At 39.2% G+C, this 72089-nt stretch overlaps 1 gene segment (V, D, J or C); it reads left to right on the forward strand.

The window, feature by feature from the left end:
- The first annotated feature begins 32461 nt into the window (after positions 1–32461).
- On the forward strand, positions 32462–34262 carry LOC119819845. The segment is given in 3 exon segments: positions 32462–32507; positions 32609–32923; positions 34072–34262. Coding segments are annotated over 3 exon segments (552 nt in total).
- Positions 34263–72089: the final 37827 nt, after the last annotated feature.

A 72089-nucleotide genomic window follows, 5' to 3' on the forward strand; every position in this document is an offset into this window, starting at 1 on the left:
CCCTTGATCCCCTTGTGTTGTCTTATTGCTATTGCTAGAACTTCAAGAACTATATTGAAGAGATAAGGAGAGAGTGGACAGCCTTGTCGTGTTCCTGAATTTAGAGGGATGTCCTTGAGTTTCTCTCCATTTAATTTGATGTTAGCTGTCGGCTTGCTGTAAATAGCCTTTATTATATTTAGGAATGACCCTTGTATCCCTAATCTTTCTAAGACCTTTATCATAAAGGGATGCCGAATTTTGTCAAATGCTTTTTCAGCTTCTAATGAGATGATCATATGGTTTTTATCCTTCAGTTTATTTATATGATGGATTACATTGATAGATTTTCGTATGTTGAACCAGCCCTGCATCTCTGGGATGAAGCCTACTTGATCATAGTGGATAATTTTTCTAATGTGTTCTTGGATTCGGTTTGCCAGGATTTTATTGAAAATTTTTGTGTTGATGTTTATGAGTGAGTTTGGCTTGTAATTCTCTTTCTTGGTTGAGTCTTTGTGTGGTTTAGGTATCAGGGTGATTGTAGCTTCATAAAAGGAATTTGGCAATGACTGTCCTGTTTCTATATTATGAAATACCTTAAGGAGTATAGGTATTAGGTCTTCTTGGAAGTTCTTGTAGAATTCTGCATTGAAACCTTCTGGTCCTGGGCTTTTTTTGATAGGGAGGTTTCTGATAACAGTTTCTAATTCTTCGCTACTAACAGGACTATTTAGAGCATTTACGTGGTCCTGGTTTAACTTTGGTATATGGTACTTATCTAAAAACCTGTCCATTTCGTTTACATTTTCCAATTTTGTGGCATACAGGCTTTTGTAGTAAGATCTAATTATTCTCTGAATTTCCTCTGTGTCTGTGGTTATGTCCCCCTTTTCATTTCTAATCTTATTAATTTGTGTGTTCTCTCTCTGCCGTTTGATTAGTTTGGCTAGAGGTTTGTCAATCTTGTTGATTTTCTCCAAGAACCAGCTTTTTGTTTCATTGATTCTTTGGATTGTTTTCTGTGTTTCTATTTTGTTGATTTCTGCCCTCAGTTTGATAAGGGATTTGTTGATATCTTCCATTTTTTTTCTCCATTGAATGAATTTTTCATTTACTTTTTAAGGACCTTAAGCATTTTCCTAAAGATATTTTGAGGCCATTTTCTTTTTCTCTATCTACATTTGGTTGTTGAAGTCTTGCTGTCATAGGGCCATTAGTTTTTACACCTATCATGTGTTTTTGTATGTGTTCTTACCTATACTACCTCTCTTTTCCTCTGATTGATGTACTTGGGACTGTCTTATCTCTGGTGATCAGTCTTCCAGATTGCCAGTGGATCTAAGGCTCAGGCAGCTGCTTATTATAGTGCAGCCAAGGTATGATTCCAGTCACCCTGTTGGGCCCTCCATATTCCTGGAGGTTGCTCAGCACTCCTAGGATTCACTCTACAATACCAGGTGAAGTTTGAGCATGTTCTCACAGATATTGCTTCCTTTGGTCTCATTATGATGAGGTTGCTCTTCTGGACCTCCTCTCACAGATCTCCTGACTAATGCCTACTCCCTCAGAGGTTCCAGATTTGTGCCCAGACCTACAGAGTTCTCTGGTTCTGGACTATTCCCTTGGAGTTTCCAGATTCACTCCTGAACCCCAGAGGTCTCTTTTTTCTGCCTACTCCCATGGGCATTCCAAATTTATATCTGGACTCATAGAGGTCCTGGCTCAGGCCTAAACCCTCCGATGTCCCAGTCTTGCACTCAGACCCACAGAGAATTCTACTTCTGGTCTACTCCCTCAGTAGTTGCTTCCTTGTTCCTGCACCTGTGGACTTTGTTGTCTCAGTCCTGCTCTGACCTATATTACTGGCTCAGGACTGTTTCCATAAATGTCCCTGATCTGTGCCTGATACATGGAGGTCCCTGGCTTGTGCACAGTCCAATAAAGACCTCAGGCTCTGGTCTAAATCCTCAGAGGTCCCAGACTCATGCCTGGACCCACAAATGTCCTGGCCGAGGCCTACTCCTATAACATGAGACCACACATTGGGCACCATTCTGTAACATGAGGGCCTACTGATCACCAAAGAAGCAAGATGTGATCTGTACCACTGAGAAATGTACTGAACCATGTGGCTAACATAGATAAGAATAATGGGTTAATATAAGCTACAAGAGCTAAAAAGTAGCCTGAGCTAATGGGCCAGTCAGTTTGTAACCTAATTTGAATTCTGTGTATTTTCTTTGGAGCTAAATGGCTGCAGGAACTGGTCAGGAAAGAAACCCCAAGAAGCAGGCCCTCAGCAGGTTCCCCTTGTTACTTAACTTCTCTGGGGTTGTGAACTATAGGCTCATTATCCTTTTGCATTACAACTAGTATCCACTTCATGCCACAAAGCAATACTACTCATGGCCACATAACCAAAAGTTGCTCAATCATACTACAAGGACATTTGTTCAACTATGTTCATAGCAGCATTATTTGTCAAAGCCATAACATGGAAACACCATAGATGTCTCTCAACCAAAGAATGGATAAAGAAAATGTGTCCCATTTACACAACGAAGTACTACTCCATGGTAAAAGAATGCCATATTGAAATTTGCATGAACATTGATGGAACTAGAAAAAGCAATCCTGAATGTGGTAAACCGACCCAGAAAGATGACCATGGTATATACTCACTCATAAGTGGATAATACAATATAGATTTTCTTGAACTATATTATCTCTACAATGACCACCATAAATTTAATATCTTCCATTAGCATAACCTCCTATTTGAGCTTAGGTCAAGAGAACATATATAGCAGAAAATGCAAAGAGGACCTCATCCTGCTAAGGAAAACCAGCCAAACCCTGATCCTGCAGATCTGGAAGAGGAGCCCAGTCTAGTATTTTCAGATCTGTCCATTTAAAGATATATACCGAACACAGACTATTCACCATGGTATTGAGGAAGAGCTGGGTTTTTCTTGTTTCTCTTTTTCAAGGCAATTTAGGACAAAGAAGAGATGCTGAGGTTGTAAGTGGATATGAGTGAGAGATAAAGTGGACATGTGTAACAGCTTCCTGAACAGAACATAGGTGTTTACAGGCATCCTTTGGGAGATAAAGCTAGTGGAGGAGTATTTTTACAGCTAAGGGCAACCTTGTAACTACCCGGTGTGGCTCTAGATTCACCTTCAGTGATTAGTATATGCGGTGGGTCTACCATGTCTCAGGGAACGGACCAGAGAGGATCTCATACATGTAAGACTTATGTTTCAATAAAATATAAAAAATTCTGTCAAGGACAGATTGACTATCTTTGGAGAATAACAAGAACACTCTGTAAATGATAATGGATAATCTGAAGGTCTATGATACAACCAAATATTGCTGTGTCAAAATGCACACTGAAAATAAGAAGCATAAACATAGACAGAAGCCTCCCTGAAGGGTGTCCTTATAAACAGAAGGGAGTAGTAAGGAAGCAGGCAGGTCAAAGTCACCCTCAAAAAGAGCACAGGGACATGAAGGGCTAGACTCCATCTGTCTGAGCTGCCTCTGCAGATTACCCAGAAAATCTCTCTACAAGTGTGGTTTGTAGACATATTTGAATTGGTCAAACATGAAACAGTATTTTCAACTTTGATGTATATATTTAAATAAAGGTAATTAAAACTTATATTTGACAAAAATGAGACAGAGACCAAGACACAGGGAAGAACTGACTTTTCTGTGGGCACCAGGATAAGATGTGAAATAATTTAGGAATCTAACAAGTTTGCTTCCTTAGACTCAGGACAGAGTCTCAGCCTGGTTTCATGATAGAAACAGTATAGAACTCAAGTTAAACAGAAAGATTAGGCATGGTCAGGGATCCCTGAATCTAGAAAAGCTTTATACTCAGAATAGTCCTCACACAATGCACATCAGAACAAAAGATTAAAATTAATTTTTTAAAAAATAATGTACACATTATTCATGTATTAGCACAAGGGGATGGATCTGCTCAGAAGTAAAAAAATATTTATAGTTTAGATATATGTCATTTGGTAACAAGAAAAAATAAGAAAGGAATGAAGGAAAGAAATAGAGAGAAAGAAGCCTTACTCTCTTCATTTGAGAAAACCACAGAACGGTGAGAAAGAAGTTGGAGAAGTTGTAAGTATCTAAAGAAAGCTTGACCAACTGGAGCAAAAAGAAGGAAAGTGAGAAGAACACTCCTAAGAGTCTGTGTCTTTCAGGGAGTTTTAGGAAGTGATTAAAGGAATTGTCCTCAAGGCACAGGAGCCATTGGGAGTTCTTCTCACAAAACTGGACCTTCCAGGTGCTTCATAGGAATGCAGATTCCATGACAAAAGTGTGGGGGGAGTTCAACAAAAACAGTTACACTGTCAGGATCTGTTGAAGAAAAATCAATAACATAAGGATATCTACAGCATTCATTGAGACAGTACAGATTTAAAGGACTTAAATTTGTGAGGGTAGGAAGACACTGCTAGTGAACCAGCTGCTCATCAGAATATTGGAGTAAGAGACCTTTAATGTTCTACAGTAATGGTCTTTAAATACACTTTACTGGCCTCCTACCCCCACTTTAAATACACAGACCCCCTACCCCCACTTCCCTCTGAAGGCTTGTGTCTGTTTCTCCCATCCCTGTGTCTTCCAAGCTTTCCCTAGTGTTCTCAGGTGTTCTGCTCCTGTTCTAAGGCCATCCATCCAAAGGGGTCAGACTCTGGCCTCCAGGCAGGTCTGAGGATTCCTGCGGAGGGGTGCGGGTTCCTTCAGATTGTGCTGCCAGGTTCCCTGTGTGGTATTCCATCCCGCCCTGCCCCCACCTTGGCCCTTTTGTCTGGGCTGCGACCCTGGGCTGCCTGGAATCCCTGATCCTGTGCACTGACATTCCATCTGAACTGGTGAGTGAATGCAGACCCTGGGGCAACCTGCCCTGGAAGAGAGCACAGACTCCCTACCTCCACTTCCCTCTGCAGGCTTGTGTCTGTTTCTCCCGTCCCTGTGTCTCCCAAGCTTTCCCTAGTGTTCTCAGGTGTCCTGCTCCTGTTCTAAAGCCGTCCACCCAAAGGGGTCAGACTCTGGCCTCCAGGCAGGTCTGAGGATTCCTGCGGAGGGGTGTGGGCTCCTTCAGATTGTGCTGCCAGGTTCGCTGTGTGGTATTCCACCAGTTCAGTTCCATCTGAACTGGTGTCCTGCTCCTGTTCTAAGGCCATCCATCCAGAGGAGTCAGACTCTGGCCTACAGGCAGGTCTGAGGATTCCTGCAAGGGAGTGCGGGCTTCTTCAGATTGTGACGCAAGGAATAGGTCCTCCTCTGGCACTGGGGAGATCCAACCAGTTTCAGTCACAGCAAAGATTGGTCTAGGACACCAAACGCCTCCGGGCTCCTTTTGAAGGAAGAGATGGGCAGGCGCCAATGCAGGAGCTCCTCCAACAACATGAAAGGCAACATGACATCACCACAATCCAGACATCCCGAAACAACAAGAATTGAACACCCTACCCCAGAAGATATAGAAGAAACCGACCTTAAACAGTACTTTATGAAAATAATAGAGGACCTTAAACAGGAGGTAAAAAACTGCCATAAAGAAATGGAGATGACAAACAAAAAGGTAGACGAAATAAATAAATCTCTCAAAGATACCCAAGAAAAACAAGAAAAACAAGAAAAAGCGATCAAACAGGTAAGGGAAACAGTACAAGACCTGATAAATGAAATGGAGGTATTGAAGAAAACACAATCTGAGGGACGACTAGAAATGGAAACTCTGAGTAAATGAACAGAAACTTCAGAGACAAGTATTTCCAACCGAATACAAGAGATGGAAGAAAGAATCTCGGACTCTGAAGATACTATAGAGGAAATAAACTCATAGATTAAAGAACTAAACAAATCTAACAAATTCTTAACACAAAACATTCAGGAAATCTGGGACACCATGAAAAGACCAAACCTAAGAATAATTGGGGTAGAAAAAGGAGAAGAATTACAACTCAAAGGCCCAGAAAACATATTCAACAAAATTATAGAAGAAAACTTCCCCAACCTAAAGAAGGATGTTCCTATGAAGGTACAAGAAGCCTACAGAACACCAAATAGACTGGATCAAAAGAAAGCATCCCCACGCCATATAATAATCAAAACACAAAACATACAGAATAAAGAACAGATATTAAGAGCTGCAAAGGAAAAAGGTCAAGTAACATATAAAGGGAAACCTATCAGAATTACACCTGATTTCTCAATGGAAACCATGAAAGCCAGAAGAGCTTGGATAGATGTGCTATAGACACTAAGGGAACATGGATGCAAGCCTAGACTACTATACCCAGCAAAGATTGAATTCACCATTGATGGAGAAAACAAGATATTCCAGGACAAAAACAGATTTAAACAATACGCAGCCACAAATCCAGCCTTGCAGAAGGTAATAGAAGGAAAATCACAAACCAAGGAGTCCAACAACGCCCACAATAACTCAGGCATCTAGCGACTCTTCACCAGCACAACTAGAAGACGGGAAACACACAAACTCTACTACTAAAAATGACTGAAGTTAACAACCACTGGTCATTAACATCACTTAATATCAATGGACTCAATTCACCTATAAAAAGGCACAGGCTAAGAGACTGGATACGAAAACAGAATCCAACATTTTGCTGTTTACAAGAAACACACCTCAAACACAAAGACAGACACCTACTCAGAGTAAAGGGTTGGGAAAAGGGTTATCAAGCAAATGGCCCTAAGAAACAAGCGGGTGTGGCCATACTAATTTCCAACAAAGTTGACTTCAAACTAAAATCAATCAGAAGAGATGGAAAGGAACACTTTATACTCATAACAGGAAAAATCCATCAGAATGAAATCTCAGTCCTGAATATCTATGCCCCTAATATAAAAGCTCCCACTTATGTAAAAGAAACACTTCTAGAACTCAAGGCAGCCATCAAACCAAACACACTAATAGTTGGAGACGTCAACACTCCACTCTCACCAATGGACAGGTCAATCAGACAGAAACCTAACAGAGAATTGAAAGACTTAATGGAGGTAATGAACCAAATGGACTTAACAGACATCTATAGAACATTCCACCCAAATAGGAAAGAATATACCTTCTTCTCTATGGCTCATGGAACCTTTTCGAAAATTGACCATATACTTGGTAACAAAGCAAACTGCCACAGTTACAAAAAAATATTAGTAACCACCTGTGTCTTATCGGATCACCATGGATTAAAATTAGAATTCAACAACAATGCTACCCCCAGAAAGCAACAAACTCATGGAAACTGAACAGTCAACTACTGACCCACACCTGGGTCAAGGAAGAAATAAAGAAAGAAATTAAAGTCTCTCTTGAATTTAATGAACACAAAGACACAACATACTCAAACCTATGGGCCACAATGAAAGCAGTGCTAAGAGGAAAGTTCATAGCACTAAGTGCCCACTTAAAGAAAATGGAGAAAGCACTCATTGGTGACTTAACAGCACACCTGAAAGCTCTGGAAAAAAAAGAAGCAGACTCACCTAGGAGAAGTAGAAGACTGGAAATAATCAAACTGAGGGCAGAAATCAACAAAATAGAAACACAGAAAACAATCCAAAGAATCAATGAAACAAGAAGCTGGTTCTTGGAGAAAATCAACAAGATTGACAAACCCTTAGCCAAACTAATCAAACGGCAGAGGGAGAACACACAAATTAATAAGATCAGAAATGAAAAGGGGGACATAACCACGGACACAGAGGAAATTCAGAGAATCATTAGATCTGACTACAAAAGCCTGTATGCCACAAAATTGGAAAATATAAAAGAAATGGACAGTTTTTTAGATAAATACCATATACCAAAGTTAAACCAGGACCAGGTAAATGCTCTAAATCGTCCTGTTAGTCGCGAAGAATTAGAAACTGTTATCAGAAACCTCCCTACCAAAAAGAGCCCAGGACCAGATGGTTTCAATGCGGAATTCTACCAGAACTTCCAAGAAGACCTAATACCTATACTCCTTAAGGTATTTCATAATATAGAAACAGGACAGTCATTGCCAAATTCCTTTTATGAAGCTACAATTGCCCTGATACCTAAACCACACAAAGACTCAACCAAGAAAGAGAATTACAGGCCAATCTCACTCATGAACATTGACGCAAAAATTCTCAATAAAATACTGGCAAACCGAATCCAAGAACACATTAGAAAAATTATCCATTACGATCAAGTATGCTTCATCCCAGAGATGCAGGGCTGGTTCAACATACGAAAATCTATCAATGTAATCCATCATATAAATAAACTGAAGGAAAAAAACCATATGGTCATCTCATTAGATGCTGAAAAAGCATTTGACAAAATTCAGCACCCTTTTATGATAAAGGTTTTGGAGAGATTAGGGATACAAGGGTCATTCCTAAATATAATAAAGGCTATTTACAGCAAGCCGACAGCTAACATCAAATTAAACGAAGAGAAACTCAAGGCTACCCCACTAAATTTAGGAACACGACAAGGCTGTCCACTCTCTCCTTATCTCTTCAATATAGTGCTTGAAGTTCTAGCAATAGCAATAAGACAGCATAAGGAGATCAAGGGGATTCGAATTGGAAAGGAAGAAGTTAAACTTTCATTATTTGCAGATGATATGATAGTATACATAAGCGACCCCAAAAACTCCACCAAAGAACTCCTACAGCTGATAAACTCCTTCAGTAACGTGGCAGGTTACAAGATCAACTCCAAAAAATCAGTCGCCCTCCTATACACAAAAGATAAGGAAGCAGAGAGGGAAATCAGAGAAGTATCACCTTTCACAATAGCCACAAATAGCATAAGATATCTGGGAGTATCTCTAACCAAGGAAGTGAAGGATTTATTTGACAAGAACTTTAAGTCTTTGAAGAAAGAAATTGAAGAGGATACCAGAAAATGGAAGGATCTTCCCTGCTCGTGGATTGGGAGGATCAACATAGTAAAAATGGCAATTCTACCCAAAGCAATCTATAGTTTCAATGCAATCCCAATCAAGGTCCCATTAAAATTCTTCACAGAGATTGAGAGGACAATAATCAACTTTATATGGAAAAATGCGGCGAGCGAGCCCTGACCAGCAGGGAAAGATCACCACCGACACAGGATTCTTCTCTGATCACACTTTAATGAAGCGCTGCTTGGTTGAGGGAGAGCTGGAAGCAGGGGGGCCCCGAGCCGGGCTGGGTGGCGGCTTATATAGAGGAGGACGGGGCGTGTCTACTGATTAGGTGACGTGGCAGAAAAGGATTGGTGGAAACCTGTTGCTAGGCAGATGTGGCGCGAAAAGTTCGCGCCACATACTTGTTTACTTTAGCCCTAGGTGCCATCTTGTAATGGCGAAATGTAAGTGCGGCCGCCACAGTTCCCCCCTTTTAATTTTATGACATTTAAAAGACAGTCAAGGCTGAGGTCAGAGGACCTTACCCTGAAAATGTAGACATGTCCCGTTTTTCTCAGGGATGGGAAAAATAAGCAGGACTACCCATATGCATAAGGTCATGATCTCCTGAGTGGATCTACTCAGTGCACTCTTAGGTGCAAAACCTCCTGTCCAGGACAACACATCCCCAGATTCAGGGGAACCTCATCGATCCCTCTTTCCGAGTGCAATGGCTCAATGGCCTTCGGGTGCAAAAGCAGGGATCAGGGTCAGGAGTCCTGTAAGATGCTGATCCAAGCTTGGGGGGAGTTACCGGCCTCCAAGGCTGCGAGGGCACGTGCAATGGCCACCTTTTCCCGTTTCCTTACCCGAATCAGCCTTAGAATCAGAAACAACGCCAATATCACTCCCGAAGTTAATATTAATCCTAGCACGCCAACCCCTGCCCATTCCTTAATATATGAAAAGGTATCTACCAGCCAATCTGTAAATTCCCCCAGCGAAACCATAGTCGCCTGGGTTTGATTCAAAGCCAAAATCTTCAAACTAAAATTTGCTTGCAATTGTTCCAATTCCCTTGTCCAATTGCCATTTAGATATTGAGAAATCGCTCGGGATTCATTAAGGGTAGCAGTATAGGGGGTAACACACAAGTGCTTAGTACGATCCACACAACCAAAGGTAACTATATCAAACATTTCTAACATATTTCTTTCCACCAAATCAACTCTCTTATTTAACAATAAAATACCTGACATTAATTGATGGTTAATCTTTTCTTGTATATACATAGCGTCCGAGGTTTTTTGAACCACGGAATTGATAAAAGTAACTGTCTGAACTTGATTGGCCATAGCTACTCCTGCAGTAACAGCTGCAGCAGCAGACACTGCAATAGCCGTCACAATAGTTGCTGTAATGCCAAAATCTCTTTTCCGGCGAACCAGGGTGGCTAATGGGAAGTTCTTAGGATTGGCTTTTACAGGCAAAAACACAAAGGTAGGGATGCGCATAACAATCGCACCTGAATGGTAAAAATTCCAACATTGTGACAGAGAGCAATTATCCTTCTTGCAATCAACTGCAGTATTATTTGAACTCCCTGTAGTATTAAACAAAAGCCAGACAAAGGGAGGATCCAGGCAAACTCTGGTTTGCCGTAGAGTAGTATTATGTTTTTTCTCTACACTAGTTATATTAATTTCTTTAGAAGTGTGATTCATAATCCCTGTATAATTATTTAACATAATTATTCCAGAGCGAACAAATGTAGCAAATGGAGACAACTCAGTTATAGCTCCTCTGGAATTCATAAGTATCCATGGTGTAAAGGGTGATCCAACCTTTATCATAAGTTTTCTTTTAACCTTAAAATGGTTAAGATTCCTAAGAACCCATCCAGAATTATTGTAAAACTTATCATATCGTCCTCTGCAATCCACAAATTCAGGGGGATAGCTCAAATCATTACCAGAGCATCTAGGGACAGACCAAGAAAAAATATTATTACTAGTATGATTACTATTGCCAACCTGTGAATCACTATTATTAACCTTGCTAACCTGTACCCAATTGGGCGTTGTAAGGTTGCAACTGATCCCATAAGTGGTAACATTAACAGTATCATTGGAACCAGAATAGGAGCCAGATCCAGATTTAGCTCCAGATCTGACCTGAGGCAGGGCTACGCTAATGGCCTTTCTCAAAAAATTGGGGGTATCTTCTAAAAATGGATCTCTAGCTACAGTAAGATTCATGGCATCTAGCAAGATGCAGTCTGAGATAGAAGTGCTCTGATTTGTGGTAAAACATAAAGTTCCTGCTAGGGGCACTACAGTTTGATTAAATTTTTGTTCCTGTGCATCCACCTTTTTGCAAACTAAGTTCAATTGGCAACTATCAACAAAAAATTGTGGCAATATTGTGGACTCATTGTGAACAGGAATTGGAATGGGCCATGTACGGGCCACAGCCCAGAAATAAGATTCTTCAGATTCAACTGGAACCGGCAGGTTCACCAACAGGATCAGGAGCAGCAACATCTCCTTGCTCTTCGTCAGGCTGCTCCAGTGTTGTCACGATCCTTGTCAGTCTGGTAGGGATCCACACCGGGTCTGGCCGATTCTGAGGAAAGACACAAACAGCTCCCCTGGACCTCTGTATCACAGGGTCCGGTCCATACCATTTGTTATCAATTACATCCTTCCATTTTACTAATTCTGTATTTCTGTGTCTGTGGTCCATATGTCTTTCCGCGGCTGAACGGCCATTGGAATCCAAGGTCAGAAAATTAAATGTAAAGAGAGCGAGAGATATTCTATCTCGCGGGGATGCGCCCTCGGCTATTCCCCCTTTTTGTTTTTGAAGCAATTCCTTAATGGTGCGGTTAGCCCTTTCCACGATGCCTTGTCCTTGTGGATTATAGGGCAAACCAGTAGTATGATTAATTTCAAAAATAGAGCAGAACTGTTGAAAACTTTTAGAGGCATATGCCGGGCCATTATCAGTTTTTAAAGAATAAGGCTTGCCCCAAGCAGCCCAGGCTTCTAGGCAATGGGTCTTTACGTTAAGGACCTTTTCACCACATAACGGGGTGGCATGTATAACACCTGAACAAGTGTCCACGGAAACATGCAAATATTTTTGTTTACCAAATTCTGAAACATGAGTAACATCCATCTGCCAAAGGGTAAGTGGCTTTAACCCACGTGGATTAACCCCAATATGAGGCGGATGATGAAAAATCACACAGGAGGAACATTGTTTAACTATCTCACGCGCTTGGTCGCGAGTAATATTAAACTTAAGGCGAAGGGTATTTGCAGGCACATGAAACTTTCTATGAAATTGTTCAGCCGATTGCATAGGATCCAGGGCAACTAAAGCCATTTCCCTGGTAGCCCTATCAACCATATCATTAGCTTCAGTCATAGGTCCAGGAAGACCGGAATGAGCTCTAATATGACCGATAAAAAATGGTTTAGCACGTTGAACTATACAACTCTGAATTTGTAATAACAAAGATGCAACCATGCTACTAGGTTTAACATATGCAGCCACTTCCAGATGTTTTACAGCATTAACTACATAGCATGAATCAGAATACAAATTAAAAGGCTGATGGGGAAAGGCCTTAAAGACTTCCAACACTACTTGACACTCCACGACTTGGGGTGCTCCAGAGCGAAATTTCAGAGTAACAGGCGGGGAGCCATATACCATATAGGCTCCAATTCCAGTTTTGGACCCATCAGTAAAAATAGTCAAGCCATTATTCAAAGGAGAAGCACTGGTAATCTTTGGAAAATATACAACATTCTGTGCCATAAAGGACAGCAATTTATCAGACGGATAATGATTATCAATAACGCCTGAATATGAGGAAATCAATACGGCCCAATCATCAGTAGTCCCTGTCAAAACTTCAATTTGATCTTTGGTATAGGGCAATATTAACTTCTCTGGCATTTTTCCAAAGGAGGTCAAGCTGAACCTCACTCCCAATAATGCCTGTTGTGCCACTAAATCAGGATAATAGCTTAACGTGCGCGAACCAAGTGTATGACCATGTATCCACCATATCGGGCCTGTCTGCCACAATACTCCAGTAGGATGACCAACAGTGCGCAGAATGCAAAGCAATAATGGTTGTTCTGGATCAAACCGAAGAACCTGCGCTTGTTCTATGGCCTTTTCCACTATCTTTAATGCTTCTTTTCCTTTGGGTGTAAGCTCTCTAGGTGACGTTACATCAGGATTTCCTTCTAATATTGAGAACAACGGCTGCAAAGCTTCACGGGTAATGGGGAGATATCCTCTCAGCCAATTTATATCTCCGAGCAACTTTTGAAAATCATTTAAAGTGCGTAAATGTGATGTACGAATGCAAATTTTTTGTGGAAAAATCTGTTTTGGGGTAACACGGGCTCCTAAAAACTCTATAATACTTGTCTTTTGAATCTTATCGGCGGCAATAATTAGCCCCTTTTGTTTTAAGGATGCCTCCAGGGCAACTAATGCCTGTTCTAGCATATGCTCTTGTTTTGCTGCCAATAGGATATCATCCATGTAATGGATCAGCCTAACTTTGGGAAAACTACGTCTCACTGGTTGTAACGCCTGATCCACGTATAGCTGGCACATGGTGGGACTGTTGGCCATACCCTGTGGTAAGACCTTCCATTGATAGCGTTCATCAGGCTGTTCGTGATTTATAGAGGGAACAGTAAATGCAAAACGATGTTTATCTAAAACATGCAAGGGTATAGAAAAGAAGCAATCCTTAACATCTATGGCAAAAACAGGCCAATCTCTTGGTAAAGCACTTAAAAGAGGCAACCCTCTTTGGACAGATCCCATGAGTTGCATTTGTGCATTAACTGCTCTAAGGTCATGCAGCAGCCTCCATTTTCCTGACTTCTTTTTTATGATGAAAATAGGGGAATTCCAAGGAGACACAGAAGGTTCAATATGACCAAGCTGAAGTTGTTCTTTAACTAATATGTGTGCGGCCTGGAGCTTTTCCATAGACAGGGGCCACTGAGGCACCCAAATGGGTGTATCTGTGCCCCAGGGGATGCGTAACGCATCATCAGTGGCCCCTAGGAAAAACCCAAGCCCTTCCGATCAGATTTGGGAGTGGGCAACACGGGATCACTTCGTCCTTGAAGGCGAGCCCCCAGCCCTTTTCCTGGTACAAAGCCTTGTGCCTTCATGACATCTTTACTCACTTGAGAATAATCATTGGTAATTATCAATTTTAACTGTTGTTGTACATCCCTTCCCCATAAATTTAAAGGGAGGTCTATGACAAAAGGCTGAAAAATGCCTTGACTGTGTTCCATCCTCCAATGCAATTGCTTAGCACTCATATCTGGAGTATTTTTGTATCCTAGACCCTGTAAGGTTTGTGCAGCCGTCTGTAACGGCCACCTCTTCGGCCAATCCTGTTTACGCATCACACTTCTATCCGCTCCGGTATCCAACAGGCCCGTAAAGAGCTTTCCTTCTACTTCTAGGGTACACATGGGGCGATCATCAAGTCCTATAGACAAGCATGCTAGCTCAACCCCAGAGGAGCCGAACCCTCGCTCGCCCCTCTCTTTCTCACAAGCGGGAAATTTTTCATGGTCTGATCGAAGAATTAACAATTGTGCGATACGATCTCCGGGTGCAATCGAAATGATGCCAAACGGAGAATGACACATTACCTTAATAATGCCTTTGTAGTCAGGGTCGATCACTCCAGGTAGCACTAATAACCCTCTAAGAGTACTGGAAGATCTTCCTAAAACTAGTCCCACTGTTCCTTCCTCCAGAGGTCCTGACATATCTGTGTCTATAGCTTGAACACCCATACTCTGAGTCAGTACCAATCCGGAGGTGGCACGGAGGTCCAACCCTGCGGAGCCTGTGGTGGCCCTTCTGATGACTGGGGTGGTCTCATGTTTGGCTCCTGAATTGCCCCATAAATTCTCGGGCCCTGGGGTAGTGGGCCCTTCTGCCCGTTTTTTGACATGGCTGATGTTGCATTGGGTATGGGCTGTCCATTGATATCCTTTACGGATCGACACTCATTCGCCCAGTGTTTTCCCTTTTTGCACCGCGGGCATGTGCCTGGCTGTCTCTGACCTTGGCTCTTTTTATGTGTGCCTTGGGGGCAATTTTTTCGTACATGCCCCGGCTTCCCGCAATTAAAGCAGGCACCTGATCTTCCCTGCCCCCTGGAGACTGCTAGCATAGCAGCCGCTAGGCCAGCATTAGTTAGAGGGCCGCCTATCTCTCGGCAGGCCTTAAGCCAAGCATCCAGTCCTTTATTTTTCCACGGCATGATGGCTCTCTTACATTCTTTAGTAGCCTGTTCAAACACTAGCTGCTGAACCAAAGGCATGGCTTCTTCGGCTTCACCAAACACCTTCCCTGCGGCTTCCATCATGCGAGCCACGAACTCCGAAAAAGGTTCAGTAGGGCCTTGAATAATTTTAGTAAGGTTGCCCGTCACTTCACCTCTTTTTGGTATCATTTTCCATGCTCTTGTATAAATTTCATTAATTTGTTGATAAACCTCCACTGGATAGGCTGTTTGATTAGCCGTCCATTGCCCTTGCCCTAATAACATGTCTGCATTCCAGGGAGCTCGATTTGGCGTTTGCGCATTTACTCGAGCCTGAGTGTGAGCAGCTTCTACCACTATAGATCTATAATCTAGATATTGACCTGTAGAAAGACATGCTCTAGCAATTTCCCACCAATCTGTTGGTGTCATAGCTCTGGTGGTCAACCGAGTCAGCAATGTGCGAGTATACTGCGCATTAGCTCCATAAGTCTTTGCCGCTTCCACTAAATCTTTTAATTCTTTATAAGGGACTGGCTCATGATATCTTTGTTGATTTTGATCCTCAAAAACAGGAAATACCACCACTGAAGGTGGATAATGCACAGCTAACTGCGCAAGAGTGCCCCTGTCAATGAAATGGCAGCTACTCCTGGGCTGCACGTAAGGAGGGGGAAGCTCTCTAGTGGGCACTTTTAGAGCTGGCCCATATCTCTCCTCCTCATAATGTGCATCTTCCTCCTCTAAGCTCTCCTCCTCTGCCTCTACCAGCTCCTCTTCAGCCAGCCGCAAGGCTGTGAATTCATCCAGCACCGGATACAGGGGAGGTGCTGAAGGTTTATTTATCTTAGGATCCTCCTTTTCTTTTATATCTTTCTTTTCCCCTTTTTTGTTCCTTATTACCGTGCACTTTTCTTCAGTATCCTCCTCTGTCTTTGAACCTGCTTCTGAAAGGCTGTCCTGGTGTCTTGCCAACATTTTCCTTCCTTCTCTTAACTCCTCTACATTTTTTCCGTCTTTCAAACAGGAGTGTACTAATCTCCAAAAAGGATAAGTCCCCTTCTTTAATTGCCCCTGTTCCTTTGCTGCCTCCAAATCTTTGCCTAGCTTTCTCCAGCAATGCAGATTTAGATCCCCAGACACCGCAAACCACGGCGCCATGCGATCAATATCCCCGACAATCACCTTTATGGTGGATTTCGAGATTTTCAATCCTCTCTCCTGTAGTAACCGCTGTATGGGATCTACAAAATCGCATGCACCGGAGACAGACTGATCGTTTCCCATCTTTGCTTACTTTTCTACAAGAGGCTTACAAAAGGGCAGAAAAATCGCCTTATCTGCCACGGACTTACTTTCGCTTTAGATGTTACAGCAGAGACACTCCTCTCCTGGTCTATGACAACGGATAAAAATGCAAAAGGCATAAACCACTACAGCAAAAACAACCACTGCTAATGCAAACCACAAAGGACTAATTCCTCCAAGAAGCATACCTGAGGATATTTACCGGCGCCGACCGCTTCGTGTGTAGAGTTCTGAATCCTCTTCGGCCCCCTGTGTGTGTCCGCCGAAGTTCCCGGGTTTCGGCACCAGCTGCGGCGAGCGAGCCCTGACCAGCAGGGAAAGATCACCACCGACACAGGATTCTTCTCTGATCACACTTTAATGAAGCGCTGCTTGGTTGAGGGAGAGCTGGAAGCAGGGGGCCCCGAGCCGGGCTGGGTGGCGGCTTATATAGAGGAGGACGGGGCGTGTCTACTGATTAGGTGACGTGGCAGAAAAGGATTGGTGGAAACCTGTTGCTAGGCAGATGTGGCGCGAAAAGTTCGCGCCACATACTTGTTTACTTTAGCCCTCGGCGCCATCTTGTAATGGCGAAATGTAAGTGCGGCCGCCACAGAAAAACAAGAAACCCAGGATAGCCAAAAAGTCTTATACAATAAAGGTACTTCTGGAGGCATTACCATTCCCGACTTCAAACTCTATTACAAAGCTACAGTATTGAAAACAGCTTGGTATTGGCATAAAAACAGAGAAGTTGACCAATGGAATCGTATAGAAGACCCGGATCTTAAACCACAAACCTACGAACACCTGATTTTTGATAAAGCAGCCAAAAGTACACAATGGAAGAAAGAGGGCATCTTCAACAAATGGTGCTGGCATAACTGGATGTCAACCTGTAGAAGAATGAAAGTAGATCCATATCTATCACCATGCACAAAACTCAAGTCCAAATGGATTAAAGACCTCAATATTAATCTGAACACATTGAGCTTGATAGAGGAGAAAGTGGGAAGTACTCTACAACAAATGGGCACAGGGAACCGTTTCCTACGCATAACCCCAGCTGCACAGACATTAAGGGCAACATTGAATAAATGGGACCTCCTGAAGTTGAGCAGCTTCTGTAAAGCAAAGGACATTGTCACTAAGACACAAAGGCAGCCTACTGACTGGGAAAAGATCTTCACCAACCCTGCAACTGACAAAGGTCTGATCTCTAAAATATATAAGGAACTCAAGAGACTAGACGGTAAAATACCAAGTAACCCAATTAAAAAATGGGGCACTGAAGTGAACAGAGAATTCTCAACAGAAGAAGTTCAAATGGCCAAAAGACACTTAAGGTCATGCTCAACCTCCCTAGCTATCAGGGAAATGCAAATCAAAACAACTTTGAGATATCATCTTACACCTGTCAGATTGGCTAAAATCCAAAACACCAATAATAACCTTTGCTGGAGAGGTTGTGGGGTAAGGGGTACACTCATCCATTGCTGGTGGGAATGCACACTTGTGCAACCACTTTGGAAAGCAGTGTGGCGGTTTCTCAGGAAATTTGGGATCAACCTACCCCAGGACCCAGCAATTCCACTATTGGGAATCTACCCAAGAGATGCCCAATCATACAACAAAAGCATATACTCATCTGTGTTCATAGCAACATTATTTGTTTTTTTTTCCTCATGGTTTATTTTTTTTTATATTTAAAAATTTCCATCTCCTTCCCTCCTCCTCCCCCTTCCCTCCCCTCCTCCTCCCCCTTCCCTCCCCTCCTTCTCCCCCTCCCCTCCCCTCCCCTCCAACCATACCTCCTCCCGTCTCTCTGAATGTGGCCAACAGCGGGGGCTGACTGAGAAGCAAAGGACAATGGCTCTGGGCTCTGATTCTTCTGCATGGACAGGCTCTGTGGGAGCCTTCTCAGCTTGGTCGATCACCTTCCTGGACCAGGGGGGAGTTGGGAGGACCCTGGTCTTAGCATAGAATGGGGAACCCTGATAGCAGCATTATTTGTAATAGCCAGATCCTGGAAACAACCTAGATGCCCTTCAGTGGAAGAATGAATGAAGAAATTGTGGAATATATACATGCTAGAATACTACTCAGCGGTAAAAAACAATGACATCTTGAATTTTGCAGGCAAATGGATGGAAATAGAAAACACTATTCTGAGTGAGGTAACCCAGACCCAAAAAGATGAACATGGGATGTACTCACTCATAATCGGTTTCTAGCCATAATTAAAGGACATCGAGCCTATAAATTTGGGATCCTTGGGAAGATAATAAGAAGGTGAACTCCCAAAAAAAAGATATAGTAATCCTCCTGGATATTGGAAGTAGACACGATCGCCAGGCAAAATTGGGAACTTGAGGGTTGGGCGAGACTGGGCCAAGGGAAGATGGGGAGAGAAAAGTGTGAAGGGGAGAGCGGGGGGAGCTCGGAGGAATGGGGTGCTTGGGATATAGGAAGGGTGGATATGGGAGCAGGGAAGCATATATCTTAACTTAAGGAGCTACCTGAGGGTTGTCAAGAGACTTGACCCTAGAGGGGTTCCCAGGTTTCCAGGGAGACGCCCCCAGTTAGTTCCTTGGGCAGCTGAGGAGAGGGAGCCTGAAAAGGCCAGTTCCTATAGCCATACTGATGAATTTCTTGCATATCACCATAGAACCTCCACCTGACGATAGATGAAGAAAATGACAGAGCCCCACACTGGAGCACTGGACTGAGCTCCCAAGGTCCTGATGAGGAGCAGAAGGAGACAGGACGTGAGAAAGAAAGTAAGGACCATGAGGGAACCTCCAGCTGGCGACAGATGGGGAAGAGCTACCGTATTGAAAACAGCTTGGTATTGGCATAAAAATAGAGAAGTCGACCAATGGAATTGAATAGAAGACCCGGACCTTAACCCACAAACCTATGAACACCTGATTTTTGATAAAGGAGCTAAAAGCACACAATGGAAGAAAGAAAGCATCTTCAACAAATGGTGCTGGCATAACTGGATGTCAACCTGTTGAAGAATGAATGTAGATCCGTATCTATCACCATGCACAAAACTCCAGTCCAAATGGATTAAAGACCTCAATATCAATATGAACACACTGAACCTGTTAGAGGAGCAAGTGGGAAGTACTCTACAACATTTGGGCACAGGAGACCGCTTCCTACGTATAGCCCAAGCAGCACAGACTATAAGGACAACATTGAATAAATGGGACCTCCTGAAGCTGAGCAGCTTCTGTAAAGCAAAGGACACTGTCACTAAGACAAATAGGCAGCCTTATGACTGGGAAAAGATCTTCACCAACCCCGCAACAGACAAAGGTCTGATCTCCAAAATATATAAGGAACTTAAGAGACTAGACTTTAAAATGCTAATTATCCCAGTTAAAAAATGGGGAACTGAACTGAACAGAGAATTCTCAACAGAAGAAGTTCAAATGGCCAAAAGACACTTAAGGTCAAACAACGTTCAGATACCATCTTACACCTGTTAGGTTGGCTAAAATAAAAAACACCAATGATAGCCTTTTCTGGAGAGTAAGTGGAGTAAGTGGTACACTCATCCATTGCTGGTGGGAATACAAACTTGTGCAACCACTTTGGAAAGCACTGTGTAGGTTTCTCAGGAAGTTTGGGATTAACCTACCCCAGGACCCAGCAATCCCACTGTTGGGAATTTACCCAAGGGATGCCCAATCATATTACAAAAGCATTTGTTCAACTACGTTTATAGCAGCATTATTTGTAATATCCAGAACCTGGAAACAACCTAGATGCCCTTCAGTGGAAGAATGGATGAACAAAGTATGGAATATATACATATTAGAGTACTACTCAGCAGTAAAAAAAATGACATATTGAATTTTGCATGCAAATGGATGGAAATAGAAAACGCCATCCTGAGTGAGGTAACCCAGGCCCAAAAACATGAACATGGGATGTACTCACTCATAATTGGTTTCTAGCCATAAATAAAGGATATCAAGCCTATAATTCATAAAAAAAATCCTAGAGAAGCTAAATAAGAAGGTGAATCCAAAGAAAAACATATAGTTATCATCCTGGATATTGGAAGTAGACAAGATTGCCGGACAAAAAATGGGAACTTGGGGGTGGGGTGGGATGGTGGATGGGGGGATGGGGAGAGAAAAGTGTGATGTGGAGGATAGGAAGAGCTTGGGGGAATAGGATGGTTGGGATATAGGAAGGGTGGATATCCGAACAAGGAAATATATATCTTAATTAATGGAGCCATTCTAAGCTTCACAGAGACTTGACTCTAGAGGGGTTCCCAGGTGTCCAGGAAGACACCCCCAGCTAGTTCCTTGTGCAACTGAAAAGAGGGTGCCAGAAATGTCCAGATCCTATTGCCAAACTCATGAATATCTTGCATATCACCATAGAACCTTCACCTGGCATTGGATGGAGAAAATGACAGAGCCCCACAGAGGAGCACCGGAATGAGCTCCCAAGGTCCTGATGAGGAGCAAAAGGAGGGAGATCATGAGCAAGGAAGTCACGACCGTGAGGAGTGCGTTTACCCATTGAGACGGTGGGACAGATCTAACGGGAGACCACCAAGTTCAGTTGGAATGGGACTGATGGAACAGGGGACCAAACTGGACTCTCTGAATGTGGCTGACAGTGGAGGAGGACTGAGAAACCAAGGACAATGGCAATGAGCTTGAACTCTACAGCATGGATGGACTCATTGTGAGCCTTGTCAGTTTGGTTGCTCACCTTCCTGGACTTAGGGGGAGCTGGGAGGACCTTGGTCTTAACATAGTGAAGGGAACCCTGATGGCTCTTTGTCTTGGAGAGGGCTGGAGTGGGGGTATGGGTGGAAGGGAGGGGAGGGAAGGGAGAGGAGGAGGGGAGGAGATGAAAATTTTTTTGTAAAAAAAATAGAATTAAAAAAAAATTATACCAATGCAAAAAAAATACACTTTACTATTTGAAAACATTTTTCTTTATTTTTTGAGAATTCATACAAATCTGTAATATATCTTGGCCATATCTGCACTCATCTTTTTCCTTCCAATTCCCTCTCTTTGCCCTTCCCAACACCTTTTACTCTGAAACTTACGTTCTCCTTTTATAACTCATCTAATCCAAGTTGTATTGCCCATATGCCCATGATTGTGGAGTCACCTAATTGGTAAAGGAAACAAATCAATAGTTATACCTGAAAATAGAATGACTCTCCATCCCCCAGCAGCCGTCACTGAATGCAGAGTTTAGGACTATTCACTGCTAAGAATAGATATCTGTTTAAATGCTAGTCCCAAGACAGAATGTTTATATCAAAACTGCTGCATGCCCCACTTTCTTACTCCTCCATATGCCTCCAAAAAGGCACAAGTAACATCACTGAAGAGTGGGTTGAAAGAATGAAAGTACCGTAAAATATGGAAGAGTTCTGTGGGATGGTTACCTCTGGACGTCACATGGTCTTTACACACATAAACTTTTTATGGTCCTGTATAACATATATACAAAACCTAGCAAGTTAAATGGTCGACCATGTAGAGGAGAGGGACTGTACATGCCACACAAACCTGACATCCTCCATATTTTTAACTGAAATAATAATCATCCTTCAAAATTAAAACATATTGCAACATTTTTAAAAATTAGAATATAGAAATGCTCAAAAACAAACAATACAAAGGTCACAGCACCATGAGGAAATCCACTATTGGTGTTTTGCAGAGGAGCATATCCTAACACTGTCTTCTATACTTGTACTGATATGTTAGTGCTTCTCTCAGCCTTGGTCAGTTTTTTTTTGAAGTGTGTGACATGTAAAGTATGTACCCATGACTGCCCTAATATTGAAAATAAGTGACTGCTGAATACTCACCCAAAATCAAACATATTATGTATGTTCTAAAGACCAAGAAAGGTAGCTAGAGACTGATGGAGAAATGTGATAGAGTTGGGCTCCTGCCTTTTTGATATGGTGTAGTGATAACAATTGTACACATATAACAGAAACAACTTGCTGCATATAGCCTGAAACAAGGAAATGGAGGAATGTGATGGAAGAAAGGATGTGGGAGAGAGTGAGAGAGAAGAGGAGAGAGGAAATGAGGAAGCAGAAGTTTAGCAGAGATGCAGTGAGGGAGGGGAAAAAAGAAAAGAAGAGACATAAGCATAGGAGAGGCCAGAAAGGGTCATCAGAAGTATCAGGGGAAAAGGGTAGTAGGAATGACTGATTCATTGATTAGCTTGAATAAGTTCTATTCTATCTAAATATTTATAAAATTTTTGCTTCTGCAGTAAATTCCGTTTTCCTGTTTCTAATGAAATATTTTCCAGTTCCTTCCTCAAAAATATAAAGGAAATTGCACCATTCTGATGTTGTTAAAATGCCACTAGAGGAGTGCCTACAGGCCAATCTGGTGGGTGCCGTTTCTTCCAACTGAGGTTTACTGTGCCCAGATAATCATAGGTTTTTTTCTACATTGAGAAATTTCTAACCATTATACGAATATAAAATATTGTACTTTCATTGTAACACTAGCTATTAAATGAACATGAGTCCACTAGATATGACTGAATAAATGACCGAACAAACTCAAGAATAAGGATGCAACTCTCAAATAGAAGATAATTGTGAGTAATATGCAGCTTTACCATGAAGGCATTCCATTTGAATACTTTTTTTTCTTAGTGATTCCTTCTGGAGGGTTTCATGAAGGAGGGGACCCCTCGAACCATGAGAAAACAAAATGTGGACACAAAATCTGTCTGATATAACCAAAGACAAAAATTCTTGGTTAAGTGGTCTTATACCAGTTCTCCAAAATTGTCTAAAAAATATGTACTTATTCTTGTCATCTTTTGCAAGATCCAAAAACCACAGTGAAAAATTAGAGAAAGCAAAGATGAGACACACTGAGCATAATGTCTAAAAATGTTCTAGCAAATAGTGAATCCTGAACAAGTTTGACAAAGCACTTACAGGGGTGGATGTCCATCAGAGGTGGAACAGGATGGCCGGATTTCCACTGTTAAGACCTGTCTCCACCACAACTACACAGAGCACAGAATATGCTCAGAGGAATAAGGGACACAACATATGCAGTAACCAAAGTGAAAGAATTGGTGGATATTCTCTGGCATTTACTGAACATATTGTTTTGAGGTAGAGGTATTTTTTTTTTTTTATCATTCTCTGATGGTTTACAGTACCAAGGTGTAGAAGGAGCGGCTGGGCTGTGTCCTGCCACCTGGCTAGCTTTACGCAAAATAATTACACGGAAACTGTATTCTTTTAAACACTGCCTGGCCCATTATCCATAGCCTCTTATTGGTTAATTCTCACATCTTCCTTTAACCCATATTTAGTAATCTGTGTAGCACCACGAGGTGTGGCTTACCAGGAGAGATCTTAACCTGCATCCATCTCGGAGAGGAGAAGTATGGAGACTGCCTGAATCGTCTCCCCCTCTTTCCCAGAATTTTGTTCTGTCTACTCCGCCTACCTAATTTTCTGTTCTCTTAAAGGTCCAAGGCAGTTTTCTTTATTAATTAACCAATGAAAGTAACATAGACAGATAACTCTCCTCCATCATTTCCCCTTTTTCTGTTTAAACAAAAAGAAAGGCTTCAACTTTAACATAGCAAAATTGCATATAACAAAACAGTTATCAAGCAAGAATTACAGTTACAATATTTAAACCTATTTTATCTTTTATCATAACTAAGGAAAACTATAACTACCTATTTATTCTTCAACACCATCAAAGACTCCAGAAGGATATAATGCTACCTAAGTAAACAAGAAATAAATAACTTAAAAAACTCTAGAAATGACAGAGACAACTCGCTGCCTGGACAGTCACCCAAAGTTCCTCTGTACCATTGGGGCATCCATCTTCAGGCTTCAGGCCCACAGTATCCAGCAGACATTTCCATGAAGCAGAAAAATTCCAAAGACAGTTCAGTCACTTTCTGCTGTGTCCTTCAGAACGTCTCGCAGACTCTTTAATGAATCAGGAACCCCAAAAGGCCATCTCACCTTTAGGCAAGTTCAGCAGTCCTCTTTCTGTGGGTTCCTTGTGTCCAGTTTATGCAACAGTCCAGGCAAGAACAGTTTCTTGCCCAAATGGCTAACAAACTCCATAAGTAGCCTCTTCGATGCCCATCTTCCTCTCGAAGTAGATTGGTGCTGCCAGGAGCAGAAGTGTCTCATTGTCATGAAAAAGCCTAAGTTATTAAAACATTAAATGCCATATTCTGCAGTCTTTGAAAGATATGAAGAATGCCTATCTGAAATATATCTATGCACATCTAGAAAATCTAACTAACATGACTACAAGTTTGACTATTGAAAGATACGAAGAATGCCTATTTAACTAAAGTATATCTCTATATATCTAGAAAATCTAACTAACATGACTACAAGCTTGACTATTATCGATGATTATCCATTAACAACCTCTATTTCCTAATTTAACATTACATTATTAAATGAACTACACAATCACAATACCTTAATCAAAATCAGAAATACATAATCTTATAACTAAATTGACCTTAAAATCCATACCATTGCAAATTATTCATCTCTATATCATATCCCCCTTTAAATGTAAAAGAACATTTATAAACAATATTTGGGAATGTGGGCACAGTTATTTCTCTCCAAACTGCTTCCTGCTGAATGGGGGCACTGTTAATCAGATCTTTAAAGGTATAACCTGTCTGCTAGGTTCATCTCAGTCGGCAGTTGAGCGAAGTAATTTTTTGAGGGTGTTCACAGCAACCTTTCAGTAGGGCGTGGTCTATCATACCATATTGTGATAGAAGCAATCCACAGGGTGTAATCCTCTGTGAAAACAAAAGAAGAAACTTTTTTCCAAAGCATCATGTTCTTAGATCCAAATCCTGAAGTCATACCGTTAAGATGTCCATTCTGGTCTAGACTGGCAGCCCATATAATGAAATGTTTTTCTGTACTTAGCTCCTTTACAGTCAAAAATTTCAAAGAAAACACAATAAAATACAAAATCGAGACTCTCTGTGAATTTTCCATTTTTTTTGTTCTTTTTTTTTCCTTATGGTTTATTTTTTTTATATTTAAAAATTTCCATCTCCTTCCCTCCTCCTCCCCCCTCCCTCCCCTCCTCCTCCCCCTTCCCTCCCCCCTTCTCCCCCTTCCCTCCCCTCCCCTCCACCCATACCTCCCCTCCCTCCCTCTCAAGGCCAAGGAGCCATCAGGGTTCCCCACTCTATGCTAAGACCAAGGTCCTCCCAACTCCCCCCAGGTCCAGGATGTGGCTTATTTTCACTCTATCACTTTACTTTATTCTGTCTCTTTAAAGACTTTACCCTTTTTAAGGCATTAACTTTATTCTCTATATTCTTTTTCTCTCTCTCAAGCCTACATACATTCATCCAACATTGTGACTCATTTAAAAGTCTTTTATGTCTGAATCTGTCCTATTGTGAATCTGTAATTCTTCTACTGTCGAGAAACATGTTTGATTTGCGCCTTTACATCGCGAAGCGCTTAAAACTCTAAGCTGTGACAATCCTAGGTCAAAAACAGTTACTGTGAGCTTGCCCCGCCCAGTCCAACATGGCGGAGCCGCTTGTGACTCTAAATCCGTTGCACCTCTGAGCTGCAGAGCTGCCGGGCTGTTCTGATGTTGGCTCCACCTCTCTCCAATTTCAAAATGGAGGATGTACCATTTTCTGCTAGCTCTGGGGCCTCCAGGTAGGAGCCACACTCAGCACTTTAATTCTGAGACTGAGTGTGCGGCACAGAAACTCTTTTCATCCAAGTTACAGCCAAATCTGACGCACAGAGCACCGCACAGCCTGGAAACATTGGCAGAAATCCGCCATGCTCTCCTGCTCGCCTAAGCCTGATTCTGCCATCTTCCCAGGTGCAGGCGGGGAGCTCTGAGCCATTGGCACGGTCTCAGAGCACTTTCTTTCTGAACCCAAGCAGGCACACAAACATCCAGTCCATAAAAGCCACTGAAATGCTTTAAAGCCAGAGTTCGCACTGGCAGCACAGCACCAGGAAGCCACGTTTTAAAATGACTCAGCTTTTTCTCTGCTGCTATTGCCGAAACAGGAAATCTCTCTACAGCATGTCCAGGCAAACAGCAAAAAGCTGTGTTAAACTCTCTCTCTCCTTTATTTAAAGCCCTCTCAGGTTTTTAAGTGGATTTAGTCACCACGTTGGAGTGCCAATCTGTAGAAGGAGTGGATGGGCTGTGTCCCATACCCTGCTAGCTTTGCCCAAAATAATTACACGGAAACTGTATTCTTTTAAACACTGCCTGGCCCATTATCCATAGCCTCTTATTGGTTAATTCTCACATCTTCCTTTAACCCATGTTTAGTAATCTGTGTAGCACCACTAGTGAGGTGTGGCTTACCAGGAGAGATCCTAACCTGCATCCATCTCGGAGAGGAGAAGCATGGAGATTGCCTGAATCATCTCTCCCTCTTTCCCAGAATTTTGTTCTGTCTACTCCACCTACCTAATTTTCTGTTCTCTTAAAGGTCCAAGGCAGTTTTCTTTATTAATTAACCAATGAAAGTAACATAGAAAGATAACTCTCCTCCATCACCAAGGCATTGACAAAAGCCCTGAATCCCTTTTCTCTTTGGTGATCTTCACCACAAGACTAATACTTCCCAATGTTCAAGCAAGTCCTTCTCCCCACTACTTGTCATCACTTAGGGTTCTCTGTCTTTTTATTGCTACAGGTAAATAACTCTCAAGACTGGTTCCATGCTGCTGGTTTTAATGAGGTGTCATGAAGAATTAACCATCCATTCCTTGCCAATGCAACAATCATATTTAGGAAATTGATTTTGCAATGTGCTTCAAGTGGTAAAGAGACAAGGAAGGAAATATACAAGTACATAGTGACAGAGACATAAAGAGAAGACAGGAACTAGGAAATATCCTTGTGTGGTGTTCCTGAGTGGGCAGGTGAATATTCTGAAACAGACCACTTATGTTCATGACAATCAATCCCATGAATCTCCTCTCATATAAAAAATAAATTCACATGCACTAAATTTTTCTGTGTTGCATTCTCACAAGTTGGATTTTCAAGGTGAGAGATAAATAAAATGAACTTTAATGACAAAAGAAATTTAAGTAGCTTCTTAATCCAGATTTCATATCAGGAAGAGCATGAAGTGCATCTTATCACTAAATTCCATCTAAACACGCTGCAAGAATTAATAGTGATCTACACTGAGGATGTGATATCCTCTGTTTTCTGCACAGCATGAATGTGGAGTCACTTAATATTTTCCATTCAAGGTCTGCACAGTGTGAATCATACAATTTCCTATTTATATGCAAGTGGAAATCCAGTGCCAGAGAATGTTACTCATTTTCTATCACTAGGTCCTCCAAGAAACACAAGAGCAATTCAAAGAAACCTGAGGAAAATGTGTAAACCTTGTCCTGTGCTTTTTTTTATCTTCTCAGGAACCTCCCTCAATGAAAAGGCAGCCCCTCTTGCTCAGGCTAAAAGTCCAGACCTACATGAGAGGCCCATCTCTTTCTCACTAAAGTATCAAGTAGAGCATGGTTGTCCTCGTGCTGCTCCTCTGCATGGTGCCCTTTTCAAACTGTAAGTGTTTCAGGGTTTCATGACCCAGGCATGTCATCTTTGGGATGACTATACAATGATTATTGTACCTGTTCCCAGGCTCCCTGTCTCAGGCACAGCTGAAGGAGTAAGCATCTGGTCTAGTACAGCCCTCATAGACCCCGTCCCTCACCTAAACTGTCTGTGAATTCTCATTAACCAGTTATGGTGTAAGTTGGGACTGTCATCCCCCAGGAAAGTGTCTGAAGTAGATGTGAAGAACCTGGAGTGGTGGAAGCACAAATTATAATTCTGATCTCAAATCCCAAGTTAACATCAGTAGAGACACCTCCTGTTTCATGAATTCTAATTGTTTTTAATGATAAAAATCCTGAGTTGTCCCACAGGGGCAAAACCTGAAGGATCAGAAAAGCAGAGTATTCAGCCACTGGAGAGTTCTCACCTCTACCAATGCTCAGACCAAATGGGGAAGATCCTGTCTCTACAAAGTCTCTGATTTTGTCTCTCCAAATCCTCAGACTGCCTCTCAGAGTGAATACTCAGAGTGCATCTGAGTTCTTGTCTCCTTCTCTCTAATATTCGTCTTTCTGCCCATCCATGTCACTCCTGTGTCTGTTTCTCTGGTGCTGAAATTAAAGGCATATAATCTTAGGTGCTGGTGTCAACTTTGTGTGAGCTCTTTTTTAATTTGCACAGATTAAACTCTTGTAGCCCAGGATAGGTTTGTACTCACAGAGATCTGTCCACCTCTGTCTTCCTAGTGCTCAGATTAAAGTTGTGTGCCACAATTGCCAAGCCTCTGGGGCTAACAAATGTCTTAGCTCTGCACTCTGATCTTCAGGATGCTTTACTTGTTAGATCACAAACAAAATATTACTACACATCAAAGAGCTATGTTTTTATAAAACTGAACAATCTTCAAACTTCAAACATGCATTACTGTGCCAGAGAAACAGTGAAAGAACTCCAGAGTGAGCTTGGACAGAAACCCCTCTACTCAGACCAGCATAGGATGTGGAAGATAAACAGGTACTCCCAGAAACAGTGGTCATCTGTAATATGCAGCATTGGCAACTGTTAGATGTCAAACCTTTGTTTTTGCCTTTTACACAAGGTAATCATCTAGAGTACACTTTACTTGTCCTAGCCTATTAATTGGCTTTGTAATTATACACTAATCATCTGTGTTCCCACACAATCCTCTAAGATGTCTAATTGCTCCTTGTCAAACAAGTCAGCACATTATTTATATCTATATCTACATTTATATCTATATCTATATAGACATATATATATATAGTTAGATTAATAGACAGACAGACAGACAGATAGATGATAGAGATAGATAGATAGATAGATAGATAGATAGATAGATAGATAGATAGATAGATAGATAGATAGATAGATGATAGACAAAAGATAGACAGACAGATAGATAGATAGATAGATAGATAGATAGATAGATAGATAGATGATAGATGATAAGAGTCTGAAATTATGAAACTTTGTAAGACACCTTTGTAAGAATTTTGAATAATCTTTAATTCATACTATTTCTTATTAAACTGGTAATAAACAATAACTGCCTTGAATTGATCTTACTTTTCAAAGTTAGCTTAAAAAAATGAACAATCCACAGTTTCGTACCTCTATACTAATAGGACCTTGATAAACGTGTACAGTTGTCAAAATTGTTGCATGATTGTATTTTTGAACATTCTGCATTTTGGTAAAAATTAGCTTGCATGTCGAGGTCCAAGGTAATGATTCCTCCTTAGGCATATTTTGCAATCAGACCACAAAATTCTCATCTACAAATATTCACATTCCAGCAAAAATCAATTCTGGTCCCTGGTCAATCTCTCTTCAGCCCTTCCCATAGACAACTGAATTCAAAGATTTTCACAGATTGTGCTTTTGTTGGTGCTTTTGTTGCCTACAAAGTCTCCCAGAATTATTCCTCTGCATTCTTTGTTGTTGCTGACTAGAAAAGACTGGTGTCTCATGTGTGAGGTAGAAAAGTGTCCTTCAGAGAAGCCATGTTGGCTAGGGACTCCATGTTAATAGGTCATGTGCTTGGGGCAGATTTACAAAGGAAAAGAGAATCTATTCATCTGAGGCTGAGGATTCTCTGGAATATCAGGCTGTGACACTAATAGTTTGTGATTAAACTTTGGCGACCATAATGATTACATTCTTAGAATACTGATAGAAGAAAATATAACAGTGAATTAAATAACTGCACACAATGTTGAACACAAACATTCCACTGTCATATTTTTCAGGGTCAGTGTGAGGATCAGCTTATATAAGTGCTAATGAAATGGATGGACAGGGTAAAATTTTAATGAGTTTGTTAGTCCTAGTCTATATAAGAACCAATAACTCTATTCTCATCCTAAGAATTTTACCTTTGACCAAGAATACCCAGAACTTTTTTGGAGAGCTTACCAATATAAATGAAAAGGCTTCACATATTCACATTAAGGTAAATAAATTATTGAACAAATAGGCACAGGCAAAGTTTTCCCTCTGTTGTAATAAAGAAGCAGCAGATGTTTATAGAAATGCCCTTGAAATTATCTTATTTTCAGTATGTCCTCTGATTCATTCTAGATAATTTTAAAGAAAAGGGGATACCCAAAAGACACATATGTATAATCTAACACCAGAATAACTGTTCCTGCAGCATGAGCCCTGAAAGGGTATGACAAGAATGATATGTTTTTCTCCTAATTCTGATTGATGATGGGATATTTTCACCATAGAGAACAGTAACAGCTACCCAAATGTGGAAAGATATTTTACAAATCATGTATAGGATTATCTGTAAATTGATTTTTTTAGAAATAAGTGAAGGATCCCTCCAGTTCTTTGTTAGATGAGAAAATGGTCCCAGATAAAGTTGCCTACCAAGTTATTTGATATTTGCCAGTGTTCCTTAATTGGCTTCTGAATTTATTGTTTTGAGACTCAGTTATACAGCTTTTACTATTTTTCTTTATTCTTTAGGATATTTACATGTGATAGTTTTCCATCCAGCTCTTCTCTCATCTTCCAAACACAGGGCCCTACCAACCGTATTCATATTTAGGCCCATTTAGTGTTGTCCATATCTGCATGTGTTTGAACCCAAGCACAGCAACATAGTAGATATACCAGGGACCATACCCTCAAAAAGGGGTGACTATATCCCTTGTTCAGAAAAATAAATTTCCAACTCCTCTCAGTATGAAATAGGGCCAAAGAATTATTAGCCCTATCTATACCATGGTTTTGGCTGGTTTGTACCTAGTTGGGTTCATATAGAAAACAGCAGCCATTATGAATCTATGATTGTAATATCCATGACATGTCCAGAAGACAAAATTTCACAGCACCCCTCCCTGTGCTCCACTTCTTACATTCTTCCCACATCCCCTACATCAGTAGTGTCTGAGCCTTGGAGGAACTTGATATGATACTTGAAATCTTATATCACACAACATATTGAATATTTGGAAGGACAGTTTCTGCCTTATGGAGAGAGTCCAGATTATGTGTTCGAGACTCTGTGTGTTTGGTGCTATGGCTTTGTAGGCTTAGAACTAGAATGGAAGTCAAGACATGAAAAGACATCTTACTTGAAGGGTAAGAGGCACAGGGTAATACAGAGGTTTTGAAAGGAAAAGTTGGGTGTAATGAGAGAAAGGGACTGTGTGGGTAGAAATCATGACAATTGGGGAAAATAAAAACAATTTCTTCTGAAAATAAAAAAGATGCAAAAGTTTTGTGTTTTGTTACAAAAATGCACTAAGTGTCCCATTGTGCTGACTATATAAATATACAGAAATAAAAACTGACCTAAGACAGCATGAAGACAGCCGTGTGTTCCCTGGTATTGAGATGGGAAAGGGAAAGGCAGAGTGAGGAATAAAAAGTGATCATAGGAAGAATTTCAGGATGCAAACAATTGAGTGCTACAAATATAAATATGTCCCCACAGCCATCACTGAAAGGAAGACAGAGAGCAATAAGAACATTTTCTATGAAAAAGAGAAATAAATAAAGTGTGGTGAATCCCTAACAATGTGTACATAGAGCTACGTTAGTGCTTCAATTTCTATAACTGCCATCAGTGTGTATGATGCTTTATATCTGCTTTGAGTTCTGTCTTCTGCCCAGGTCCAACTACAGAGCCTGTTATGGCAGGAAGATATGCAAATAAGGCTTCTTTGTGCTCATAAAATCCAGCCCTGCCCTGACCCTGCAGCTCTGGCAGAGGAGACAAGCCCTGAATTTCCAAGTCCTCTCAGTCAGGGTTCAGCACTGAACACAGGCCACTCACCATGAACTTATGGCTGATAATGGTTTCCTTTGTCCTTATTTTAAAGGGTAATTCATAAAGATGAGACACTGTGTGTTGTGTGGACATGAGAAACAGAAAAAAATGTCTTCTGTGTCAGTTTTCTAACCAGAATTCTTTGTGTTTACAGGTGTCCAGTGTGAGGTGCAATTGCTGGAGTCTGGAGGAGGCTTAGTGCAGCCTGGAAAGTCCCTGAAACTCTCCTGTGCAGCCTCTGGATTCACCTTCAGTGATTATTACATGAGCTGGGACCACCAGGCTCCAGGAAAGGGACTGGAGAGGATCTCAACCATATGTTACAATGGTGGTAACACCTGGTATACCGACGCTGTGAAGGACCGGTTCACAATATCCAGAGACAATGCCAAGAACACTCTGTACCTGGCAATGAGCAGTCTGAGGTCAGAGGACACAGCCATGTATTACTGTGCAAGAGACACAGTGAGTGAGCTCAGACAAAAACACCCCTGTGGGGAACACAGGACCAGCAGGGGGCGCTGAGAGCACTTATAAATCTGGGTCACAGAAGAGCCTACTTAGAGAAGCATGGAAGACCGGACTTCTCTGTGTCTGCACTGCCTCTCCATATCACACTTGGGGATTTTCTCTACAGGTATAGTGTGTAGTAATCCTTGAATATTCAAATTATTATTTAAATTTCTGGTTCCAGTTGTGTTGTATGTGTTTATTTATTATAGTGTTTCTCCTTGTTTCCCTTTATCTCTCTCTGTCTCCCTATCTCTCTCTATGTCCCAGTCTCTATCACTCTCCCTCTTTCTCTCTCAATTTCTCTTCTGAGTCAGAAGATTAACAGATAACTCTGGGAACCCAGAATTAAGAGGTGATGTCCTCATGAGAACACAGTGTTCTGCCCTCCATCCTCTGTTTGGGATGATTCACCTTGACCAGTGAAAGTGGACAGGAGAGGTTGCATAAAGCTGACATTTTTAATAACCACAGAAATAGATCTTAAACTCAAAAGAATTAGTTGCCTATAACTAATGATATGAGTGCTATTTACCAAAGAAAGAAGGAGACCATATTATCGGAATGGAGGAGAAGGGATGCCTGTGCTGTGGAAATGGCAGTGTGGTTCTACTAAGACATAATAAAAATTGGGGGCTTACTCAGAGAATTACACAAGATGATGTGACTCTGCAATCTCACTTCTTGATAAGCAGAAAAAGAAGCAGAGTTGGTATGGGAAGGCACAAAAGGAAGGAGAAGAGAAATAAAGAGATGACATTAGGAGAGGACAGAAGTTTCAAAGGAATGAAAGAGGAGAAAGGGTAGTGGGATGAATCAATGTAATTGCAGTACATTATTAATGAGCCTGGTTATTTGTTTTTAAGTAGAATGAATGACAAAGGTGGAAAAAGAATACTTTTAAATATCACATGAAGTTTATATATATAAACTTATAAATATATATATATATATATATATATATACATATATATATATATATCTACCCTTCTAAGTGTGTTTTTTGGGAAGGATAGTCTCTGTTGTTGTATATCTGTCGGTGTGTATATGTCTGAGTGTCTGTCTTCTTGCTTCAGTGATGCATACTTTCTTATCATCTATATGTAGTTTACATTACATGGGTTACTATAACATCATCACCACAGAAACCTGCTCTGAGGTCAGGTGAGCAGCAACACTGGGATTCAAGGTTTGACTTCAGGCTCAGGGCCTCCCTTACCATGAGCAAGCCTCTGAAGACATTCAAGTTCCCATTCTTCCTTAAGATCCCAGTGAATTCCAAAGCATCAAAGGCATAAAACAGCTCAAGAGGACCTGTCTACATCTTTTAGATGTGTGACAGACACTATTATTTATAAGTGCAGTCTGCTCTTATTTTTCTTTCATTCAGGTGTGTGGTGTTGTACATAAGTAAAGGTTCAAGCACAATCTGTGGGTCAACTACACAGTAGTCTTGAAAAGGTAATGGAGTCCAGAATGAGAATAGGAGTCACCACTTGAGGGTGCAGTTCCCATACTTCTCCTTGTTATCTTCCTTCTGTTTTTTTCATTTGTTTTGATTTATCCTGAATACCCCAATATTCTCAAAATGTATGCTCAGTAAATTGATCCTTTGGGTTTTTTGTTTTTGTTTTTGTGTATTCAAGATAGGGTTTCTCTGTAGCTTTGGAGCCTGTCCTGGAACTAGCTCTTGTACACCACAGTGGCTTCAAACTCACAGAGATCTGCCTGCCTCTTTCTACCAAGTGCTGGGATTAAAGGCATGAGCCACCACTGCCTGGCCGTAAATTGATCTTTTACAGAATCGGTTATAACTGCTGGGTGTCAAGAAAGAAGAATTTGTGGTTCCTGCTGTTTATTTTAATAGTGCATAAGTGAGGGCAGTCATCAAAAAATATTTTCTGTAGAAAAATGTGATGTTTTAAAAGATTGAGTTAGGCTTGTAGCTTGGTGGTAGAGTGCTTTGTCATCATGTAAAATGTCTGAAGTTTACGAACCAAACTCACTTAAAAAAAAGAATTAAGCTCTTAGAAAAATATCATTTCTTGCTTTCATAGTCTTAAATGAGCCACTTTCATGGCTGTGAATGGAATGGAAGTCTCCTTAGTAGGAAATACAGCAGGAAAGTTGTGGAGAGGGAACAAGTCTACAGGAGTTCATCTCTTCGGTTCCATGTCAAGCAGATCATCTAATGTATGCAACATCCATGACACAGTTCTAAATTAATACAAATTTTGAATCCCATGCAGAGAAAATACAATGTTTGGATGGCTGTAAATGCTAATTGAATAGACTGTGTATGCATAGTACATGGTTCTCACATGTGTTTGGAGGATAGCGTTGAATTTGTGTATGTTCACCAGTTGATTTCTATCTTATTTTTGAGGAAGGATATCACAGTGAACCTGGGGCACAAATATGCAGATAGAATCTTTGGATGGCAACACTTACAGTGCCTCCAGTCACAATGCCCCAAGTGATGGGAATATAGGATAAACCATAACACCCAGCTTCTAAGCAAAGAGTTGTGAATCAAGCTAAGATACTAATCCTGGGAGGCAGGTGCTGTACCACTGAGCCAACTCTTGATCCCTGAATTTTATCACTATACACTGATAAATGAAATGTAATCTGTAAAATCAAATATGTGTATTGTATAATTTTTAATTATTTTGAATTAATACTGTTTAATATTTTTTAATATTAATAATGTTTAAGAGAGAAAATGTATTGCCAATTATGGCTTTTTAAAGCATTAACTGTCTATCTGGAAATGAATGCCTCATGTCCAAACCCGTAAATGACCCTTCAAACTCTGACATTTTATGGAAATCTGTAATTGAAGAGATGGGCAGGATCTGCAAAAGAAGAGAGAAAAGAAATAATTACCAGAATATATTGTATTGAATTTTTTGAAGGAAATAAATTAATTAATTATCAACAACACTGCATTTGATGGTTGAGCATGGTGAAACATAGTTTTAATCCATTCAGTAGGGAGACAGAAGCAAAACTGTCTCTCATAGCTTGGCCTATAAAGAAAGTCCAGGGCACCCAGATGACCCTGTCAATAAAGATTCCCTCTACCCGTATATGGGAGAGTGTTTCTGACTGTGGGTATGTAGGATGGGTATGGGACTGTATCTGGAAGTGAGACTCTCATTATCTCTCCATGAGTCTCTGTCTGTGTATGTTGGAATGTGTGGTTGTATCTGGAAGGGGGACTCTGTGTGTGGCTGAGGATGAAGTTGGACAGCCTATCATGTCTCTTACTTCCCTAATTTCATGAGATGAATTTTCAATTGTCCTACCTTGTGATCTATTAATGTGATCGACACTATGAACAAAACCAACATGGGAATGAAAGGGTTTCTGTAATGTTAACTCTCACAATTCATCATGAGGAAAATCAGAACATTAAATCTAGATAGGAACCTGAAGGTGTGAACTGAAACAGAAATCCTGATTTACCAGCTTGGTCTCCATGGTTGTTCAGTCTGCTTTCTTATACAAACCAGGAACACCTTCTCATGGATGGATTCTTCAATATCAATTTTGGCCCTCCCATATCAATCATTAAACAAAAAAAAACAACTCCCACAGTTTTGAATGAAGACCAAAATTATAGAGGCATATTTTACAGCTGAGGTTCTTTATTCTCTGGTGACTCTATGCTGTATTATGTTGATGAAATTCTAACCACAACACAAATGGACAGGCTGGTATTGTCATGACAACATGGCCCATCAAATGAGTGCCATTTATTTACTGCATAAGAAAAAAAAATAACTAATGAACCATTTAGGAATAAGGATCCAACTCTCAAAGAGAAGATAATTATAAATAAAGTGTGACTTTACTATCAACTCATTCCTCTTACAAATGACTTTGTCTTAGTGATTTTATTCTAGATAGATTCATAGAAAAAAGAAGCTTGGGGATCCAGAGAGTAGAGAATACAGATACAAAATATCTCTGCAGTAACCAAAGTAAAAAATTCCTGAATAAATCAACTTATACCAAGTGCCCAAATGTAGTATCAGAAATGTTTCACTATTTTTTGTGATAATTCTCCCCCCATTTTGTAACCAAAATGAGAATAACAGACAAACTCAAAATGAGATATGTTAAACATATCTGAAAAATATTCTTCTAACTTCCTGAATACCAGGAATAAGAAGAATACAGCATTCATAGTCTTGGTTCCCCATCAGTATTTACAAGGATGATTGTCTCACCTAGGTTAAGATCTAGTTCCATTGCTACCACTCACAATAAACAGATTATGCACAACAAACTGAGGAACATAAAATGTAGAATACCAATAATAGAGATAACATGTAGTGATCCCATGATGTTGAGATCATTCCTTTGCCTGATGTGCAGTTGGTGATGATCATTTCTCATTCAATAGGCTCTACAGTGACTGGGAATGACTAGACCATGTTCCTCCTGAAAACCTGTGAGAGGTCTTTCAAGGAGTTTGCCAATGATAATGGAGCCTTCAATAGGGGTAAGTTCCAGAAGAAACATTATTTCTAGGAAATCCCAGTTTACAGTCCCATTTCCAGATGGCCTATTCTACCACAATTAAAGCATTTGGTATTTTGATGTCTCATCATACCTTTGGAAATCACTTCTTTTAACTAAGCTTCACTATTATAGTCAAAGGATTTAAGACTGTCTATGTGTAGGATGCATTTGACCATAGGTGCTAATCTGACCTTTAAGGACACAAGTATCTTTTGCATTCTAAATTAGCAGTTTCCCAAGCCAGAGATTCAATGTGGACACATCAGATTCTGGATCTGCTACCCCTAGTTGTACAACTTTAGTTAATCATTACAAAAGTCACCAAAGAGTTCTCTTGGGGCTTGTATAACCTTAGTATATGATTCAATTCTTTTTCCTAATTCTTAAATCTTGTTCCAACCAGTCAAGACTGTTGAATAACAGAGGGACAATATGTGTTCATGGATATACTTTGACTACCTGGATCACCACAAGGGCCCTCACAAAGAATTTGATCTTAGGAGGCCTGAAAAACTTCTGAAACTGTCTTCTTGCCCAGGACCTTAGCTTGTTCTCTCCAATAACTCTTCCACCGATACTGGGGACCATGGTCTAGTTAAGCTGAGACTAGTTGAAACCAATTACATGAAGTAACCTTATTTCTTTTCTTTCTTTCTTTCTTCTTCTTCTTAATATTATTACAAATTTTCACATTGGTGCCCCGGACTGAGCTCCCAAGGTCCAAACGAGGAGCAGAAGGAGGGAGAACATGAGCAAGGAAGTCTGAACTGCAAGGGGTGCTCCCATCCACCGAGATGGTGGGGCTGATCTAATCAGAGCTCACCAAGGCCAGCTGGACTGGGACTGAAAAAGCAGGGGATAAAACCGGACTCTCTGAACATGGCAGACAATAAGGGCTGCTGAGAAGCCAAGGACAACGACACTGGATTTGGATCCTACTATGCATACTGGCTTTGGGGGGGGGCTAGCCTGTTTGGATGCTCACCTTCCTGGACCTGGATGGAGGGGGGAGGAACTTGGGCTTCCCACAGGGCAGGGAACCCTTACTGCTCTTTGGACAGGAGAGGGAGGGAGAGTGGAGGGGGGGAGGGGTGTAAGTGGGAGGTGGGGAGGAGGCAGAAATTTTTAAGAAAAATTAAAAAAAATAAATAAAAGATAGCCAGTCCTTAAAAAAAAAAAAAAAAAAAAAAAAAAAAAAAAAAAAAAAAAAAAAAAAAAAAACAGACACTGGTCAGGGCAGCTATAAAGCAGTTGCAAAAATGTCACAAGAGTCAGGGCAACCTGTGATGGCCAAAGTGGATGCATGTACGTGAGGCTGGGGGAAAGCCTCAGTACTGTGACTGCCACAGGAAGCTGTGTAATACCTCAAGAAGCTGTGTGTATGCCCCATGGAGTGGCAGCAAGGAGAGAGCCAGCAGGAGAAGTTAAGTCGGGAGGATGGGAGCTGGGAGAACTAGTGCATCTCGTAAATCCAGGTGGTTAGATTTGTGCTCTAACTCCTAGAGCTGGAATTCCACTCCTGTCTCTGGCCTGAGCTGGTGCCTAAAATGCCTCAGGCAAATGGCTCTGGTGAATTTGTATCCCTAATGTTGGGCATCAAATGAAGCATGATATATAAAACTCAGAGACAGAAATTGGGGTTAAACAAGAAGATCAGAAAAGCAAAACAGCCATCCACTGGCTCTTTCCTATATTTCAGTCCTAAATGGTGAACCTGCCCCCAGGAAACTCAGAATGAGACTGAGAACTGTCTCTTCCTGTTTTATAATTCTCTCCGATTCTGGGATTAAGGGTGTGCACCATTATCGTCCTTTTTTCTATGGCAATCTATTGTGGCTATTGGGATTACATGTGTATTTCATTGCTGCCTGTTCTGTAAGGCTGACCCATGTGGTTGTATTATTCTTCTGTTCCTCAGCCAATATTTACTTATTAAAGAACAAATTAAATGCCACTACACCATTCAATTAGAACATGGTTCTGCTTGACATTGGTAAATAAAGACCTTCAGAGAATTAGAACAAAGGCCATGTGATCAGCAACTTCTAAATGAGTAGTGTGGAAATGGGATGACATTTTCATTTAAAATAGATTTTATTTTAATTTCGGTGTTCATTTCCTGATACCACAGTGACACTGTCTCTCCAGCTGGATCTTGCATCAAAAAGCCTGAGGTGTGAGGTTCCATAAAGACACCCTCAATGAATGGCGCTTCTACCTCTCACATTCCCATGGTCCTAATTCTATGTGTCATTAGCATGGAGCCTGTCCTTTAATAAAAGTGGGATTAGAAGTTACATTAATCAGAATTTTAAAAAGAAACCTATCGAAGTATTTTCAGTATAATATAATTTCTGATGACTAATGAAAATCTTGTACATCACAATAGTTGTTTTGTGAGTAAACACTGGTGAAACCATTGTCCTGTAAGATAGTAAAACATTCATTTCTCCCCTAAAGTTCCTATTAATAGTACATCATACAATTTTACTAGTCACTTTGATGTTCATATACAGAAATATTTAATTTTCTGGATGATTTCTTCTGGCTCTTTCCTCTTTAGAAAGATGCTGACTGAAATTTATAATGAATTTTGTAATTTTTAATAATTTTCTATACTCATAGCTTGTTTGTCTTCAGCCTTTCTGGTCAAATACCTGTGTCTTCTATGGTGGGGAATCTATGGTATGAATGGTCTTCGCTTTTCACTACATGGAAACTCAGCAGATATTCAAGAAATATTAATTAGATATATTTTTAACAAATTCATGAAACATAAAAATTTATGGTTATTATCAACCTCCCCCTCTAGAAATCCTACAATTGTGTTATAGGCCTGGAAGGCCCAGTAATATACTTCCTCCTCTTAAGCACCCTTACAGATAGGGAATAACAAATTCCCACCCACTGTTCAACCAGTATCTTGTATTTTTCTTTTTGGTACCTCTTTATTGAGGAGACCCCATATAATAATCAGAAACTATCAAGAGCCCTGCACTTGTCTCACTAAGCCACCACAACAATACAATGAATGATGTTGCACATTTTACTCTGTGCAAATCTGCACTAAGGAATCTCAGAAAGCCCTTGCTAATGCTGCATTACACTATTCAGTATCAGGCCCTCTCACTTAAGGTTCTCTATATTTTCACCAATCATTTATCACTCAGTTGCCTGATATGGCAAGAAAAAGTGAGTAGTAAATTTTCATTTCCTCCTGGCCCCTATGTTCTTCTCAAAACTTAGCCATTAGCCTTTACCCTGCAACAATTATATTGGTTTTCTGCATTTCAAATATCCCAATGTCCTGCTTTCAGCCTGTCCTGATTCCCCTTGAAGGCTAAAATAGACCATTTTGTGACCTAGCTAAAACTCATTTTACTCTTGGAACCCCCTAAACACCATCCACCTCAATAGGTCTTTATGTCTCTACTTCTTCTCTCAGACATGCTATCTCTCTCTCTCTCTCTCTCTCTCTCTCTCTCTCTCTCTCTCTCTCTCTCTCTCTCTCTCTCTCTCTCTCTCTCTCTCCCTGTATGATTTTGTACTTGTCCCAAGCTTGAATTGATTATCATGGCAACTGCAGTGTAGCACCTGAAATAATATATATTATACCTTCAACATTTTTCTTTTTACTGTGGGTTTTCTTGACTACCCCCTGCATATCACATTTAGCAAAATGTTCTTTAAACCATTTAGTTATTCAGTAGGAACTACTTTTCATTTTTATAAAGAATTGTATACTCTGTTTGTATACAGTTAAATATGATCACCTCTCTTTGCTATTTTCCCTTCAACTCCCTTCCATATCCTCTCCTATTTAAGTTTCTCACCACTTCATGACAAGTAGAAGGTCACTTAATGTTGGCCATATGTGCGTGTGTGTGGAGACAAGCACTGTAACACAGGAAACTACCAATGACTACAGTCTTAGATAAGAAGCATTCTTCCTCTCAAAAAATGGTCTACATCAAATAGCTCCTCAGTAAGAAGTAATGTCTGAAAATAATCTCCACTAGGGTTTTGGCAGACTTGGTCTTATGTATGGCTTACACAAAAAACAGCAGCCATTATGAGTTCATGAATGTGATTACCATGTCACATCCAGTACACAGGATTTCATAGCACTGCTCCCCATGCTCCACCTCTTATATTATTTCTGCCTCTTATTCCTCTGTGTTCAGCCAGCCTAGGAGGAACACGAATGACACTAGAAATTCATGTGTCAAACAGTAGAATAAAGATTGGTGGGGAGGAACACTGCCTGTTATGATCATTTTTTCGAACCTAGATTATGTGTTTGGTGATCTTGCTTCTATTTGTAGATTTTGGAACTAGAATGGAAACCCTAGGAAGGGAAAACATCTTATGTGAGATACAAAAAATACCAAAATCAGGGTTACACTGATGATGTGAAAGCAAAAGTGAGGTGTGCTGAGAGAAAGGGGATGAGTAGGGAGGAAACAAAAGAATTTAAGAAAATCTTAACAACTGATAAAAGGCAAGGTCATCCTAAAACTTAATCAAAATCCCAGGATATGCTAATTATATTAACTGAATGAAATAAAAACCAGGCTAAAACAATGTAAAAGCAGTCATGAGTTGCCTGGTGTAAACATGAAGAAGATAATGGAAGAAAGCTTAAATGAATCAAAGAGAGAACATAAGGATGCAGAAAGTGAGTTTGATAAAAATACAAACATGTAACTGCAAAGTGGTAGTAAGACAATGACAAGACTTGTCTCATTTCTAAGTCTCCTGTTGCCTGGAAACAGCATTGTCTCAGAAATAATTAAAATTCAGAAAATTCCCAAGTATTCCCATAACAGACAAGGAGTTCTGCAAAGATCTGATTGCAGGTCTGACTCTATCTAAGAGACAAATCAGGGAGTAGAAATGTCCAGCACAGACAACGAGAAAGGATGAGCTTGTATATAGAAACAGAGATATGTATGGAACTCTTTAGTTATACATTTATCCAATGGAGACATATATCATAGGAATTAAGCAAGTTCTGTGCCATTGCACAAAAGAGAACAATAGGTGATGAATCCTTAATCAGGAAAAGATGAATACTGAACTACAATACTGTGTCAATTTCTATGAATATCCTCATTGTCTTTGATAACTATTATCTGCTTTGAGAGATGCCTTCCTTTGAGATCCAACTCCAGTACTTCCTATAGTAGAAAGACATGCAAATAAGTCTTCTCTGTGCCCATGAAAACAAGCACTGACCTGATCCTGCAGCTCTGGCTAAGGAGCCCAGCCCTAAATTCCCAGGTCTTCCCATTCATTAATTAGCACTAAAAACAGGCCACTCACCATGGACTTGAGTTTTAGTTCACTTTTTCTTGTCATTGTTTTAAAAGGTAATTTATAGAGATGAGAAGGTTTGTCACGTGAGTGCATGAGAATGAAACAAATGGATTTTGGTCAATTTTATGATCAGATTTCTCTGCGCTTTCAGGTGTCTAGTGAGAGGTGCAGTTGGTGGAGTCTTGGGGATTCTTAGTAAAGACTGAAGAGCTCCTGAGATTCTGTCAATGCAGGAACTCATGTAACTATAACATGAACTGGGCCTGCCCAGCACAAGGGAAGGGGCTGGAGTGGTTTTCATGCATTAAGGGTGGTAGTAGTTCAACAACTACTATGCTGATGCCATGAAGATCTGATTCACCATCTCCAGAGACAGGGACAAGAACACTCTGTACCTGGAAATAGTCAGTCTGAGGTCTGAGGACACAGCCATGTATTACTGTGCAAACTACACAGTGAATTCTACTGTGAGCTCAGATGCAAACTTCCCTGCTAAGGACCAGCAGGGGGCACTAAGTTCACACAGAGCTCTGGGTAACAGTAGAGCCTGTTGGGAAAGATATAAAAGGCCAGACACATCTTTGTCTGTGCTGATTTTCCAAATCATGATCAGGAATTCTCTCTACAGGTGTGGTGTGTAATAATCCTTAAAGTGTCCAAATTTTTATTTAAATTTGTTTTTCAGTTTTGTAAGTGATTTTTGTATTTATTTTATTCATTTTTATTTTATAAAATTATTTCTATACATGTATGTATTTGTTATACTGTTTTTTTCTTTCTCTCCCTTCCTCTAGCCCCGCCCCATGTATGTGTGTATTTGTATACATTTTGATATGTGATTTATTCATCTATCAACCAGCACCTTATTTTAAAGATAAGTTATATCAAATGGCCTTGTTACCAGAGGCTGTTTGTTCAATTCCCAGCCTCCCAGACTCCCAAAGTAATCAAACAGAAACTATATTACTTAAATCACTGCTTGGCCAAACATTTAAGCATATTGATAGGTAGCTGTTATATCTTTTGTTAAATACCTATTTCTATTTACATCTTACCACAATGCTCATATCCTCCCTACTGACAAGATTCCACCTGGTGGCTCATGTCTTTCTAATTTGGCAGCTACATGGAGTCTCAGTGACTCTCCCTATCTTCAATATCATCCCTGCTATATTCTGTTAACCCATTGGCCAATTGCACTTTCTTTATTAACCAATAAAAGCAACACATAGACAGAAAGATTTTCTACACCTTGCCCTGTATATCACAAATGACTAGACTGTAAGTCCCAGTGATTAGGCTGTCTCCACATCCTATGAATAGGAAAACTTGTTGGCTGCTGCACATTTTTTTTTGTAGCCTTGAATTTTGAGCTCGTAGTTAAATCCCAGTTGAAGATTCTGCTTCAGCAAGAACCTGAACTGCAGTGCTATTTCCACTGCCCCATTTAAGTTGCCTTTTAAATTTAGGGTGTACTCAGACGTGAACAAAATGAAAACTATCATACAAGGTAGAACTGATTCTCTGGTTGTGATTAGCATCAGATATGAAAGAAACTGAAGAAACAGCAGATTGTAAACTCTAGATTCAGAGCAGTTCATAGCCACATGTGAATCCAGAGGACCCTGTGACCACTCTTTGTCTCCATGATCACTACACCGTCCACACAGAATCACATATGCATAACTCAAGATAATGTATTTGACTGGTGGTGGTGGTGCCCATCTTTAATTCCAGCACTCAGAAGGCAGAGCCAGTTTCAGCACAGCTAGGACTGTTACACAGAGAAACCCTGCCTTGAAAAAAAAAAAAACAACAAAAAGTATTTACTAAAAGAATTACTCATCTAGTGTTGGGAGTTAATTTGACGGAAAAGTTCTTGTGTAGTATAAATGCTGTTTTGATTCAAAATGAAACATTTCAAGTATTTTTTTTCTCATTTTTTATTCAAGATTTCCATCTCCTCCCCTTCTCCTCCCCCCTCCCTCCCCTCCCCTCCACCCACACCCCCACTCCACCCCTCTCCAAAGACAAAGAGCCATCAGGGTTCCCTTCACCATGTTCAGTCCAAGGTCCTCCCAGCTCCCCCTAAGTCCAGGAAGGTGAGCAACCAAACTGACAAGGTTCACAGTGAGCCCGTCCATGCTGTAGAGTTCATGTTCATTGCCATTGTCCTTGGTTTCTCAGTCCTCCTCCACCGTCAGCCACATTCAGAGAGTCCGGTTTGGTCCCCTGTTCCATCAGTCCCAGACTCTAGAGGGGTTCCCAGGTGTCCAGGAAGACGCCCCCAGCTAGGTCCTTGGGCAGCTGAGGAGAGGATGCCAGAAATGTACAGATCCTATTGCCATACTCATGAATATCTTGCATATCACCATAGAAACTTCACCTGGCATTGCATGGAGAAAATGACAGAGCCCCACAGAGGAGCACCGGACTGAGCTCCCAAGGTCCCGATGAGGAGCAAGAGGAGGGAGATCATGAGCAAGGAAGTCAGGACCTTGAGGAGTGCGTTTACCCATTGAGACGGTGGGACAGATCTAAAGGGAGACCACCAAGTCCAGTTGGAATGGGACTGATGGAACAGGGAACATTTCAAGTATTAATAACTCATTTTGAATAATAAAAGCTGTGTTTGAATTCTCACTACTCCCTGTCGAAGGTTAGAACACCTTTTCTCATGAAAAGAACTGTCTCATTTTTCTTCTCAAGAACAATTCATTTCAATCACTTCTCTGAGATTTCAGTCCACAGGACAACACATAGCTCAGGAAACATAGGGTCATCCAGAGTAGGATGCAGGAGAGAGAGGGTACTGGATGCATCAATATTATCAAGCTATATTATGAGTGAACATGATATTTTAAGTAGAAAGGATGAAACTCCAATAATACATTGATACACATATATGTTTGCTCTAGTATATATTTCTTTGTTTAGGTTTGTCTCTTTTGTTTTATGTCTGTCTGTGTTTATGTCTGGGAGTTTGTGTTTGCTTAAGAGAGCACATTTTCTTTTTTTGTTTCTTTTTTTTCTCAATTTTTTTATTAAAGATTTCCATCTCCTCCCCTCCGCCTACCCCTTCCCTCCCCTCCCTTCCATTCATACCCCCACTCCACCCCTCTCCAAGACAAAGAGCCATCAGGGTTCCCTTCACTATGTTAAGTCCAAGGTCCTCCCAGCTCCCCCCTAAGTCCAGGAAGGTGAGCAGCCAAACTGACAAGGCTCACAGTGAGCCCGTCCATGCTGTGGAGTTCATGCACACTGCCGTTGTCCTTGGTTTCTCAGTCCTCCTCCACCGTCAGCCACAATCAGAGAGTCTGGTTTGGTCGGCTGTTCCATCAGTCCCATTATAACTGGACTTGGTGGTCTCCCTTTAGATCTTTCCCACTGTCTCAATGGGTAAAGGCACTCCTCAAGGTCCTGACTTCCTTGCTCATGATCTCCCTCATTTTGCTCCTCATCAGGACCTTGGGAGGTCAGTCCAGTGCTCCTATGTGGGGCTCTGTCATTTTCTCCATCCAATGCCAGGTGAAGGTTCTATGGTGATATGCAAGATATTCATGAGTATGGCAATAGGATCTGGACCTTTGTGGCACCCTCTCCTCAGCTGCCCAAGAACCTAGCTGGGGGCGACTTCCTGGACACCTGGGAACCCGTCTAGAGTCAAGTCCCTGCCAACCCTAGAATGGCTCCCTGAACTAAGATATATAATTCCTTGTTCCCATATCCACCCTTCCTATATCCCAACCATCCTATTTCCCCAATCTCTTCCCATCCTCCACTTCACACTTTTCTCTCCCCAACCCCCCTCCCCCATCCCACCCCACCCTCATGTTCCCATTTTTTGTACGGCAATCTTGCCTACTTCCAGTATCCAGGAGGATAACTATATGTTTTTCTTTGGGTTCACCTTCTTATATAGCTTCTCTAATATAGATTATAGGCTCGATGTCCTTTATTTATGGCTAGAAACCAATTATGAGTGAGTACATCTCATGTTCATCTTTTAGGGCCTGGGTTACCTCACTCAGGATGGTGTTTTTTATTTGCATCCATTTGCATGCAAAATTCAAGATGTCATTGTTTTTTACCGCTGAGTAGTACTTTAATATGTATATATTCCACACTTTCTTCATCCATTCTTCCACTGAAGGGCATCTAGGTTGTTTCCAGGTTCTGGCTATTACAAATAATGCTGCTATAAACATAGTTGAACAAATGCTTTTGTAATATGATTGGGCATCTCTTGGGTAAATTCCCAAGAGTGGAATTGCTGGGTCCTGGGGTAGGTTGATACCAAATTTCCTGAGAAACCTCCACACTGCTTTCTAAAGCGGTTGCACAAGTGTGCATTCCCACCAGCAATGGATGAGTGTACCCCTTACTCCACATCCTCTCCAGCAAAGGCTATCATTGGTGTTTTTGATTTTAGCCATTCTGACAGGTGTAAGATGGTATCTCAATGTTGTTTTGATTTGCATTTCTCTGATTGCTAAGGAGGTTGAGCATGCCCTTAAGTGTCTTTTGGCCATTCGAACTTCTTCTGTTGAGAATTCTCTGTTCAGTTCAGTGCCCCAATTTTTAATTGGGTTCATTAGCATTTTAAAGTCTAGTCTCTTGAGTTCCTTATATATTTTGGAGATCGGACCTTTGTCTGTTGCGGGGTTGGTGAAGATCTTTTCCCAGTCAGTTGGTTGCCTTTTTGTCTTAGTGACAGTGTCCTTTGCTTTACAGAAGCTGCTCAGCTTCAGGAGGTCCCATTTATTCAATGTTGCCCTTAATGTCTGTGCTGCAGGGGCTATACGTAGGAAGCAGTCTCCTGTGCCCAAATGTTGTAGAGTACTTCCCACTTTCTCCTCTAACAGGTTCAGTGTGTTCAGATTGATATTGAGGTCTTTAATCCATTTGGACTTGAGTTTTGTGCATGGTGATAGACACGGATCTACTTTCATTCTTCTACAGGTTGACATCCAGTTATGCCAGCACCATTTGTTGAAGATGCTTTCTTTCTTCCATTGTGTGCTTTTAGCTCCTTTATCAAAAATCAGGTGTTCATAGGTTTGTGGGGTTAGATCTGGGTCTTCTATTCGATTCCATTGTTTGACTTCTCTGTTTTTATGCCAATACAAAGCTGTTTTCAATACTGTAGCTCTGTTATAGAGTTTGAAGTCAGGGATGGTGATGCCTCCAGAAGTTCCTTTATTGTATAAGATTGTTTTGGCTATCCTGGGTTTCTTGTTCTTCCATATAAAGTTGATTATTGTCCTCTCAAGATCTGTGAAGAGATTTGATGGGATCTTTAAGAGGATTGCATTACATCTATAGATTGCCTTTGGTAGTATTGCCATTTTTACTATGTTGATCCTCCCAATCAAGAGCAAGGGAGATCCTTCCATTTCCTAGTATCCTCTTCAATTTCTTTCTTCAAAGACTTAAAGTTCTTGTCAAATAGGTCTTTCACTTCCTTGGTTACAGTTACGCCAAGATATTTTATGCTATTTGTGGCTATCGTGAAAGGTGACTCTTCTCTGATTTCTTTCTCTGCTTCCTTATCCTTTGTATATAGGAGGGCGACTGATTTTTTAGAGTTGATCTTGTATCCTGCCACGATACTAAAGGAGTTTGTCAGCTGTAGGAGTTCTTTGGTGGAGTTTTTTGTGTCGCTTATGTACACTATCATATCATCTGCAAGTAACGAAAGTTTAACTTCTTCCTTTCCAATTCGAATCCCCTTGATCCCCTTATTTTGTCTTATTGCTATTGCTAGAACTTTAAGCACTATATTGAAGAGATAAGGAGAGAGTGGACAGCCTTGTCGTGTTCCTGAATTTAGTGAGATGGCCTTGAGTTTCTCTCCGTTTAATTTGATGTTAGCTGTCGGCTTGCTGTAAATAGCCTTTATTATATTTAGGAATGACCCTTGTATCCCTAATCTCTCCAAGACCTTTATTATAAAGGGGTGCTGAATTTTGTCAAATGCTTTTTCTGCATCTAATGAGATGATCATAAGGTTTTTATCCTTCAGTTTATTTATATGATGGATTACATTGATAGATTTTCGTATGTTGAACCAGCCCTGCATCTCTGGGATGAAGCCTACTTGATCATAGTGGATAATTTTTCTAATGTGTTCTTGGATTCTGTTTGCCAGTATTTTATTGAGAATTTTTGCATCGATGTTCTTGAGTGAGATTGGCCTGTAATTCTCTTTCTTGGTTGAGTCTTTGTGTGGTTTAGGTATCAGGGTAATTGTAGCTTCATAAAAGGAATTTGGCAATGACTGTTCTGTTTCTATATTATGAAATATCTTAAGAAGTATAGGTATTAGGTCTTTTTGGAAGTTCTGGTAGAATTCTGCATTGAACCCATCAGGTCCTGGGAGAGTACATTTTCTTATAGTATGTTAATAGTTTGGATTACTGAGGTTCCCACATCATCCTCAGATCCCAATGCCCAGCTGAGGTGTCAGGTGCCCTGGAAGACTTGGGGGATTGACTCTACAGTCGGGGCCTCCTTTGATCCATTATAAAGGCTCTAAACAAAACCCATGTCCACTTTCTGCTTAAGATTCAAACTGACAATCAGAACACCAGTGATGTAGAGCACAACTCAGTAGCCCCTGCCTTCCTCAGTGTGTTGCAGACAATGTGTTGTTCAATTGCACAGTACATTCTTTTTTTTACCATTTCATTCAAGTATGTGGTTTTAAATATAAATAATGAGATTCTGGCCTAATTTTATTTCTTTTGTTTTATTTGTTTTTCCTACTCTAAATTTTGGACATTGATGTTCAAAATATAGATACTATACTTTTTTCTACTGTGTTACATGCAGTCATAAGTGCTGGCTATCAAGTAGAATTTATAGAGGCTGGTGTTTGTTTTTGAATGTTATAATCAAAACATTATTTTCTGATGTAAAATGTGATATTTGAAAGAAGGGGAGGACTAGGATAGCTCTAAGTTATAGTACTTGCCTTACATCTGCAAGATATTAAGTTCAAGAACCAAGTTCAAAATAAAAAGGAAAATATCAGAATTATATACAAAATAATATCAGTTCTCACATTGATACACTTAAAACAAGCAATCTTATGACTGGAGAAGGAATGATAGTTCCTAGAGTAGGAAGGGCAGATGAAAGTTTTGGGGTGGGAGTAAGTATACAATGAGTCAGAGGAGTCCTGCTCTTGCCTTCCATAACAATCAGCTCTACTTAGGTCTGCAGCTTCCATAACTAAATAACTATAAACTATGAGCTCATCTCATGGAAAGGGAAATGTTTGAATGAATGGAAACACTAAATATCACAGTGTATGTTTGCACATGGGTGTAGAGGCCACAAGTTGATTCTGAGTGTATTCTTCAGTTGACATATTCCTCTTTTTTTGAGGGTCTCACACTAAACCTGAAGTTCAGGAGGGTAAGATAGAATGCTTGGATAGCAAGATACAGAGAAGCTCCTTTCACTACCTCACCAGTTCTAAGAATATAAGGATAAATCATCACCACCAGCTTCAGAGTTAAGTGCTGAAAATTAAACTGAAACACTCATTCTGTGAGACAGGCACCTTATTACTGAAGAAAATAATGATCAAAATTATTATATGAAAAAATTATTTCAAAGTTTTAGGGACTCTGTATGAGATGGCTTGGAGTGAATTTGCACCCCTTTGATTCAGTCACCACATGGTTCTATATCAGCTTGGTCTACATAGTGAGACCAAGCCAACCAGAGTGACCCTGTGAAAAAGAGAGGAAGATAGACATTCAGCCCCTCTGCTAATGAATAATTATTTTTACACGTGGATGTGGTAGTGGGGGTGGTGGGGGTTGTTTTGGTGGTGTTGGGGTAGAGATGTGGATATGTCTGTGCATGCTATGTGTGCATCTGTGTCCCTGTGTGTGTTTGAATGTGTAATTATATTTGTGACCATATCTTTAAGTGTGATTCTGTGTGAATGTGAATGTGTGTGTTGTGGAGTGAGGCTGTACCTAAAAGTGTTACTGTATGTGTGACTATGGTTGAAGTTATACACACTGTCACAATTCTCAACCCGTTCTCTCATCATAAAAATTTTAAAGTATCCCAGTCTGCTACCTATTGATGTGGTCAGCAACAAGGAAAAGAAAGGTTTTGTGTAATCTTAAATATTATAGACCACCATGGAGGAAAATTAGGATGTGAAATCAAGACAGAAACCTGAAAGTTGGACCTGAATCAGAGATCACAAATAAACTCAATTCATAGACATGTTCTCCATGGTTAGAAACCTGCTGCCTCATACAATGCACTATCACCACCTGCCTATGGATGTTAATGTCTACATCTGTCTGGGCCCTCTTACATCAGTTACTAATCAAGACAATGACATCACAGTCTTACCTGCATACCAATATAATGTAGGGTTTTTTTTTCCAAATAAGTTTCCTTTTTCCATGATGACCCTAGTTTATATCATGCAAAAAGATTCTGACAACCACACAAATGGACAGGCTAATATACTGTTAATTCTACATGACCCATTTAGCGATTATCCATCTATCCACTTTACAAAATTAAAGAAATGACTGAATAAACCCTTAAGAATAAGGATACAGCTCTCAAATAGAAGATAATAATGAATAATGTGTGACTTTACCATGAATGAATTCCCTTGGCAAATGATGTTTTCCCAGTGACTTCCTTCTCGAGAGTCTCATGAAAAAAAAAAAAGAAACCCAAGGAGTAAGATATTATAGAATATGGACACAAACTCTCTGTGGGAGTTTGAATGAAATTGGCCTATATAATATCAAAGGGAGTGACACTTTAAAGATATGTGGCATTGGTGGAGTGGGCATGGCCTAATTGGAGGAAATCTGTCACTGTGGAGGGTCAGCTTTAAGGTTTTCTTTGCCCAGGATGCTGCCCAGTCTGTCAGTTGACATCTTGTTCCTTGAAAGATGTTGGACTCTCAGCTATTCCTCCAGAACCATGATTTCCTGCACGCTGCCATTCTTCCTGCCATGATGAGAATGATCTGAACTTCTAGAGCTGTAGGAATGCCCCCTAAATTATGTGGTTTCCTTATAACAGCTGTGGTCATGGTATCTTTTCACAGAAATAAAAACCTGACAGATCTCTGAAGTAACTAAGGACAAAAAAATATTTTAATAAGGGGATTTATACCTAGTTCCCCAATATAATATAAGAATTGTGCATTTATTTCTGAGATACTCCTTCCCAAATTATTTAACTACAATGAAAATATCAAACAAACACAAAATGAAACATACCAAGCATAATGTCTGAAAAATATTTTTATAACCCTGAAGCATTAAAAAACACAGGGAAGATTGAACTCATACTGTACATGATGATCAGTGCTTTCCCAGGATGGCTGTGAAAAGCATTTTCTAAAACTGCAACTCACAGTAAAAAGTGAAAAGAGTATGCATAAAGAAATAATGTACACAAATTGTGACATCTCTAATGCCAAGTAGGAGAGACATTTCCTGACTCTTGAAAGAACAGGTTGGTTCCAGCTCTGCAATTCTTCTTCCTGGTGATTTGCATTAACAAGACACAGGAAAAGACACTAGAAACTCTTGTTATCTATGCCTTGACTATCATTCAAGTCACAGGGTTCCCATGTTCATATCTGCCTTCCATTCCACTTCTTGTCATCACTAAATGTTCTCTATCTTGTTATTACTTCAATGAACATAACCCTCAAACTTGGCTGCATGCTGTTGCTTTTTATGAAGTGTTATGAGTAGCTGAGCTTTCCATAACTTACCAAAGCAACAATCATATTTAGGAAACTGTGATTGGATACAAGCTTAGGAGAGTGAGAGACAAAGATATAAAACTACATGGATAGATTGAAATAAATCAAGAGGATTGAAAACTAGTGTCCAGGTAGGATGTTCCTAAGTGAGAAGGTGAAATCTGAGCCTAATAAGATGGGACCCAAATAAGTCCCACAGATTTCCTTACAGATAAACATGTGAAATCACATGTATGAAATGTGTGTGAGCTGTTTCCTCACAAGTTATTTCCTGAGAAGTTATAAAAATGAAACAATTCCACAGACACCAAGAGAAAGAATTTTAAGTAGTTCCTTAAACAGGATTTCTGATCACCAAAAGTACTGATACCATTTAAATTCTCTCCTGTAAGTTATAGAGATACATACATATATTGAGAACCTCATATTCTCTACCTTCACTGAATGAATTTGGATCTAGTTAATGTAAACACTTCCATATTTTGCTTCTAAAGCCTGTACAATATGACTAATAATATTTCCTGTTTCTTTAGAATTGGAAATCCAGACAACATCACGGAAATGTTCCTGAGGTTCAATATCAAGTACCTCTAAGAAGCACAAAGCAAATCTCAGTTTCCTGGAGGAGAAATTGGAAACATTGCCTGTGCTTCCTTTTATGCTCTCTGGAACCGCCCCAAATGCAAAGCAGTCCACAAGCTCAGGATGAAATCCTAGGCCAAGCTGAGTGGCCCCATCTCCTTCTGACTAGAGCCTCCAACACAGCATGGCTCTCCTGGTTCTGCTCCTCTGCCTGGTGACATTTCCAAGCTGTAAGTGCTTCAGTGTTTCAGGAAAGGGACCCAGGTTTTTCATCTATGGGTTATATGACTGATGGTGATGTTGCTTGTCCCTAGATGCCCTGTCCCAGATACAGCTGAAGGAGTCAGGACCTGGCCTGGTGCAGCCATCACAGAGTCTGTCGCTCACCTGCACTGTCTCTGGATTCTCATTAACCGGCTATAGTGTAAGCTGGATCCGCCAACCTCCAGGAAAGGGTCTGGAGTGGATAGGAGCAATATGGAGTGGTGGAAGCACACATTATATTTCAGTTCTCCAGTCCCGAATCACCGTCACCAGGGATACCTCCAAGAGCCAAGCTTTCTTAAAACTGAACAGTCTTCAAACTGAGGACACAGCCATGTATTTCTGTGCCAGAGACACAAAGAGAGAACTCCAGTGTGAGCCTGCACAAAAACCTCCATATGGAGACAGTCACGACCAGCAGGGGGCGTTGAGGATGAACAGTGTTTCCCAAGACCAGTATGTGGTTGCTTAATTAGATAAAAAGTTCTAGACTGTGCTGCATGAGAATATGTTTTAATATTAGAATCAGTGTTTTCATTTTCCAAACACAAATTGGAAAAAAAATTCTCTAGAATCCTCTCTTAACTGTCATGATCTAATAAACTTCCTATTTGTTCAAATACTATAACAAATATCTTTTCCCACAAGCCCTGTATGATAACAATCTGCTTCTTGTTATTAGATAGAATGACATATAATTTTATATGTTTTACACACTCATGCATATTCACACATTTTCTTGTGTATGCAGATATTTTGAAGTATTCACCAGACAATTGTTGGATGTTAGGTTCAGTTATAAGCCAGAGAAGTTTAAAAGAGCTGTAATTTGTCCTCTTTGCTTTTGCACCTGTGATATAGAAACCACAGCTTCCCTAATTTAAAGTCATTTTCACACAACACCCTGGAAACTGAAATATCCATAGTTTCCTTCTACACCAAGAAGGTCCCATAAAAAACAGAATTGATTATTGCTTTTGACAGATCCCATTTCATGCATTTGCATCATGGTAAAAATTAGCTTTCCCATCAGACTTATAATCAGTGGTTCTTTGGGCTAAATGATTAGTTATTGTTTGGGGGTCTGTGTAACTTTAAAACTGACTTTCTCCATATATTAAAAACAGGATGTGTTCTTATTAATTTTGATGAACTTCCATATAACTTATTATTTGGAATAATCCTTTCCAACTAACTGCTTAATCTTCTCACTCTACACTGTCCAAACCATGATCAGACTTCCCTAATTTTACTTTTTCTAAGATGATCTTAAGTTGCACAGGTTAGGTGGTCATCTTGTCCTCTTGATGCCTGGGTATTACTGATACAAGGCCCTCCATGCTCATGCAGATTGGTTTGATATTTCAACTGCTGAGGACTGCACTGCAGCATACATAAAAGAGAAGGTTGCCACTGCTCATCTGTGCATTCGGGAAGCAGCTCAATGCTTCAGAGAGCATACAGTTCTTGGAGGGAAACAGTTTCAATTTTTTGTACCCACAATTTTAAATCATACCAACCTGTAAGTCTGGAGAACCCATGGTCAATATTTGTCCCCTTACACACTACACTACTCACACAGAAACATATACACATAATTAAAAAACAAAATATTTCATTATCTCATCCACTGTTGAGAGTTAGCCCAATGTGCATGCTCCATAGTTTATATGAAGCTTTGATACATATAGAAAATTTCAAAAAGTATTCCTCATGTGGATTAATGAATATTGTTTTCAAAATACTACTACTTGTAAAAGGTTAGGACCTTTAACTCCTAACCTTTTTGTCTCATCCAATGTATCAGTCTCATTTTTATTCTCAAATATTTCTATCACTTGACTGAAATTTGAGTCTAAGTATAGCACATAGCTCTAATGTCCTCATGAACAGACATTTTCTTGCATGTCATCCTCTCTTTTGGTTCTATCATCTTGGCCAGTGCATGTGGGCAGAGTAGTTTGCATAGAACAAACATCTTTGATCAAGCATCTTTGTTGAAGCCTATCAAGCTTCCTATTTTTCCCAAGTTAGAACCAATGCATTAAATCCACAAATCAAATCATATGCGCTATACATTTGCTTCTTCTTGTCAGACAGATTGACATACAATTTTATATGTACCATGTGTTTATATATACCTTTCCAATTAATCCCATTCAATACATTGTGTGTGTGTGTGTGTGTGTGTGTGTGTGTGTGTGTGTATGTAAATGTGTATTTCAAAAGGAGACTGTAAGTTAGGACACTTCTTAAGTGTAAGTTCATTAAGTATGCTTAGGAATTTATAGTAATCTGTAATTATTTTGGAATCTTTTTGTAGACATGATGGAAAAACTATTTGTAGCCTGAATTAATGTTTCTTTCACAAGACGTCTTGAAAAGTTAATATTAATTCTTTTCTTATTCTAAACCACCAGGACTTAAAAGTGTTCACCTCATTATCATTTCTGACAATTCACATTTTTATGTATTTCCCTCTTGGTAAAATGTACATTACATCAAAACACAAAGAACAGGTTCCTCTGCAGGTGTGTCCTGAACACTCAGGTCACAAAATTCTCAGCCTCCAGTGTGCATGTTTCACCAGATGTCAGCTCCAGTCCTTGTCCCCTCTGTCATCAGTTTTTATCACAGCTGCAGGGACACCAGCAGTGAGTGTTGAAGGTTTGGGTAGACACAGAATGTCTAGATTCTTAGAGTCTTGATATTAGGACTTATAACAATGAATTGAATAATTATACATAAAGCAGAGAGCAGCTTATTCAGTCTCATGTTACCTAGGGTCAGGTTGAGGATCAGAAGTCATGACTGTTGGGACTAGGTATGAGCAGGGAGAAAGTTTTAAACAGTTTCGTTAGACCTAAAATATACCAAAGCCAAGAACTAGAGGTTCCAATTATAAGTATTTACACTCTAATAAAAATATGTGTGACATGATATTGAGATTCTAACACTATATCCCAAAGACTGTTCCCATATCCATATCAGTGTCAGTAAATTAATAAACAAAATGTACAAGTATTCTCCTCTTAAATGCAAAAGAAAAATTAAGTACATGGAAAGCCCCTTGAATTTGTCTGCTTTTGCTGTCTAGGGATTTGTTCTAGGGAGTTATAAAGGAAATCATAAGTAGGTGTTGTGAGTGTAGAATCATAGCATGCACAATCTCAAGTTCAAAAACACTACAGTAGGTTCTTACAATATGTGTCCTGATAGCGTGTGACTAGAACACATAGATTCCAGCTGTTCTTTCCTTAATTCTGTCTGACCATCAATGTGGTGTCAATTGAAAAATAGACAAATTAGTGTAAATAACTATTTTATAGATTATGCATAAATTTTTCTGTAAATAGGTCTTTTACAAATAACTGAAGAATCTCACCAGTTCCCTATTGGTCCAGAAGATGGTTCCAGAATGTGTGGCTGAACCTGGTTCAGTCAGAGCAGACATGAAAACACATTTCATCAGTGCCTGGTAGCCCCAAATATATTATATTCTTTTTCCACTTTAAATCATTTTATAACTGTTCTTACTATAAACTTGTTTGAGTGAGTCATAGACTTTGTAAATTTTTTTCTTACTAGGTAAAAGACAAAATTATTGATATCTCTAAAATATTGTAATTTATTAGAAGAAATACAGGAATTGAAAAGTAGATTGATTAACATTATAATTATGAATCTAGTAGTAGGTTAATTAGAAATATAATAAATTATTGTTTACATCTTAAAATTTTTAAATATAAGCAAATGGTGCTATAATTTAATAATGTAAAATAAAAATTTGTATGGTTGATATTTATGAAGAAACCTCAATAGGGTATAGTCTAACTTATAATCAGAGAGATCTTCATAATGCATTTATTTCTCTCCTTCCTGTATTTTTAGTAATGGTCTTATACAACCGTGTGGTGCTTGAAACTTTATTTACCGTGTCCAACATTATCTTCTCACATATGTGTCCACTGTTGAGTGACTACACAGTTATTGTTTGGGGGAATATCTCAGAAGATAAACTCACTCCATAGATGAACATAATATCATATTAACTGTAGTCAATATCCATACAGTTCATTGTTGGAATAATCTTCCCAATACAACTGTTTAGACATCTCAATCTACAGTGTGTAAGCCAGGGTCAACCTCCCCTCAGTGTTACATAACCTGAAGTCAGTTTTCTCAGATTCCACTTGGTAAGAAGTCCTTTTGTCCTCTTGGTGTCTGGCTTTCACTCAAACAATGTCTTTCAGGTTCATTCAGCTCAATGTCATATTTAGGCTTTTGTGAACAGAACTGTGAAAAACATGACAGGAAAGACTTTGATTGACATCCGAGTACTGGAGAAACACCTCAGTGGTTCAGAGAACATACTGTTTTATAGAGGATCAGCTCCAGTTTCTGACAAACACAATTGGAGGCTTATAACCACCTGCAATTCTTGAGGACCCAGTACCATTTTTTTGAATTTCATGAATACTGTTCTATCCACAATTGGCACTATACTGTCCATATAGAAAAATCTCTGAGTTATCAAAAATAAAGTATTTTCTTAAAACTTGCTTGAAGACTTCTTGTGTAGTATATAAGGCCTTAATTCAAATGGAAATATTTCAGAAACATGTTCTTTATTTTCATTAATAAATATTGTGTTTGAATTATTAACCCCTGTTAAGGTTGGAATACTGTTAGTGACATCAAAGAGATGGGGTTCATTTATCTTGTCAAGAAAAAATTATTTTTAGCACTTGTCTGAGATGTGAGTCAAAAGAATAAAAAATAGATTAGACATCACATGAATAAGAGATGTTGTCCTCTTGGACAAAAATCTTTCTACCCTCAGTCTGAATTGGCTCTTTTATCTTGGCCAATCTGTTTGGGTAGAAGTGATTGTATCAAAGTGTCATCTTGGGGAAGAGGTCACATCTTTATTTCCATAGAAAGCAAAAAGTTATAGATTCACCTTCATTACCTACAGAATGGATTGGGTCTGCCAGGTTCCAGGAAAGGGGCAGGAGTGGGTAACATCCATTAACATTAGTAGTAGGTACATCTACTATGCTGATGTTCTAAAGAACCAAATCACCATGTCCAAAGACAATGCATAGAACACACTGTACCTGGAAATGAGCAGACTGAGGTCTGAGGACACAGTCACATATAACTGTGCAATAGGTAGATGCTACTGTGAGCTCAGACTCAAACCTCCCTGCAGCAAATTAGGGGAAGAAGAGAGTGCTGAGAGCACAGAGAACTCTTGGAATACAGGGTTGTACTACTCTGTGTTCAGGCTGTGAATCCATATCACATTCAGGGATACTCTCTAGAGGGAGTGTGTACTAATCCTTGAAGTTTCCAAAGGATGATTTATTGAAATTTAAGTTTTCTGTTGAGATCTGTACCTATATATTTATTATTTATTTAGTGTTTCTATCTGTCTCACTGTCTCTGTCTGTATGTCTATCCAATGCTAAATCTGTGTCTCTCTGTGTGTCTTTATGAATATGTTGACATGAAATGGTTTCCTCTATAAGTCTATATGAATATTTATATAAGTTCCATCACTGAGCAAGGATTTCACCAATTGCCTAGACGTGTCTCAATGAGCATACTGTCTCCATGTCTAAGAAATTTTCTCACTTATTGAGTATCACATATAACTTTATTGTTTAGATCTGTAGAACTAAACAAAGTTCCTTCTGTTTATGTGGTTAAAGCTTGAATCTCAATGCTGTCTGCCCAGAATATTTTAGGTGTTTTTAAATGTCAGATATACTCTGATTTGAACAAAATGTAGATCATCACACAGGACAGAATGGGCCAGATCCTGAAGAAGCAAAGAACCCTTGAGATTGTGTAATCCTAGACTAAGACCAGAGACTCAGTAAAATTGCCTAGTTAGAGCACAGGGTTGTTTAATATCAGAGACAACAAAGGAACCAGTCAGTGTCAATGAACCATGAACACAGATTGCCTTTAGTCTGTATGTCATCATCACAAAGACTGGGAAAGAGACCTAGCCTTGAATCAACTGTAGTTCTAGTAATAAAATGTGTGTGAGGCTGCAGCACTGAGATTGTGAGCTCAATGTATCTAGTGATACTCACTGAGCTTCAGTTAGTTGAAAATTGATCCTAACCCACTCATATATTACATGATTTCTTTGTTTATTTCCTGTTTAAGGTGTTAAAGTTCAGCTTGTGGAATTCCATCAGAATTTAATGGGTGCAATGAGTTTTCTTTCCAAAAAGTTTCTAAGAGTCTTATTTACACTGTTGTTCAAAAAATTATGGTGTATAACACCTCTGGCTAATTCTGAACTGAGAATCTTTATCAAGAGCTCTGATGTATTTGGGATACAAAAGTCGGAGAAAGCAGTATTCTGAATAGCATGCTGGAATCATATAAAGTTTCACTATGAAGGATTAGATGGGAATCATATAAAGTTTCATTACAAAAGAGTAGGTAGGCATTGGAAGCCAAGTGATTTTGTTTCTTCAATCAAAGCATGATGTCACCTGTGAAATGATCTAGATTTTTCAGAAAATCATGAACTTTTGTTGCTTGCAATGATCGAATAGCTCTGACTGTAACACATTTGCATCCTGTGAGTTCTGGAGAAATAGCAAGGAGAGGGCTGTGCATTCATAGGTTCAACCATTAGGCAAAGATATGGAAGATGCAGGCATGAAACAAATTTTGTAGTCCATCATGTATGTATATCAGTACATGAAATCAGAGCAGTAACCTGAATGTGGGAACTGAATAGAAAATCATAAAGAACCTAGTATATTGGCCTGCACTCCCTGATTGTTCAGCATGCTTGGTTATACAGACCAGGAACAACTTCCCATGGATGGCACCACCCTGTGTGTTTGAACCTTCCCTCATCAATCATTATTCAAGAAAATGACCCTGCATTCATTCTTAAAGAATAACCTGGGGGAGGAGACTTTTCCAAATGAAGTCCCTTCTTCTGTAATGACTGTAGCTTGTATTATGCTCATGGTATTCTAAACAAACCACAAATGTACAAGCTGGTACTGCCATTATAACATGACCCATTAAGTGAGTCTCCATGTGTCCACAAGACATAAGTAAACAAATAACTGATAAAAGGCTTAAGGATACGAATCTACCTATAAAGTAGAATATAATTATATGTAATGGGTGGATTTACCATGAATTCATATCCTTTACAAATAATTTGCTTAGTGACTTTCTTTAGGAATGCAAAGAAAAGGAAAAACCAATGAGCAAGAACATGCAGAGTAAAAACACAAACTATCTCTGAAGCAATGAAAGGCCAAGTTCTCCAATATAGTATGAGAGATACACATTTGTTTATGTAATACTCCTTCCCAAATTTTTGTTAACACAATGAAAATATAAGATAAACCCAAGATGAAACATGCTGAGATTATGTCTGAAAAAGATTTTAACATTCCTAGAAAGAATATGTGAAATACAGCTCTCGTACTGGAAGTGACCATCAGAGCTTGCACAATATAGCTGAATTCCTAATGTTAAGACTTTTCTCTACCACTGGCAGTCTAGTACAAAGATTATACACACATAGATAAGGGATTTAAAATGTAAAACATCAAATCCCAAGTAGTACACAGACATTTTCTAAATGCTGGTTGATCAGGTTGGGTCCAGCTCTGCACTTTATTTCCTCTATGGTTTGTATTACCAAGGCATGGATGAAAACTCTACAAACTCTTGTTCTCTATGGTGATCTACAACTCAAGGCATGGGGTTCCCCATATTCATATCTGCCTACTTCTCCACTTTTGTAATGATTCAGCTTCTCTTCCTTATTTTTTACTTTAATTAACATAACTCTCAAGACTAGTTGTATACTACTGTGCTTCCTGAAGTTCTATTGACAGGCAAATTTTCCATCCCTTATTAATACAATTATTATGTGTAGGAACCTGGGTTTTTCTGTATTACTGGCTAAAAAGAAAAATAAAAGTACGTAGAGAAAGGTAGACTGACATAAATCAGGAGGTACTAAAACCAGTACTTTAATATTGTGTTCCCAAATGAGAAAGTGAATAGGTTGTGCCACATGATGTAGAAAACAAATAAGTCTCTTGGGTATCCTCTCAGATAAACACTTGAAATCCCACATAATAATGTTAGTGAGCTTCTTCTTCACAAGTTATCTTCTAGACAATTTATGAGAATAAAAATGATTTCACTGACACCAGAGAATAAATTTTAAATTGTCCCTTAAAGTAGGGTTTCTGATAACTAAGAGACCCAATTCCATACTAAATTCAGTGCTACAATTTATAGAGATATACAAATGCATTTATGTTATGGTACACTGTTCTACCTGCACTGCATAAATATGGACTCACTTAGTATAAACACTCCTAGTGCCCTCTGCTGGTCGCAAATGTCTCTAAAAGTAGGTATTTTTTGTGTAGGCTCAAATTGGAGTTTCCTCACTGTGTCTCTGGCACAGTAATATACGGCTGTGTCTTCAGTGAGCACACTGTGTGCACTAGGAACAAACAGAGACTCCTGACAACCAAAAGTAAGGTTCACTTCAGAGGCTAAGAAATTCAGGAATATCCTTCATGACCTTGAGTTGTAACATCAGAACCCGTGGTTTCCTCTTCCAGCCAAGCGTATCCTGAGGCCCCTCTCCACTGTCATATTCAACTTTCTATGTGTGTATACATTAGAAGAAATTGTTTTTTTCCTACGTACCCTCTAAGCTATCCAATTGCTTCTGATTACTAGAAAGAATGACATCAAATTTCATATATTCAGTGGTGTCTGTGTGTGTGTGTGTACCATTTGATATTTCAAAAGGAGTTTGAAGTGGTGATACTTGTTGACTTTAACTTCAATGAAATGTTTGGGAATTTTAAATATTTGGTAATTTATTCTCTTTGTTTTTGAACATATGATGGAGAAACTGCAGCTTCTCTGTATATTTCACTTTCCAATGGTAGATTTGAAAATGAAATATACAGTGTTTCCTTCTTGTAAACCAAGAAAACTTAAAAGAGTACACATGGTTATCATATGTGAAAAGTTCTAATTTTAACCATTTGCATCTTGTTAATAATTAGTATGCACCTTAATTCTCAAGGAATTATTCCTCTGTAGGCATATTTGTATGCCCTCAATTTACAAAAGTCTCAGCCACCAGTGTGCACATCCCAGCTGGCTTAAGCTCCATTTCTGCTTCCAAATGTCACCAGCACTTCCCAAAGCAAGTGAGTTCTATGAAAACTGAGTTTCAGTTTGTGATTTGTTGATGCTGTTACTGCTTACATACGCTCCTAGAGTTACTCTACTACTCTGGCACTCTCTGTTGCTGATGATGAAAAGCCTAGTGTCTCATGTGTGAGCTATAGAAGTATCATTCAGAACAGCAGTGTTGACTGTGGGCTCCATGTTAATGGATCATCAACTTGAGGCAGCCTCCAAAACAAAAAGAGAATGTCCTCATCTGAGGCTGAGGCCTCTCTGGGAACTCTGGTACTGACACCAGTACTCCAAAATTATGCTTAGAGAACTGAATGTCTAGAGTATTAGAATCCTAAAATGAGGGCACATAACTTTGAACTGAACAACTCCACATGATGCTTAAAGAAATGGATCCATTGTTATGTTACTTTAAGTCAAGCCAAGGAGCAGCCACAACAGGTCATAGGGAAACATGGTTAGCACGACAAATCTTTTAAACAAGGTTGTTGAATAAAATATGCCAACAGCAAGAGCTCTAATTTCCAATGACTTCAGTTTTGGCCAAGAACATCATGTCGTGTTAGTGATATTCTAACACCATGTATAGATGGACGTTCCATAGAGCATACTGAAGTAAGAAAATGACTGATCAAATAACTAAAGACAGAAATCCACCTCTAAAGTGTGGCAGAGGTATCAATAATGTATAAAGATACCCTTGGAATTTCTCCTCTTTATCATATCCTCTTATTGTTTCTAGAGTTATACATAAAAGAGGCACACAGACTACATGAGTGTAGAAACCTGGCACACACTATATCATCCAAAACACAAGAGATAGGGTTTATAGCATGTGTGTTTGATAGTGTGACAAAACTGGCACATGACATGGGTTCCTGTGATATTTCCCTCTAATTCTGACATATGAATAACTATCACTTTAGTGAGAAGTATCAACTAAGTAAATGTAAATGACTATTTTACAAAGCATGTGTAGGTGATGGACCCTGCCAGTTCTGAGTCAGTCAGGCTCATGGTCTCGGATAAATTTTATGGTCCTGATACAGACATGGAAGATGTTAAAATGAAATTCAAAAGTGCCTGGTAGCTTCAAGTCTGATATGATATTTTCCTACTTAAAAACAGAGCATTAGCATTTTTACTATTTAGTTGTTTGAGTGATTTATAAACTTATTCATTATTTACTTCTCAGGAAAAATTAAATTTTAGAGATTTCTATAGTATTCTAATTAATTAAAAGAACCCAGTAAATTTGGTAAATAGTGGATCCACATTATGGTAATGAAATTAAGTATTTAATAGTTATGTGATCTACAAGGATTTTTTTTTTTTACATTTTAGGTTGAAAGTTTAAATATAGTAATGAGCCCATAATCTTAATAGTGTAAAGTAGAAACATGGATTTGAGTTGACATTAAACAAGCAGCCTCAGCAGAGCACTGCGTGAGTTATCACCACCAACAATGTTTTGGTAATGCATTCATTTCTTTCCTGTATATATTTATAGTAACATGAACTACTACTTATTTTGTTTAAATGAAGATGAAATGTTTTTTATTCCAACTGTGTTATTGGTGTTTTCAAACACATGTCGATTCAACATAATATTTGGAATAATCTTTCATGTGGAATCAAGTAGTCTTCTCTCTGTAACATCCAAACCATGGTCACCTGCCATCAATTTAACTTTCACTGAGACAAGATTTTTAGGTTTTGATTGATAAGAGTTTTTCTTCTTCTCTACATCTCTGGTTGTAACCTATAAATTTTATGTTCATCAAGCATAGTGTGATATTTATGCCTCGTGAACAGAACTGCAGCAAACATGAGAGAAGAAAGTATTTGATTGCTCATCCAAGGGCTGGAGAAGTAGCTTAGTGGTTAAGAAAGACTTTTTCCTAGCACTCACATTACACACCTCCTATCCAACTTTAAGTACAAAGGACTAGTGACACTCTTTTGCCCTTCATTAACACTATACTACTCACAAAGAAAAAATAGGGAAATAATTAAAAATAAAATATTTCTTTAAAATATACACATCCAATGATGAAGGTTAAACAATTAGTGAGAGTTCTTATGTAACATAAATGGGGCTTTGATTCAAATGATATTATTTCAAAAATTCATTCCTCAATTTGAATAATAAATATTGTTTGAGTCATCATTGTTGACTGCTAAAATTTAGATGTCTCATCCAAAAGAACAGTGTAAATTTTCTTTACAAGAACTATAACAATCTGAGCAAGGATGACCATCAGCAATTATCTTTTTCTGATTTTTCGACAGTCCTTAGATTGTCCAGTTTATTTACATAAGACATAATTATACTATATATATATATATATATATATATATATATATATATATATATATATATATATGAACACTGCCCCCAAACTACCCTATCCTCCTGCAAACTCAGTGGAACTCTGAAATACAACCTGCTATATTATAGAGAGGGCCAACAGGTGAGTGGCCAGCAACTGAATGTGACACCCCACTCTCTAGGCCTTCCATAGTGGGGCAAAACCCTGGGCTCCACCCCACCTGCCTTGGCTTCTCCGACCAGACAGCAAGAGAGTTTCCTGATGGTAGGCTTCCCCAATATGCCCCCATCCACTGGGATGCCCCACAAAACTACAAGTACCACAACACACCAACTCACCTATCCTCCTGCAACATCAGTGGAACTCTGAAAGACAGGCTGCTTCAACACAGAGAAGACCAAGATGGGAGTGATCAGCCACCCAGCAAAACACCAAACTCTCTAAGCCCTCCATTGTGAGGCAAAACCCTGGCATCTCCCCTACTTGCCTTAGCTTCTCTAGCCAGCAAGAAGATGTTCTTGCAGAGAGGACCAAGAGAGAAGACAAAGAGAGAAACTCTAAACCTCAAGGCTGTGCTTTTTATAGGAATAATGAGACCATGGATATTAAGAGATATTAATGATAAGTAGTTGCAAATTCATGTTTTTTTCGGTGGTGGTAGTTGTGCGTTTCTCTTCTTTTGGTTTTGCTGGTGGGAGATTATCTTTTGCCTGTGTTTTTGTGGGTACAGTTAGCTTCCTTGGTTTGGGGAATTCCTTCTATTAATTTCTGTAGTTCTGCATTTGTGGATATGCTTTGTTTAAATCTGGTTTTGTCATAGAATATCCTGTTTTCTCCATCAATAGAGATTGAAAGCTTAATCCCAGCACTAAGGAGGCAGAGGCAGGGGTATCTCTGAATTTGAGTCTAGCCTGGTCTACAAGAACTAGTTCCAAGACAGGTTCCAAAGCTACAGAAAAACCCTGTCTAGAAAAATAAACAAAAAAAAGAAACACAAAAGTACATGCTAAGAGAAATGGTATAAAAACAGGATCCAGCTTTCTGCTGTATATAAGAAATATACCTCAACCTCAAAGACAGACATTAACTCAGAGTAAAGGGTTGGGGAAATGCTTGCCAATCAAATGGACCTAAGAAACAGGCAGATAGAGTGATCCTAATATCTAACAAAATAACATTCAAACTAAAATCAGTCAGATAAGATGGAGAAGGACACTGTGCTAATAATAGAAACAATCCATCAAGATGAAGTCTCAAACTTGAACAGTTATGTCCATAATATAAGAACACCCACATATGTAACAAAACATTACTAATGCTGAAATTGCACATCAAACCCCACACACCAATAGTAGGAAGCTTCAGCACTTAACTCTCACCAATGGACAGGTAAACCAGACAGAAACTTAACAGAGAAATAAGAGAACTAACAGATGTCATGATTCAAATAAATACAATACAACAGACATCTATAAAACATTGTACACAAACACGAAAGAATATAAATTCTTCCCATTACCTCATGGAACCTTCAATAAATTGACCATATACTCGGTAACAATGCAAACCTCCACAGATAAAAAAGAAATAGAGTAAACCCCTGTATCTTATCAGATCACTAGAGTTTAAAGTTAAAATTTGAAAACAGCACTACTCTCAGAAAGCCTATAAACTCATGGAAATTGAACAGTGAACTATTGAACCAGTACTGGGTCAAGGAAGAAATAAAGAAAGAAATTAAGAACTTCCTAGAAGTCAAAGAAAATGAAGGCACGATGTACTGAAACCCATGGGATACTATGAAAGCAGTGCTAAAAGGAAAGTTTATAGCACTAAGTGCCTACATAAAGAATGTGGAGAAAGCTCACATAAGTGACTTAACAACACACCTGAAAGCTCTAGAACAAAAAGAACCAGACTCACTCAGAAGTAGAAGACAGAAAATAATGAATTGAGGGCTGCAATCAATAAAATAGAAGCACAGAAAACAATAAAAGAATCAATGAGACAAAATGCTTGTTCTTTGAGAAAATCAAAAAGATAAACCCTTATCCAAACTAATTAAAAGGCATAGAGAGAACATCCGAATTAACAAAATCTAAAAGGAAAAGGGAGACATAAAAAGACATTGAGGAAATTGAGAGAATAATTAGATCATGCTGCAAAAACACATACTCCAAAAAATGTAAAATGTAAAAGAAATGGACAATTTTCTGAATAGATACCATATACCAAAATTAACTCAAGATCAGTAAACAGTATGAAATAGAATTATAAACTGCAAGGAAAGAGCTGTCTTGAAAAGACTGCCAACAAAAAATAGTCCTGTGCTGGATGGTTTTAATGCAAAATTCTACCAGAACTTCAAAGAAGTGCTAATATCTATAATCTCAAAGTGTTCCACATTATAGAAACAGAAGGAACAGTGCCAAATTCTTTTTATAAGGCTACATTTACAGTGATATTAAAACCACACAAAGATACAACCAAGAAAAAGAAATACAAACCAATCTCACTCATAACATGGATGCAAAAATACTCAATAGAACACTGACAAACTAAATCCAAAAAAACATCAAAAATCCTTCATCATGATCAAGTCATCTTCACCCCCAAGATGCAGGTAGGGATGGTTCAACATACAAAAGTCTATCAAGGTATTCCATCATATAAATAAACTGAAAGACAAAAAACATATGACCAACTCAATAGATGTTGAAAAAGTATCTGACAAAATCCAACAGCCTTTTGTGATAAACATCTTGGAGATCATAGATATATGGAACATATCTAAACATAATAAAAGCAATATACAACAAGCCAACACTAAACATCAATTTAAATGGAGAGAAATTCAAAACAATTCCACTAAAATCAGGAACTAGACAAGGCTGTCCACTCTCTCTAAAACCATTCAATATAATTCATGAAGTTCTGGCTATAGCATTAAGACAACAAAAGAAGTTTAAAGGGATTAAGACATCAAACTGACATTATTATCAGATAAATGATGATATATATGTGACACCCAAAACACTACCATGGAAGTCCTACAGTTAATAAATACCTCCAGTAATGTGGTATGATTCAAGATTCAGTAGCCTTCATACAAACAAATGATAAAGAAGCTGAGAAAGAAATCAAAGAACATCATCTTCCATAATAGCCACAAATAACATAAAATATCTAACTAAAGAAGTGAAGACCTATTTGACAAGTACTTTAAGTCTTTGATGAAAGAAACTGAAAAAGAAATCAGGAAATGGAAAGATCTCCCATGGTCTTGAATAGGCAGGATCAACATAATAAAAAAGGCAATCCTAACAAAAGCAATCTATACATTGAACGCAATCCACATTAAGATCACAACACAATTCTTCAAAGTCCTTGAAAGAACAATAATCAAATTCACAAATAAAAACAAAAACACAGGATAGCCAAAATAATCCTGTAGTATAAAGAAACTCTCAGAGGCCTCAACAACCCTGTCGTCAACCTCTATGATTGAGCTATAGTAAGGAAACAACTTGGTATTGGCATAAAAACAGAGAATATAGTAATCCACACAGCTATGAACACCCCATTTTTGACAAAGAAGCCAAAATTTAACAATGGAAAAAGGAAAGCATCTTTAACAAATGGTGCTGGCATAACTAGATGTTAATATGTAGAAGAATAAAAACAGATCCACATCTTTCCCTATCACAAAACTCATGTCCAAATGAACTAAGAGCTCAATATAAATTCAACCACACTGAACCAGATAGTAGAGAAAGTGGGAAGTAGCCTTCTATGCACAGACACAGAAGATGACTTCCAAAATATAATCCCGGTATCACAGACACTGAGAGCAACAATAAATAAATGGGACCTCTTCAAACTGAGGAGCTTCTGTAAAGCAAAGGATACAATCAATAAGAAAAATAATGGCAGCCTACCAAATGGGAACAGATCTTCTCCAACCCCACATCAATCAAGAGACTGATCTTTAATATATAGAAAGAACTTAAGAAAGTAAACATCACAATTCCAAATAACCCAGTTGAAAATGGGGTACAGAATTAAACAGAGAATTCTCAACAGAAACATTTCAAATGGCCAATAAACACTTAAGGAAATGTTTAACAACATTATCCATCAGGGAAATGCACATCAAAACAACTCTGAGATACCATTTTGCAAATGTCAGAATGGTTATGATTGAAACCACCAATGATACCTTATAGTGGAGAGGATTGGAGTAAGGGAAACATTCATCCATTGCTGGTGGGAATTCTAATTGGTACAAACATTTTGGACATCAGTATGGCAGTTTTCCAGAAAATTGGGAATCAACCTATATCAGCATCCAGCAATATCACCCTTGGACCTATTCCCCAAAGATGCTATATCTTTGTAGTAGTAGATCATACTACAGAAATATTTGGTCAACTATGTTCATATAGCAGAATTCCTTGAAACAGCCAGAACCTGGAAACAGCCTAGATGCCCCTCAATTGAAGAATGGATATTGAAAATATGGCACATTTACACATTAGAGCACTACTTAGTGGTAAAACAAAATGACATCTTGAAATTTGCGTGCAAATTGGTGGAAATAGAAAACACCATCCTGAGTGAGATAAACCAGATTTAAAAAGATGAATATATTATATACTTAGTCATAAGAGGATACTTGTTATAAACAAAGGATATTGAGCCTATTGTTTATGATCATAGAGAATCTAAGTAACAAGGTAAACCCTAGGAAAAACATATATAATTTTACATGGAAATTTGAAATAGACAGGATCATCTGACAAAATTGGGAACATGGGGATGGGGAAGTAGGGAGGGTGGAAGGACAAGAGGAGGGGAAAACTTGATGGGCTAGGAGAACATGAGGAAAATTGATTGTCAAGAAGGAAGAAGGAAAGAGATGAGAGCAAGGAAAGAAATATCTTGATTGGGGGAGCCTTTCAGGGGCTAGCACGAAACTTGGCTCTAGATTAATTTCCAGGAATCCAAGGGGATGACCTTAGAAAAGTCCCTAAGCAATGGAGGTGAGGGAGTCCAAACTGACTTTCCCTGTAGTTAGACTGATGAATGTCTTAAATATCACCATAGAAACATCATCTACAACCTGATGGGAACAGAGGCAGAGACATATTGGAGCAGTGAACTGAGGTCCAAAAGGCCAGTTAAAGAGTGGGAAAAATAAGACTTGGAGCAAAGAGGTTAAAACTATTGTGGGTACACCCACTGAAACAGTCGATCTGAGCTAATGGAAGCTCAACAAATCCAGACAGACTGGGAAGGAACAAGCATAGTAAAGACAAATGTTTAAAAGAAATACCACATTAGCTCAGAATAGAGCATAATAGAGGGTTATTTATTTAGAGGTAGAATTACAGATTACAGTCATCTGCTTGAATGGGAAACAGCAACTTTATCCTGAAGCTGGAAGAGAGGTGGGATGTATGCTTTACATCATCATATATAGAATAAGAACCATGCCCAAGTGGGCAGGTAACTTAAAGGCTACTGGCTGTAGCACCTTCCCTTTTGTATAAATAAGAAAATTCTAAGCCTAATACAAAATTATATACAATAAGAACAAATATCAGGTATAAAAATTAGAATTAGAATCAGCATAAACAATATCAAGCAAGAGACAAGTGATAAATGCTTCAATAATTATCCTATCCTAATGAATTTAAGTCTTGTATAATAAACAACTTGCCCAAGTCATGAGAGGAAAGTATCTACAATTATCTAGTCTTCAACCCCATCTAAGACTCAAGAAGGGAAATAATATTACATGGGTAAGAAGGAATTGCACTCAAGCAACTTTCAAAATATGCAACAAATGACGGAGCCAACTGGCTACCTGGGCAATCCTCCAAAGTCTTATTTAGAAAATTGGAGCAACCAATTTTGGCTAAAGCCTAGAGTAAATGACAGACCATTTTCAGAGGCAGGAAATTTTTCAAATCTCTACTACCCTCTCTTGACAAGATTTGACAGTATTTTTTCTTGTATCCTGCTTGACCTGTCTGGACATCATACATTCTGTTAGTGGTCAGTGCATGGGCATTCCTTGCCAAAGGCCAGTTTTGAAAAGAAGAAAACAAGCTCCAAGTGTAGTGTCTTCAGTACTCAACATTATCTTGAGAATAGTTCAGTGCTGCCAGGAGCAAACATATCTCACATCAAGAGAACCCTAAATTATTTAAGTGACATATTCTACAGCTCTTTAAAGTGGTTGAAGATTACCTATTTATGCAGAATACATTCTCTGTGTCTCTAAAGAACCTGGTTAGTCTAACTATAAAATTACAAACATGAATGACTATTTACATATAATTCTTAATACCTATATAACTTAAATACTAAGACTTCATATGAGAATATTAAACAATCTTTAAAAAACTGTGCAACAGATGATCAAAATGATCACAAAATGTAAACAGTGTATAAGCATCTTGATCAGAAGTAGAAATGTATATTGCAACATGATAAATATATCTTAAAATTGTATCAATTTATATAAAATATCTTAAGCAGAGGTAGAATCATGCATGCATGCAATTTGACAAAATAATTTTGCTTAAGTATACAAATATTGTAGACTAAATAGGGATATATAAAATATAATTTAAGTATGAATCATTATACAAGAATATACACCAATCTAACTTGCCAATAAAGAATAGCTCATAAGTATTGACTCCATTATTTACTATTATTATTAATGTGACTAATATCACACTAAATGATTATCCTATTCAATTTTCTCTTTTTTTTCAAAGAGATCTCTGAGCTCACAAAATTTCCCCCAACCCAACTCTATACAATTATAATCAACCACTAAATGATGTCCCTAATCCTTAGGACAAGCTATGTTGAGAGAGGGGATATTGTCTTCTAGAATTACTTCCAGCTGTCATGGAGAAAATATTTTTGTATGGGATCCTATAAAAATAAAATGATGATTAAGTTCCAAGATTACTGTCTGGTATGATTGCAAATAGTCTTTGAATATTTTATAGGGTTTTTCTGAGGTTCCTATTTGGAGTTCTTGTCAGAACATTACAAAAAAAAACACC

The sequence above is a fragment of the Arvicola amphibius genome, chromosome 7, assembly GCF_903992535.2.
Source record: "Arvicola amphibius chromosome 7, mArvAmp1.2, whole genome shotgun sequence".
NCBI classification, from domain to species: Eukaryota; Metazoa; Chordata; class Mammalia; order Rodentia; family Cricetidae; genus Arvicola; species Arvicola amphibius.